Here is a 72,089-nt window from a genome sequence, read left to right on the forward strand (position 1 = left end):
CTGGCTTCTCTTCGCATACATCGGCCTGAGCGGGAGGTCTTGGGCGCCCTTTGTGGCCTTTTAGGTTTGATTTATTCACAGCACAAAAGTGGCTCTTGTCCACCTGTTCACCGCTGATGACATCGATGCCCCTGGGGACCTTCCAGAGAACAAGGCGCTGGAACCAGGTTTACAGCGACCTAGCAGGTGATGTAATAAAGGGCCATGCACGCGCGACATGGTGACACGTGGTCGAGGCCAACTGGGATGCAACAGGCAGAGATGCATCTGTGACCTTGCAGCTTCGGACAAAGGCGAACTGTCCTCGAAGGGCTCAAATCCCTCCTTGGGCCGGGCCAGAGAATCTCGAGGTTCTGGGACGTTCGCCCTAGCTCCCACTGACTTTATTCTTGGACAAATCTCATGCCAATGATCTATGCCGCCCATGATCATTGCTGAATGCCTGGTTTTCATACGTGTCAAATGAAATCTAACAAGGGCTGGTGGGAGAGAAGGGAGGAGAGAGGGGAGGAGGAAGAGGCGGGAGAAGGATCTAGAATAACCTTCACCCTACTTATTTCCATACCCCAGCTTGATGGCCTGAGACTAGGGGCGCAGAATCTCAGTTTCCCTGGGGGCATATCCCCCTTCCATGGGTGAAGGGGGGTACCTGGACCACAGGGTCCCTCCCCGCCCTGTAGACAGGAGCTGCCACATGTCCTGTGGTCCTGGGAGTGTATGGAGCATCAAACACAAGCCCCTCACATGGGTGACAGGGCCCGAAACCCATCACTTAGTCACATGGGTGGGTGGGTGGCAGCAAGTCTGCAGTAACCTGGGTGGGAAGACCCTCAGCACATGCCTGAGGTCATGTGGGTGGGAGGAGCCTCAGCACAGCCTAGTCCCACGAATGGGAGGAGCCTCCACTGACCACACCCCCGGGAATCAGGCCTCTTCCCCAGGATCAATATTTTCCTCTCCGGGGTGATGGCCCCATCCTAGCATGCATCTTCCTGGGTGCCAACCCCTGAGTTGCCATGAGGCTGCCGGTCTGTAAGCTCCCACCTGGCTTCCCTCTATGTGCTCAAATCTCCACAGAGGAGGTTCTGATTGCCTCAGGCCCCAGCGCCACCTCTCAGCAGTGCAATCCATCCGGGCCCACACAACCTGGGTGTTAAAAGGACCTCACAGAGGGCCCGGAGAGATAGCACAGCGGTGTTTGCCTTGCAAGCAGCCGATCCAGGACCTAAGGTGGTTGGTTCGAATCCCGGTGTCACAGGTCCCCTGGGCTGAACTCCTAGTCCAGGGGGCCAAGATCCCCCCAAACCTGGTGGGTCTTCAGGGCCACGCCTGGTTAATCGGGCCCTGGGGGGAGGCGGGGGAGAAATCCCGCCCTTTGCATCCCAAAACTGCAGAGGCACGGCTGGGCTCAGACCACTCCACATGCCAGGATTTCTGGGTGTTTGACTGGTATGTGGGGGGCTCTGGGCAGGACAGCTAGCCACAGGTCCCCTGGGCTGAACTCCTAGTCCAGGGGGCCAAGATCCCCCCAAACCTGGTGGGTCTTCAGGGCCACGCCTGGTTAATCGGGCCCTGGGGGGAGGCGGGGGAGAAATCCCGCCCTTTGCATCCCAAAACTGCAGAGGCACGGCTGGGCTCAGACCACTCCACATGCCAGGATTTCTGGGTGTTTGACTGGTATGTGGGGGGCTCTGGGCAGGACAGCTAGCCACAGGTCCCCTGGGCTGAACTCCTAGTCCAGGGGGCCAAGATCCCCCCAAACCTGGTGGGTCTTCAGGGCCACGCCTGGTTAATCGGGCCCTGGGGGGAGGCGGGGGAGAAATCCCGCCCTTTGCATCCCAAAACTGCAGAGGCACGGCTGGGCTCAGACCACTCCACATGCCAGGATTTCTGGGTGTTTGACTGGTATGTGGGGGGCTCTGGGCAGGACAGCTAGCCACAGGTCCCCTGGGCTGAACTCCTAGTCCAGGGGGCCAAGATCCCCCCAAACCTGGTGGGTCTTCAGGGCCACGCCTGGTTAATCGGGCCCTGGGGGGAGGCGGGGGAGAAATCCCGCCCTTTGCATCCCAAAACTGCAGAACCGCGCGGGGGTGCATTCCTACTGTTATGTTACTTTTTACGTATCCAGAATCTTTATTATGTATCGTGCCCTTTCCCACATCCCTACCAAAGCTCTTTTTTATTCCTTTACTCTCTATCCCCCCCAAACATCTCTAATCTACATTACTCTTTTTAATCAGTAGTGTACAAGCGTTATCACAGACCAAAGCCGTGCATTGTGTGTAACAACCCGGTGTCCCATATGGTCCCCCGTGCCTGCCAGGAGCTATTTCTGAGCAGACAGCCAGGAGTAACCCCTGAGCAAAGCCAGGTGTGGCCCAAAAACAAAAACAAAAACAAAAAAAGGACCTCACAGGAAATGACACCGATTGGGTTTCAGGTGACCCCTGCAAACGACCTGTGGCTCACTGCAGGGGACACGCATGAGGATCCTGGTTGGGTTCTGGGGTCTCTCCTATGCTGTCCTCCGGGACAGCACCTCGGTGTGGAGCACATTCTCTGTAACCCTGGAACCTATGAAGCTGTGGAGATAGAAGATCGGGTCCATGGACATCTGGGCAGGAGTGTGCGGGTTGCGGGTGTCTCCACTTCGCCTGTGCTGTAGGCAGTTCGGTGTGCCAGGTCTCCACTCGCGCTTTGGGTCCGACTCCAAGGGTGCTCCAGTCCCACAGAGCGAGGCCCTTGCTCCTCGGAATGAGTCTTGGGGCTGCACCCCACAAAGGGATGGATGGGGTGGGTTACCGAGGCCCTGCATGTGATGCAGCTGCCTACCTAGTAAACTGTCCTGACCCTCCACCTATCCCTCCTCAGGCCCTGCAACTTGACTCTCCGGGCCTAAGTCCCATCCTCCCCAGTCCATCGGCCCTAGATGTGGGAGTTACCTTCCCACAGCTTTGAGGACAGGTCCAGCTGCAGTTCTTCGGCCCCGGAGAGCTGGAGGCTGTCAGCTACCAGTCCTTCAAGTTTACTGTCTTTGAAGAATGTTCTGGCTACCATCACGGACAGGGCTCATCCAGCTAGTTAGACAAGGTTTTAGATCCAGCGCTTATATCTGGCCTAAAGGTTTTTCCAAAAGGCTTTGAAAGTGGCCCTGAGGTACAAGGGTTTGGGTTTGTGCCAGGGGGTAGCTGGATCAAGGACTTTCAGGGAGCACAAGAGACAGGGCTGGTAGAGAAGGGCTGGCTAGATGTAGCTAAGGAGGATTTTTGAGAACTGCTTTCAGATCAGGATGCTTTATTTAGAAAGCTTAGTTTTGTTTTAAGGGCAGGAGATAGCTTAGGCAGGAAGCACGGGCCTGGGATAAGAGAACCGATCAGGCCCCTTTTCTTTAGAGAGCCTAGTGTTATGGTCTGGAGATTGCACAGACCTGGTGTGGAAGACCTAGCCTTTTAATCTTGGCACTGTGTGCTCCCATCCCCAACATCCAGACTCACATTGCTAGCACACCCAGCACATGGAGGGGACAGAAACTCACTAAGGGTCATGTTATCAGCCTCATTCAGTCCCCAAGTCAGTACCCTTTGCCCTGAGACACTTGGCTCTAAGGCCGCAAGGTCCAGCACTGTGGATGAGGATAGCACAGGAAGGCACATCCTGGTTTAGTCACTGAGACTGTCTCAGAGCCTGGTGGGCTGGGATGGATGAGCAGTCGACGGTGCAAGGACAGGGTCAGGGTGGAGGACGAGTGAGGGCAAGGTCAGGAAGGGAAGAAGTCAGATACACTGCAAAGCTGCTTCAGGTTGTGAGGACTTGCTGTCTGTGCCCCCCCCACACACACACACAATATGTGGGGGTGTTGATTAAAATAATAAAGAAGGCCCGCAGGATGGAGCCAGATGGAGGTCGATGGTGATGGAGGCTTTTCTCTGCAGTCCCAAGCCACGTGGGTTTCTGCAACCCCCAGCCGGCGGGTATCTGGGTTCAGGTAGAGGTGAGTAAACCATCCACACGGGCTTCAGGAAATAGCAGCTTTATTCATGCCCTAGCCACCACATGTGTGTGGCCTAACATAATCATTTATGCTGGATCCTTATTCAGCCCTGCATTGTACCTTATTTCTCAGCCATCTCCTTCTCCTGTTTTCTCCTCCATGCTGCATCCAGACAAATCTCAATCCCCTTTTGCCCCTGAGGCCAAACCTTTTATAATCTCCCCAAGACCCCTCCCAGGAAGGGGAGGGTCTTGCAGGTAAAGTTACAGGTAAATCTGGGGTGGGGTTACATGTGTGAAGGGTTCTGCCTTAGTCTCTGGCAGTCCCTGAGTGGTCCAGGGCAGGAGGACTGGATGGGAGTTCCGTGAGTCAGGGACTGCCCCATCAGCAGATGTTTGGAGCCACTGTGCTGGGCTCTGAGGGGACAGTGCTCCTCCTATATAGCGCTCCCTAAGGGAGACAGTAGGTCATGAGGGACCTCAGTGAAGGCCTGAGCAAGGGACATGAGGATAGGGAGACACCCTATCAGTGGACACCCACTGATCTGAAGCAGACATCCCAGAGCAGCCTGCAGGGCCATCTGTGGGCTGTATATGTGGCATGGGACAGAGGAACACAGAGGACCCGATAGGGGCAAGAAGGGCGCTCACGGGACTCCTGCTCCCAGGAAGCCTGATATAAGGGTGAAGCCAGAGGGTCTCACACCTCTACCTCACAGCATCCTCTCCCCTTCCCTTGTGACTGAACACAAGAATGTTCTAGAAACAGAGATGCACATGATAGATATAGGCAGCCTGTCTCTAGCTCCAGTGGGACCCGTGGAACTGTACCAAAATCCAGCATATCAGCATATTAGCATATCCAGCCTGTTAACAGCGCCAGAAGCCCACTCATGCCAACTAGGGGGTGACACTCTTCTTGAAGGTATCTGAGGTGTTGACAGCAGACCTTGAGACCGGGAGATCCAAGCTTTCCAGTACAATGTCCCAAAGGCAGAAAACCAAATGCCTGAAACAGAGAGTGGGTGAGGGACTCGAGGTCCTGCTTGTGACCCTCACCCCAGCTTGGACCCCCATCCTAGCACTTTTACGAAGCACTGGCAAATTGTACCCCCCCACCCCCAGCAGAGCTGTGTCAGAGCTTAATATTTCAGGAATATTGATGCTCCTAGAACAGCAGTGCCAACCACACAACAGGGGTCATGGGGCTGGTAAGTCTGGAGTCCCTGTGCAAGAAGGGCAGCCCAAGGTGGAAGCCCAGACCCACTCCCTTGGAACAATCCTCTGAGGAGGTTGGGGAGCCTGCAGGGAAGTACTTTCCTGCACATGATGCCACCAGGAGCAGCAAGTACCTGCAGGCATCTTCCCAGGAAGCCTTAGTAAGTTCCCCCTCCTGACATGGCCAAGTGACCATGGGCAAACTGTCCTATTCTGAAGGGGGCATGGGGCTAGGGTGACACCCTGGCCATGTGTGGGCACCCCTCCTACCTGTTGATCAGGGGCTGCTTCAGTGACTTGAGCACGAGGCTCCAGCTCTGCTCCCACTTGTCCTGGTGGAGCAGCCAGAGAACCAAGTCTGTGGAGCAAACAAAAGCTGTGGGACCCTGCCTGAGGATCCGGATTCGTCTGCTGCTCCCATGAGGAAACTCAAAAAGGGCCTGGACACACCTACTGGACATAGCTTGAGATATGCAGGCCCACCAGGGTCACTGCCGTCCTGTCTCTTGGGGCCGGCATTCCTACCTCTCCACGCTCTGACCTAGATGCCAGCTGAACATCCCCAGGAATGACTGCAGCCTTCCTTGGTGCAACACGGAGCTGACCTGGAACAAAGCTGCCTCTAGGGGTGCACAGAGCTTTCTGGTCTTCTCTGCATTGGGCCTCTTCCACCCTCTCCCTGAGTATAGTGCACTGAGGAATGAAACTCAGCTGTGCAAGTGACTCTGGCAGGGAGGGCAGCTATGGTGTGCCCCCTCCCACCCCCAGAAATGGATGGGGTGGTATGGTGGGGAACTTGGGTCCACACCTGGTACAATTCCCATCAGGCTGCACAATGCCTGCTTCTCGGTGGTTGCCTTCTGCTCCGGGGTCCGCACCGGACGAGGGCCCTTGGGCAAGGTGCCCCCAGGCCAGATGGACTCTCGAAGGAGCCGGAGGTTCTGCAGCCAGTGCTGGGTGCAGGTGAGGTCAGCAGCCTGCACTTCCAGCCACCTATGAGCAAGAGAGAGAAAAGGGAGGTGGGAAGGTAGTGTGAGCACCTCAACAGTTAGAGGCTTTGGTTCATCCAGCATCAAGGGTCACAGACAGACCAGCAAAGGGGCATCTCTGTGGGCATCACATGAGGGTCTGAGAGCTCTGCAGAAGCCTTTCTCCAAGATCTACCAGGCTCCGCACCCCTCCACCAACTAAGCAGGGCCTCTAGGTCACCCCTCTGGCACCACTGCATAAGATCCCTCTTTCCTTTCCCGAGATGGTCCCACACCTCCTCTAGGGCCAGGTCTTCAGCTCAGTCTTAAACAGGCTCCTGCTTCTGAATTGGAATTGTTAGCTCATGCATTTACATAGTTACTTTCCTCACAGAATCATGTAAACACCAAAGTTCTTCCCCACAATGGAGTCACTTTTCTGAAACTTGTGCTTCCATGCACAAGAAAATTAAACACCGCAATTAAACACATTTAAAAAATCTGAGGGCTGGAGAGACAGTTCAATGGGTTAAGCACATGCTCTACCTGCAAGTGGCCAAGTTTGAGCCACAGGGTCCCTGAGCCTGGAGTAATCAATCTCAGAGCACCAAGCTTGGGAGTAGGCTCTTATACACTGCCTTGTATAACCCAAAAGTAAAAAAAAAAAAATGTTAAAAAGCTCAGAATTCTATACTTTTACATCCACTAATTTTATTTGATTACTAACATATAAGTTAAATATAAAATTGGGGCCAAAGCGATATAGCACCGCAGGTAGGGTGTCTGCATTGCACATGGCCAACCCAGGTTAGATCCTTGGCATCCCATATGGTCCCCTAAACCTCTCAGAAGTGATTTCTGAGTAAGAGCCAAGTGCCTCTAGGTATGGTCCCCAAATTCCCAAGAATAAATAAATAAAATTAATATACAAAACAAGATGTAATTTTATTCTATCTTGTATAGTAAGAGAGATAATACAGCAGGTAAAAACACTTGCCTTACATGCGGCCGACACAGGTTCAAACTCCAGGACAGAGCTAGAGCAACAGTATAGCAGGTAGAGCATTTGCCTAGCACGAGGCTGACCTGGGTTTGATTTGATTCCATATGGTCCCCCAAACTTCCCAGAAGTGATTTCTGAGTACAGAGCCAGGAGTAGCTCCTGAACACTGTTGGGTATGGCCCAAAAGGCAAAAAACAAAAACATAAACGAAAAAAAAAAACCATGACAAAGCCAGGAGTAAGTTCTGAGTACATGTAAGTTGGGCCCAAAAAACAACACAATAAAAATAACATGCATTAAGAAAGCATTTCCTGGGGCCGGGCGGTGGCGCTGGAGGTAAGGTGCCTGCCTTGCCTGCGCTAGCCTAGGACAGACCGCGGTTCGATCCCCCGGCGTCCCATATGGTCCCCCAAGAAGCCAGGAGCAACTTCTGAGCGCATAGCCAGGAGTAACCCCTGAGCGTCACAGGGTGTGGCCCAAAAACCAAAAAAAAAAAAAAAAAAAAAAAAAGAAAGCATTTCCTTTTTCCCCCTACCTGCTGTCCTATCTCTAGCCTCCAAAATGGAAGCATTTCTTAATCAAGGGAAGAAGTTAAAAGAATCTGTTGAACTTTAGAGGTTATCTTTTCTATCAATTTTCTAAAACAAAACAAAACAAAAAAAAAAACAGGAACCAGCAAGTTCTTCTTACACCATTCAGCAAGAGGCAGATAAAAGTTCCAGGTTTGGGGGTCGGAGAGCTAGCACAGCAGTAGGGCGTGCACTCAGCCAACTCAGGACCAATGGTGGTTCCATTCCTGGCATCCCATATGGTTCCCTGAACCTGCCAGGTGCAATTTCTGAGCAAAGAGCCAGGAATAGCCCCTGAGTATCAACGTGAGTGACCCAAAAACCAAACCAAACCAAACAAAACTTCAGGCTTTGAGGAGCTGGAGAAGTCCCCAAAGAATTGACCACACATGCTCCCTGATCATGGACTAACTAGGCTTCTGGCCTGTGAATCCATAAAGCAGGATTTTTGGCTTTATGGCAAAATGGCATCCCATTCGGGCAATGATCATGGGGAGGGAAGGCTGCTTACTCTCTGAAAAGAACAATGCAGCCCAAGAGGCTTCTAAAATGCCAAACCCCAAAGCTGCACCTCATAAATTCCAGTTACCAATCCAAACCTGACCCTCTGGAAGTGGTAGGAGGGTCTGAAACTGTGTCAACTCTCTTCCCAAAGGCAGAGCACAGTGACTTAAAACTGAGAGGAATCTCTCTGCAAGCTGTATATTCTTGATCCAGCCAGCCTCTGTGTGGTGCATCACTCAGTTGATGTGGGTGAGTGGCTGGAGGCGAACCTCAGGGCCCTCAAACACAAGGCATTTGCCCCAGCCCTGAGAATTGCCCTACCCGACACCCCATGTATTCACAACATCAGCTCCTCTAACTTAAAGCTTAAAGATGCCAATTGGATTAGTTCTACTTCTACTCTCTTGTATTACTGAGCCTGTTATCTCTATTTCTTTTATAGATGTTCAACTAGAGTACAATTTCAGTTAATCTGATGTTGATTCCATTCCTTCTTCACTGGAATGCGAGCCATGTTTACCAGTTGCTATGCGACTTAATTCTGTGAGACCAAACACTGGTACACAGCTCTGAAAGAAGCTACATGCCCATGTGTCCAGCAGCGAAAAGACAGTGAGCTGCAAATTACTGGTGCCTACAGAGAACACCAACAGGTTAAAAAGTAGTGGACAATCTAGAAATTCAAGTATTCGGTATTTTACATGCATCTATCTAAACTTTCAACAAATGTACTAATAATCTTTTGTTGCGGTTTAAAATATGGTATTTGGGGCAAGAACAATTGCACAGCAAGCAAAGTATTTGTCTTGCATACGGCAACTTGAGTTCAATCCCCAGCATCTCAGATGGTCCCCTGAGCACAGAGCTAGGAGTAACCTCTGAGTATCCCGGATGTAGGCCCCAAACAAAAAAAATTAAGACAAAAGTGAATGGTAAATCCCATACCAGCACATATCTGAATAAAACTTCAGCTGAAGCAAGAATAGATTTCTTTACTAAGGATGGCTGTGAGGGGATGTATTCCACCTGGAGACATTAAGGGAGGCAGAGAAGTAGCCTCTGAATCACAGAGCAAGGCAGTGAGAAGCCGCGGGCACAATCAGCAGCAGGGAGGGGAGAGTTCCAGTGTAACTGCAGCGCCACCTGGTGTTCAGAGTCCCTCAGTGGCCTGAAGCTGGTAGGCTTTGTACAGAGAATTAGAAGAACCCAGATGGTCTTGTGTGGACATTTGGGAAGCGGCTGCTGAAAACTATTCAAAATATCTGTGAATATTCCTTTTCATATATCCTCTAACCTCTCTTAAAAGTGTTTAAGGTGTTTTATTCCCTGCAGAAAAATGGCCTGGTTTCCTCCACCAAACTCCAAAAGAAAATAATGGTGGCAAACACTGCCAGATAGCCTGGTCCCAACTAATTCCTTTGTGGCACTCTCAAAATTTGTGTGAAGTATAGCAGCCCAATGTCATCCCCTACACCCTCAGAAAAAAACAGACCAGTTCTGAAACTTAGCCTTATTAACTGCTAGGTACCAAATTTGTTTTAGATTAATATATTCTGGATTCGGCTGACCTCACAGGAGGTGGGCAGCAGGCCCACAGACAAGCATTCAGAAAAACCCTGGGAGAAGAGGTGGCTGGACAAGCTCAGCTCCCTTCTCAGAGTGCAGAGGAGCTGGGCAGACTGGTGAACAGCGTCTGGATGGAACCTGGGGGAATGTTTCCATACGATCACGGGCTGCTCAGCATGTCTCGGCAACAGCCCCATTGGTAGCAGTGGGTGCAGCAGCTCTAGGGAAATATCTTTTTTTTTTAATTTTTGGTTTTTGGGTCACACCCAGCAGCGCTCAGGGGTTACTCCTGGTTCTATGCTCAGAAATCGCTCCTGGCAGGCTCAGGGGACCATATGGGATGCTGGGATTCGAACCACCATCCTTCTGCATGCAAAGCAAACACCTTACCTCCATGCTATCTCTCCAGCCCCAGCTCTAGGGAAATATCTTGGCATGAAGGCCCAACTCTCCAGGACAGCAATGGGGACATGGGCCGTGATGACCTCACAGGGTCCAGCCATTGTGCATCATGACACAAACACTACTTCAGCCCATCTGTCTGTGCAGATGTACAAAACGAGTAATGCCACACATATCCAGGTGGTTCTTCGGCCAAGTCTAGGAACTCACTGTGACACTCTATGTCTGTACTGTAACACTTTTGGATAGTATCTTGTCTCTTAGTGATTAGAAACCATGAGTCATCCTGGAGGGAGTGATAAAGGCTGGAGCCCTGATTTAAAGGGTGTGGAAAAGATTTCATTGAGGGGTGGGGGTGTCACAAAGCACACTCTCTAAAGACTCCTCAAGCAACATAGAGGAAACAGATTTACACTCAACAGGGCTCCTTCCTTGGTTGCAAGAGTCTGTGGCGAATTGCAAACTTGCAAGTGGAAACCAGAGCTTACTTTTCTGAGCATCAGGCATATGCTGCCACAGGCATTCATTTATTCTGATTCCCAACCAACACTTGAGAGATTACTAGAGAGTCATTGAGGCAATGGGAGGTTAAGGGGCTAATTCTTAATGACCAGAAGCAAAGCAGGGACCAAGCTGGATCAAGAGTAAGAAGTCTAGGCTCTTTCTTCACCTGAAGGGAACCAGCGGCAGGAGCTACAAGCCTGGGGGGGGGGGGGGGCAGGCTCAGGGGTTGTGTATTGTGGGGGAGATTCCAGAGGCTCTGTGAAGAAGGCATGGGAGAGTGGCTGCCATCAGTGTCCCCACCCCCAGGCATGCTGGGGAGTCCCACAACTCTCACAGGACAGCAGATAGTCCTTGTCCATCTGACACATATATTCTGTAGACACACGCAGAGTACCACATACCCCACCAAAAGGCACAGGGCCCATGACTGTCCTTAGGATGAGAGCTCTGAATTTCTGCTCACGGGATACATGGGCCAGAGACATCAATGCTCTGATGTGACAAAAGGGGGTTCCGAGGTTTGCATGCCTGATGGGTATTCTTTCTGCTTCTCTTTTGGGTTTTGGAGTCACACCAGCACTGCTCAGGGCTTACTCCTAGCTTCGTGCTCAGCAGACCCTGTGTGGTATCAGGGATCAAATACAGGCACACAAGGCAAGTGGTATCCTGCTGTGCTCTATCTTCACCCTGGTGCTGCTCTGTTTCTTTTCCTTTAATGGACACAAGAGACACTTTAATGGACACTGTTGGTCTGAACGATCAGTATTTAAGACTATGCACTCCATACATGTACAAAGGAGCTTCCCTCACAAAAGTCTCAGAAAGGGCTGGGCCAAACATTGCTGTTTTGGGTAAAAGCAAGGAAGGAAAATGGAGAAGGAAGAAGAAAACAGAAAGGGATATCATGTGGGGAAAGGAGTGTCAGAGAAGAGGGGAGTGAGAGAAGGAAAGACAGAGCAGAGAAGGGAGGAGAAAGCAGAGAGGAGAGCAAGAATTGGGAGGAATGTGGGCAGGATTCGAGCCTGAGAGGGATCAGGTATTTCCAGATTTTGAGCATCTCTAGACCTGAGTATCCCCAAGACAAGGTAGCTGGGATGTACGTGAGATTAGTGGAATGGGGACTTTCAAGTGCTGTGTGTTCTCAGGGACACTTGGTCCCGTCACTGCATCCTCATCTATCTTGTGTGTCTCTGCTGCTGGGTTCAGGGACATTTGTGTATCTGGACATTCTCAAAACCACTGTGTCAAGAGATGGGCAGCACCCAGGCTGACATCAGCAGAGACTCCGGATGGCAGTGACAGGCCCTATCACTGTGAGAAGGTTATTTGATCTGCCAGTTGTTTCCCTCACTTGTAAACCATAATGAATTTTCTCAAAGAACTGCATAGCTCATTAGGCCAAAGTGGATCTCACTGCTAGCCTGGAGTGGTCAGCGCCAGGTTCCTTTTCGGCTGTGAAGGATCATGCCCTGACAGGCAGCCTGGAATTTACTTAAAGAAACTGCTGCTGCCGGGGCTGGGAAGGTGGCGCTAGAGGTAAGGTGTCTGCCTTGCAAGCAGACAGACCGCGGTTTTATCCCCCCAGTGTCCCATATGGTCCCCCCAAGCCAGGGGTGATTTCTGAGCGTATAGCCAGGAGTAACCCCTGAGCGTCAAATGGGTGTGGACCAAAAACCAAAAAAAAAAAAAAAAAAAAAAAGAAACTGCTGCTGCCAAGGCCACCGTTTAGTGCTTCACAGACACTGCCCCACAACCAGCCCAGCCAGGATACGGGGGCCTGCTGTCATGATCCCCTTCACAGCTCTCTGCAAGGAAGGTGATGCCACTTGTCAAAGCCCATACTGTCCACACACCTCCTGGCTTCTGACCTTTCTTAGAAGGTAGTCAAGAGCCTTTATTTCAAGTGACCCTGACTGGGCATAAAGCCCCACGTTGACACCGCACTTTCTCCTGGACTTCTAGGTGCTAGACACCTGGCATTCTTCCACTCTGACTTCAACTTACTCTTCTAGTCTCTTGTCTACCACACTATTTTTATCAACACACACACACATGCACACACATCTGCCTACACACACATGTGTGGACCAAAAATATGTCTGTTGCCTCTGATGAGTATGATGGCATCTCAAAGGCAGGCAGAGGTGCAGATCGTGGCCTGAGTCTGGCTCAGTTTGGTCCACGGCAGGGTTCTGGGCATCCAAACTCCTTCCCATTCCCCTGCTCTGTGGGAACAACACCATGACGGAATGCTCCAGGCCATAATCTCTTGCTTAAAGCCTAATGATGCTGTTAGGCAGGACCACTCTCCTCTGAGACTCCAAGCCTTCTGCACCTAAGCACTCAACCCTCTTCACAATTCCTTTGCCTGAGGGTCAGACAAATGGGGGAGAAGGTCGAGTCTCTTCTGACCAGATATAATTTGTAAGGGTTGAATTTCCTCCCACTCTGCCTCCCAAAAGCACCCTCTGTACAAAGGTGCAGGTTGTCGGCACAGAATCTGACATGGATGAGCCTTCCCTCTGAGCTCAGGATACCTTTTCTGGACATCTAACCTTTCTCCAGCCTGCTTTTCCACTTTCTCTACACCATAAACCATCAAGGGAGATTTATGAAAGAAAACTGGTACCGAGCGCACCAATTACAGTTTTTTCAACCTGAGTTTAAAGGGGACAGGAGTTGAAACTTACTTTCTCCTTAAATTTGGGGTTCTGCTTGTCCCTGGCAGGCAACAAGGGAAGAGAGAGGGAATTCATACTTTGAGTTAGCAGAGCGCCTGACATCTGAAGCACTTCGAAGGGTTTTTTAAGGGATCAAAGAGAATAAGCAAAGTTGGAGGCAGAAGCAGCAAACTTATCTCCCAGATAAGCATGCTGGGGCTGATGGTGACTGTATAGCTGACCCTAACAGTTATGGGCTCTGAGATTCCCCACACAGCAGAATAGGCTGAGCCCTGCGTGGGTCTCTTCAAGCACAAGAGAACCTGTGTTGAAAAGCCCAAGTGAGAAATAGCCCTACAAGTTAATGTTCCATCGGGCTGGGGCCAAGATAGACTTGACCTGGCTTTTCACTGGGCTTTTAAGGGGGCTCAGTTACCAAATATGCTTGTAAAGTTCTACCCAAACTAAATCCCCCAAAGAGCTGCTGGAGAGACAGTCTCCTGATGCTGATGCGGAGATCCACATCACACTTGAAATCCTGACTCTAGGACCTCCCTTTCCTGCAGACCTGCTGGAACAGACCATGGGCTGCAGCACTGCATCCTAGAGACCTCAAGGAAACTGGGCCTATCTCCAAGTACCACTTCTTGGCTGTGTGCCTGTGAGCCCAGCACTGAGTCCTTAAAAGGGGGTGTGTCCATCAGGGTAAAGGTGGGAATGTGGCTTATAGGAAACAAAGAAGACCCAGAACAGAAGAAGGCCATCCTCAGCTTTGTTCCTCTGCTCCTTGCACCTAACACAGAACCAGACAGGTCTAATCACACCCAAGGAAGAACAGTGACATGAAGGGACAGAAAAAACTGACAAAATACAACAGACCATCCCTTGGAAACACCTCTGATGAGCAGAGGGAATCACATGGTTATACCAAGTTTTCCACAAGCAGTTGCAGAATTCTGCTTCTGCATGAAATTCACATTTATTTTCTTTCCCTTCGTGAAGCTCATTCAGTATCTCCTTCTTTCAGAGCAGAGATGCCCTCTACAGGTAAAGGAAAGTCAGAGCAGAGATCTTAAGCTGAGTGGCCCCTCTTCCCTGCTCAGCTCCAGAAACTGCTTTTGCTCTACCAGAAATCCTTAGCACCGGTGGTGGATCTCCTCACCCACTGGGAGCATCAGGAAGCAATCGCAGATCCTGGGACTAGTCTATGCTGCAGACCCAAGCACTTTACTGCCTTCCCAAAGACTGTGTGATAGTACTCTGGCTGCAATTCCCCAGATCCTAATCCATCAGTCCTAGAGACTCAGGATGCTTTCTTTAGCTGCTCCGAAGTTCAGCTCAATATCATCCGGAAAGGTGGGCACCAAAGAGAGACTGTGGGGGCCTTGTGGAAGCAAGTAAGATCGGGCATCCTGAAGAAAGGTGCACACCAGTTGGGGATGCTAGAAGACGGAATCAGAAACAGAACACTCTTTTATCCTTCTTTTCCTTTTCTGAAAAGCAAACATGACAACCCACCGTCTCTGAGCCTCAGTGGACAGAAACCATCTTTATTTTTCACAATGAGGGAACTGAAGCTCAGAGAACAGTGATCTGAGGACCAGAGTACAAGAAGACAAGGAAGAACAAGGAGGGCTGGGGCATTGGACTGAACTTCCAGCCCAGCCACTTGCGCTGTGAATAGGGCTAAGGCTTTCTGCTCTCCCCCTACAAAACCAGAAAGGTATAAAGGTATGCACAAGTTTGTCTTGCTCACTCATATTCTCATGCTACAGCAGTGAGACCAACAGACTTGTAGATGGAGAGTCAAGAGGTAGGATGAACACAACTTTGAATGGTCTGATCCAGCTTCTATTCCTCATGCCAAGGAGGAGGTTAGGCCACAGCATGGTCTTGCTTTCTCTACAGCCCATCCCATCCACTTTACTCTGTTGGATTTCCCTGTACCAGAGAATTTAGTACTCAGAAAGTGCTAACTTCCTCCTCACCCACTAGGAAACAGGACTTGGCCTTCCAAATCGTTCATTTTAGATCTCAGAAGCTCCACGCTACCTAGAATACCACTACTTCTATGACCTCCCTGTATGAAAGACAATTTAATCCTTAGGCAAACACCGTCCTGCCACTCTGACAGACCCTGTGCTACCTGGCTGGGGAAGATGAGGTGGGAGAACTCACTGTTGGGGCACCTCTCCTGGGGGTGGGGAGTATTTAGTAGCATCCTAAGTCTCTACCAGCTTGACAAAGCCACTTTCTGTCTCCATTCACAGTCTCAGTAGTGGGAACTATGAATGTCTCTAGGTAAAGCCAAAGTTCCTGGGGAGGAAATGACCCACACTCTGCCCAGCTAAGACCAGTTTGGAGAAACGGGGTATTTGATGTTCCATATTTGAAAAATTTGAGTAGCCAAAGAGGAAGAAGGTAGGAGAGAGGGCAACAAAATGAGTAGAGCAGAGAAGGGAAGGTCAGGGCGTGTAGAAGAGACTCGAGCATTGAGACCCTAACAGCATATTGTGCGTGGGGTGTGCGGGGTGGCGGAGGAGACAGATCTGTCAGCATTTCAGACATGGAATTTGCATGGTCCCATCATCGGAAAAATACCTGGGTGTGGTCAGTGCACAAATCCACCTGTGCCATTAACAATGACTGTCAAGTTCTATTTTCTTATTCTGCATTACAGGGCTCTCTACCTCCAAAGGTGGAAAGAAACTGTGCAAACAGGTGAGGTTGCTGGCAAATGGCATCACACAAAAGGGACCCATGTGACTCTCTTCCTTCACCTCAGTCTCTTGGGGTAAAAGCTTTTAATGCTGACTATGTAGCTTGGGAGTGCATGTGTTGTGTACGTATGTGCAATTCAACAGCACACACATGCACTCCCAAACTACATACTGGCTGCAAAATAGACACAATACTTAAAAAAAATTATATCTGGAGTGACCTAGAAGCCAGAGCCACAGGCTAATGAGAGATGAGGATCTGGTTACTTCTTAGTCAGTTTTGTGGGTAAAGTTCAAACACACCTGGGTCTGTCTGGTTCAGACAGTGTCTGGAATTCTTTCAATTCAAGTAAGAAGATATGCAATCGTTTCATGGTTACAAAATCAGCAGATGAATGTTCTACACACAAATCTCTCAAGAGAAGCAAGTAGTTCTGTAATTCCAAAGCCTGAACTATGGCATCTGAGTTACAAATCCAGTTCAGAGAAAATAATCCAAGAACACCAGTGCACTTTCTCTTTTCCCCTCTTGCTATTTCCCTGAAGTGACCTGCCACTGTCAGTAGAGAGGAGTCAGTGGGAGAGAGTGATTTGAGACATTGCATGGGAAGCAATGCCAGGGCAAAAGAACGGGATTTCAGGGCTTTTGAGGTGATTCAGGATGTGTCCAATGTCTCACAGAAGCTACCCAGTCCTGGCATCACACAGCAAGTGATGAGGGACACTATGTGCCTGAATCCACCTCGAAGTTCCTCGTGCCTGGATCTGTCTAAGAGAGCCTACCTCCTCTTCTGACCACAGTCCCTGGGACCCAGGACACCAAACTTTCCTGTTTGGTCAGAGAACCCAGTATCATGCCCAACACATTGCTCAACAGCAATGGCCTCACCTTTGGATGAGGGTCCCAAAGACGAAGTGAAGGGACTTGAACACTTGCTCCGTGCACAGCCACTGCCACTGGTCCATCAGTAGTAGGTGTAGCAGGTCCAAGGCTGTGTCCGCCAAAGCCGTGTCTGTTCCTGGAAAAGAGAAACACCAGTTCAGCGGGCCAGGCCACATGGCTTCTGCACCTTCCACACTCAAATCAAGAGACACATCAAAAAGGACTCGATTCTTTTACTCATATAGTGGATGTTATTTTTGAAAATTATTTTGTCCAAACAGCTTCCGTTCCTTTATTTTTTTAAGTATCACAAAGTATTTTATTTTTTATTTAAACTCATAGTTAATTTTCATAGATGAAGTTGTTCATTTATATTGAGTTACGTCATACAATGTATAACCTTTACCAGTGCATATTTCCTGCCACCAATGTCAACAGCTTCCCTCATCCTCCCTGATGTCCTCTTCCCTCTCACCCATCCTCTTCTGTGTGCCAGTGGGGCAGGCATTTTACTTCATGCTCTCCTTCTTTTTCTCACTTACTAGCTTGCTCTCCCTCCTCTATTCTCCTGTGACACTGTGGTTTGTACTATTGCAAATGAAGGGGTGCCATGAATGTCCTTTCCATATTAGGCCTTCTCTACTCTAACTTCACTCTCTGCTCTTTGTGGCAAGCTATACCTACCATGGAATGGTCTTCCTGATGTTCATCTCTATTGCCTCTGAATGTCATCTCCACACTGTCTTTTATTTTCCTTATGAGTGAGATTATTCCATGTTTATCCCTCTCCCTTTGACCCATTTTGCTCAGCATAAAACTCTCCATGTCCATCCATGTATAAGCAAAATTCATGACTTCATTTTTCCTAATGGCTGCCCAGCATTCCATTGTGTAGATATACCACAGTGGCTTTGGTCCCTGATCTCTTGTTGGGTACCTGGGGTGTTTTCAGATTCTGGCTATTGTAAATAGTGCTGTGATGAACCTAGGAGTACAGAGGTCATTTTTGTATAGTGTTTTTGCAATCCTAAGGTACATCCATAGGAGTGGTATTTCAGCTTCTGCTCCTTTCCTGTTTTTGTGGGTGCTGATGAGTGCTCCATGGGAGCAACAGTGCCATGTCCCCTGTTCTGCTCCACCAGCCTCCACAGATTCTCCTAGAGCCATCAGTATCACCAAGATTCTGGATCCAGGGTGGCAGGCATGGCTTTATTCTCATGTGAAAAAACGACTTTGAAAGTAGTTAGTTACATAGAGCTACAGGGCTTGGACCCTTGAGGCATCAGCTCGATTTGAGGGCTGCACATCAACATCTGGGGAGAAAGTATGCTGGATCATCTCTTCCGAATTAGAACTCTGGTGCTTGCTTTGGCAGCACATGTACAAATCAGTACTCTGGAAGGGTCACAGAAGGTGGCTTACACACACCCAGGCCCAGGTCTGAAAAGAGGCCCTTTATGGATGGAGCGACCTCTCTGACTATGTGGGTGCTCCTCTTACTGCTGATCTGCTTCTAGGTAGGAACAATATTCCAGAATGATTCAGAAGCTAGTACCACTGCTATGACCACTCTCATGGTCAATCCTCAAAGACAAGTATAAGTCCCAGACCAGTGGGGATTCTCCTGCAGGCCCTTTTCCCTCAGGATCTTTATGCCCACGATGGCTTCTGCTCTATAGACAAATTTGCTGGAACTTACCTGTCCTTTCTTCTCCATCCCATCCATGTGTTTTCTTTCCCTGCACTGTATGTCAAGATGGCCTGAGAAGGCCTATTTTCTACTCCTATGCTCAAACATGGGATAGTCCATTCTGAGCAAGGAACACCCTGAATAGCAGTTACTCCCAATTCCTGTCTGTTCTGGGGGTAAAAAACTAAAAGCCAGAGCTTTTAGTGCCACGCAATATTAGGAATCAAACCCGGGCCTCATGCAGGAAGAACCAGGGTTAGGCCCTATCTTCAGTTCTTCTAAAAAAACATCACACCCTGCTAAGCCATGGCTTTGCTTTCTGGGTTTGCACCTCCCTCCCTAGTCAGCCATGCCTGAAAATTTAACATCCAGTATGATTATTTTGGACAGGAGAGATGACAGTCTTGTAGCATGTTGTTATAGCTATTCTACTCAATTATCAAGTGTTACTGCTAATCTCACTGTGTCTCGTTTATCAATCAATTCTTTTTGTTGTTGTTGTTGTTTTGTTTTGTTTTGTTTTTTTGGGGGGGTCACACCCAGCAGCGCTCAGTGGTTACTCCTGGCTCTATGCTCAGAAATTGCTCCTGGCAGGCTCGGGATACCATATGGGATGCCGGGATTCGAACCACTGTCCTTCTGCATGCAAGGCAAACACCCTACCTCCATGTTATCTCTCCGGCCCCTTATCAATCAATTCTATCAGAACTCTGCAGAGAGGAAAACACTGTATAGGATTCTTGGAACATGGAGAAGGGAAGCAGCTGGGCAACCCCATGCTGGCTTTATATCAAGCTGCCCCCATGTGGCAGCAATGGTCAGCACAGGGAGAGAGAGCAAGCAGGGGGAAATCTTTGGAGAGCTGAGTCCTCTGGGCAGACTAATTACCCCTTGGGTACAAACTGTCCTTCTGAGTTGGGATATTCAGGGACTAGGGTCAGATTTTCAAATCCGTCCAGTTTTCTGATGCCTGTACTGCCAGATCCTTTTATAGAGGTCCCAGAGAGATACCAGAGCATGAAGAAGGGGCTAGAAACCCAGATAGGGCCAAGGTCAAGTGACTGAGTTTGGGCATGTGAGAAACCATAGAGAAATTTCTTCTTTTTCCTTACTTTATGAAACCAAGATTTGGAGAACTCTTCTTTTCAGAGGGGGCCTCTATCTTCACAGTACCTGATAGTCTTCTCATAAAAACTCTCAGCAGCAACCTGGTGTGTTTCTCCCTCTGTAGTGATGACGCAGGGAGGCTACCCAGGCTGGACTCTATTCTGGCCTCTCCTCCCCTCCCATCTGCTCACTCCCACATGCCAGAGGGGGGTTATTCTCTGCATTGCAGCACCTAGCTCAGTCCCACAGGCACTGGCAGCAACTTGCTTTGTTAATAGAAAAAACAACAATAAAGTGACAAATCCCAACTGTCCCAGTCCCTGTGCACAGTGTACTGGTCCCCTTGTATCAGAATGCAGAGAGCCTGTCCCTTACCTGGTTCTCTGGAGCTGAGGTCATGCTCAGGACCTTCTCTGAGAATGTGCTCGGGATCTCGGGCACAGGCATCTGCTGTCTGCACTTCCAGAAGCTTCGTTTGCTTCTTAAGGAAGGACACCATACCCGACATGGACACAATCTGGGACTCCTGCAGAAAAGACCAGTGATGCACCAGGAAAAATAGGGAAAGGGAGGGAAGTAGAAAGGCTGCAGCTCTACCTCCCTACATCAGCCTGATAGCTCCAGGACCACCTTGCTAAAGCTCTTCCTTTGAACCTAAGGGCAAGTGGAGCAAGTAGTGGCCCTGGATTTGCACACACCACGGGCATGTGCAAGCTACCTATTCTCAAGTCAAAACTAAAATCAAAGGCCAACCTGTCACAGCAAACCAAATGGAATCTAAAACTTCCCAGAGAATGTCTTCACAGAAGGGAACTGGAACTACTGGTTCCATTCTCATTGGGACCTATGGCCTTTCCAACTCGAAAGAGTGTCTCTACTTCTGAAACCCACAGAATCCACATCCCAGCTCACAACTCTGAGACACTCCAGGAATGTCTTACCGCACCATCTTCTTGGAGACTGTAGAGGATCCTCTCATGAGCTCCTGACAGGTTCAGTGCTTTCAAGGAGAACTTCAGTTTAGACCTGGATCGGAAACAAAGGCCAGAGACAGCATGTGATTTGTGGTCCTGATCACCACAGAAAGGGCTGGCATGTTGCCATCCCTGTAAACCAGGACAGCTGTCCACATCTGCAGGACATCTACTCAGAAATCCCCAATAATCTATATTCTAGTAACTTAATAAACACTGTGATTTCTGCCCTCTGTTGGACTAACAATGCTTTGTGGCTTAGCTTTCACTAGGACCAGACAGTCAGTGTCACCTCTGTAGGCTAAAGGAGGCCAAGTGTCTAAAGAAAGAGCACAGTCCAGGATTTTCTATTGCTGTGCTTGAATGCTTGATGTCCACCCATTTCCCATTTGTATTCTAAAGAAATCAAGAAAGGGACTGCAAGTGGCAATGTTGGCAATTCATGGACCCCTTCATGGTCCCCCCTTCAACATATGGACCCGGGGAAAAAATGGGCAGACCTATGTTAGTGCTGGGACCTGTATATAATTCCTCACATCCCAAATACAAGGGGTCTGGGGATATGGCTCTGGATACAGGGCCACTACAGGAAGTAATCTAAACCAAGCTGGAGAGAAGAAATGATCCAGGGATCTTTCTACAAGAACTGGAGATCTACTGGAGCCACAGTCTTTGGAAGAATTGTAAGAATAGGACCACCCCACAGTGGAGAACAGGTTGGGATAAATATATGTAAAAAAGCCACCTTTGATTAGGGTGAAGACTGAACCTAAGACAGGACCTTAGACACGAGCACAGAGGAAGACGATCAGACAGGCCCCATGTACACCACCCAATCTCAACTCATTCTCTTCACAATAGCCAGATAGAGAAGCAGCTTCCAGAGAGGCCTTATGGGTGCCCCCTGCCTTCACAGCAGGCTCTACATGCAGCCAGGGAACAGATAGGGCTCTAGTAGGAGAAGTGAGCCACTTAGATTGGCCTGCAGTGACCTTTCTGGCCCCCTTAGAAGCTGTTCACGACATTTGAGCCACAATTTCCAGAAACAATGGCAAAGACAGTCAATCCTAAATCTTAACTTTTCTGGGGGCCACACTCAACATTTCTCAGAGGTTATGCCTAGCTCTGTGGTTAGGAATCAATCCTGGTGGGCTCATAAAACCATATAGGATGCCAGGGATTGAACTTGGGTCAGCCATGCGCAAGGCAAATGCCTTACCCACTATGCTATGGCTTTGGCTCTTAACATTTTCCTAACTTAAAGTCTTAACTTTTAAGGCTTATAGGAAAGCAACAGCTCCCATTTTTCTAGGAAAACATAAAATGACAATACTCATGTTCTACTGTTCTCTGCTGAGTCAAATTTCCTGGTACATTAAAAGCAACCTCCCAAAGGCTGCCTGGAAGCTCAGGATCCTGAAGTGATGTTGAGCCTGGGTGTGGGCTGGCATATCTCATGTCTGCATGTGCAGTGCCATTGGGCTGAGGCCTGGGATCAGTCTGAGAGAGGGAGGGACCCTCAGCTATTGTGGGCTGCTCACTTGCCAGCCTTCTTGCCTTCAGTTTGGGGCTTGCCATCTGTCTCAGCCTCGCTCAGCTCCTCAGTGGGACTCTGGGGCTCAGAGCGAGGGAATGCAGTCTTTAAGGTATCCACGATAGCATTCACCACCATCTGCAAAGGTGAAGGGTATAGGGTCAGACACACCCAAATGAACAGATGGCTTAGTTCTCAAAAGAAATGGGCAGTCTGTTTCAATTTTTTCCACCCATTGCCCCCTTTTTGCCAATAAGCTTTTGCATGACCCCAGACATATAAAGTATGTATACCACCTGAATATTTATGGATAATAAATCATGAATTCATTTTAAAACCACAGTTGTAACTTCTACATTTAGTTACTTGATACCATGTAGATCTCATCAATCATGAGTGAGAGACACTAACTCACATCTCAGTAATACTTTTCTTTCTGGGTAGCCATGAGTCTTCCTGAGACTCATGGCAAAAATTGCCAAAGGAAGTTGGCAAACAATTGGATCTGGGTGTCATGCAGGCTGGGGGAATGCTATTTCATCTCCGTGTTATCTCTTTTTATAGGAAAGAATCCTTTTACTTTACAATCTGCTAATCATGTACCAAGATGTAAGAAGAGACAGCAGTTGAAATACAGGGAGAAAAGGAAGCAGAAGGATGATTTCCAACAGTAAGAAACACAATGCAGGGCATTCGTAATAAAAACATGTTGAGTTGAGTCAAACAGAATCTAAGTGAAAACTTGCTCAGGTCCAGATAAAACAGGGGCAGACAAAACATCTTTCCTCATCAAATCCATGTAGCATGGAAAAGTATAAATTATCCCTATTTCTTGTTTTGTTTTGTTGTTTTGGGGCCACATGTGGCAGCGCTCAGGAGTTACTCCTGGCTCTGTGCCCAGAAATCACTCCTGGCAGGGTTGGGGACCATATGGGCTGTCGGGGATCCAACCTAGGTCAGCTTTTTGCAAGGCAAATGCCCTACCCACTGTGCTATTGCTCTGGTATCCCCAATTATCCCTATTTCTAAAATAGGAGTGTCATATAGGTATTTGTTAAAAAGAAAAATGTAAAAATAAAGACTTTAAATGGCAAAGGTATAGCAGCAACTGCTGCTTTTGGTGCTTTTTCCCAACTTGCAAGAAAGCATATCGTCATCCCTGGCTCATCCCTGAAACCGGTCCTTGTGATAATCCTCAACAAGGAGCAATGGGAGCTTGGATCTGACAAGGCCAAGGAGGGTGAGTCAGACTATTGTAAAGACCTGGGGAGGATAAATCTGGCATGAATACAGATCAGATGATTTGGTCTGGAAAGCACAACTTCCTCTCTGCACTCACAAACTGTATGTGTGGGAAGAGTCCCTATGTACTCGCTGTATGTCCAGTAATCGGTCAGTCCATAAGAATCAAGGAAGATTCTTTCTGCACAAAACTGCCCTGTCCCTTTCAAGCTGTCAGCCTTTGCTCATGACAGTCTCCTGACTCCTATCACAGGCCAGGATTCAATTATTTTATCCCTCAGGGAAATCAACCCACTAAAAAACCCCTTTTAAGGTTAGGAACCCCAAGAAATAGTAGACTAGACTAGATGAGATGGCTGCAAACTCAGGAAAGCAAAACAATCAAACAGTTTAGGGTCTTTTAGATGTAGAAGGCAACATGGACAGAAACAGAATCAGAAACTAGTGAACTGGCTGAGAGAAATGCCACCACCACAACCCCCTGACCCCCGCAAGTCTTCAGGTATTATTGTATGTAGTAGATATGCTCATTAACTTTTCTTAAAGTCAACTTAAACAATGGCTAGGATGGGGAGCACTATAAAATGAGTAAATGACCTGAATAAAATGGCCAATATTGTATAAAATAAATGGCCTGCCTGTGAGACCACTAATGGCTTCCAAGCAACCCTAAAGCCTGGACAGTCTGTGTCTGTTGGTCTTCTCATGTCTGTTTGTCTCATTCTCTGTACTGGCTAATGGGAGCTGTAGAACCAGACTGGCATAACTCAACTCAGGACATCTCCCCTGAAATCTAGCTCCTCCTCAGCCAACAGGCAGTGTTTTCCATTCTTACTAAAACACATGGCATCTTTGAACAAATGTAAACCTGACTTCTGCCTAGAGGAGGTCAAATTAGTTGGTAATCACTGCTTAGAAGTTCTGTTTTCTTACACACTTCTTTCCCCTCCTCTCTCCAAGAATTCTGAGGTACCTCTGAAGAAGAGAAAGTTCTTTCCAACACTGTTCTCCAGCTGAGAAGCACTATAATAGTCTAAATCAACCCCTCATTCTTGCCCTAAGGCTCTTTCCTGAGTTGTTCCCCCTGGGAAAAATCATCACCTTCATGGATCTTCCTGCTTCCACCTATCTACAGGTCCAGCCTTCTATCCCACTAGAAAAACATGAAACCCTCAAGACACTTATGTATTCCTAGTGTTGGGTTTTGACTTTCTCAAAGTTTCTTAAGTAATTCGGCAAGTTGGTGACCCAAATAAGTAAGTGACAACAGAACAGATCTTCTGAAAACTTCTGGCCCATGTTCCTGATGCCTCTGTGTAGCCTCTCTCCAACCCCACCTCTTCTTTGAAAGCAAAGCCTCCACCCAAGTGGAAATCTGAAACTGAGCATGTGGTCTCTCCATACCTTATCTAGTCTGGGCTTCTTGACAAAGGCAATACGGGCATCTGTGTTCAGAGCAAGGAACTCCTGCACTTCCTCACTATTGGTGAGTTCAGGAATGGCACAGAGTTGCTGCAAAAGACATGAAGGAAACTTCAAGAGAAAAGCCAGTGTTAAGCACTCCTCTTGGCTTGGGCAGTGACGGCTAGACAGACAAGCCCAAACAGAAGGATGCTGACCTTTAGGAACGATTCCAGAAGGCTTTTCCGGGCTTCAATTTTGTCACTATCCATGTTCCCAAATGGCAGATCTGGGAAGAGCTTCTTGGGACCCTTCACATCTTAAACAAACACACAAAAAAAACCCAATCTCATTCACTTAGCACCAGTCGAGAGTCTACATGTATACCTACATGTATAGAAGAAAGGATGATTTCTTTTTTCATTTCAGAATTGTCAAGTATACCTCATACAAGGTCCTCTCATTCATAATACTGAAAGGCCATATATGACAATACTGGTGAAGGCAGGTCTGCAGCCTAAATTTCACCCAGTTTAAAATGACTTTTCACAGCAAAAAAAGCCTCTTCAACAAGTGGTGTTGGGACAACTGGTCAGCCACATGCAAAAAGGCAAACTCACACTTCCATCTAATACCATGCACAAACGTCAAATCCAAGTGGATTAAAGAACTTGATATCAGACCCGAAACCATAGGTATATAAAACAACATGTAGGTAAAACACTCCTTGACATTAAGACTAAGGACATCTTCAAGGAGAAAACAGTACTCTCCAAACAAGTGAAGCAGAGATAAACAGAGGGGACTATACAAAGCTGAGAAGCTTCTGCACCTCAAAGGAAATAGTGACTAGGATACTAAAGCCACCCACAGAATGGGAGAAACTATTCACCCAATACCCATCAGAAAAGGGAATAATATCTAAGATATACAAGGTACTGACAGAACTTAACAATAAAAAACATCTAACCCCATCAAAAAATGGAGAGAAGAAATTAACAGACTTTCTCAAAGAAGAAATAAAAATGGCCAAAAGGCACCTGAAAAAGTGTTCCACATCACTAATCATCAGGGAGATGCAAATCAAGTTAACAATGAGGTATCATCTCATATATCACAAAGAACAAGAACAATCAGTTCTGGAAGGGATGTGAGGAGAAAGGAGTTCATTCACTGCTGGTGGGAATGCCTTTTAGTCCAGTCTTTATGAAAATCAATATGGAGATTCCTCAAAAAACTGGTAATTGAACTCCCATATGACCCAACTATACCACTCCTGGGGATATATCCTAGAACACAAAAATACAATAGAAAATTGCCTTCTGCATACCTGTATTCATTGCAGCACTATTTACTATAGCTAGAATCTGGAAACAACCAAGATGTCCTTCAACAGATGAATGGCTAAAGAAACTGGTACATGTGTACAATAGAATATTATGCAGCTGTTAGGAGAGATGAAGACATGACATTTTCCTATACATGGATTCATGGAAACTATTATGCTGAGTGAAATAAGTCAAAGGGAGAGAGATAGACACAGAACAGTCTCACTCATCTGTGGGTTTTCAGAAAAATAAAAGACCTTATTGTAATAACCCCAGAGACAATAGAGATGAGGGCTGGAAAGACCGGCTCATGGAACAAAGCTCATGGAATAAAGCTCACCACAAAGAGTGGTGAGTGTCATGAACTATCATGACAATGTTAATAAGTGAGAGAAGTAGAGTGCCTGTCTCAAATACAGGCAGGGGGTGGGGGAGGAGTGTGAGGAGAGCATTTGTAGTGGGAAGGTTGCACTGATGTATGACTGAAATCTAACTCAAACATGTTTGTAATCATGATGCTTAAACAATGATATTATTAAAAATAAAATGACTTTTCACAGGTTGCTTAACTTCTCTTTGACTTGGTTTCTTTAAAATGGGTATGATACATACCCATCCTAAAAACTCCCAAAGAATTAAATGAGTCAACACGTATCAAGTGCTTAGAGGAGAAAGTGGCATGTAATTTCCAGCTTTGCTAAGTATTTGTTGCTGTCATTAAGAAATATATAGCTAAGATCCTGAGTTTCTGTCCAAACTTATTCAAAATGTTGATTTGGATTATCAGTATATTATTTCTACTTTTTTGGCACATCTGGTGGTGCTCAAGGCTTACTCTTCGCTCTGGAATCACAATCCGAAATCACTCCTGATAGTGTTTGGGGAATATATAAGACAGTGGGGATTTCATATCAAACCAATAAGAGTCTTAAATGCTAAAGTCAGGAATGACTCGTTTAGCTCCTTCCACTGTGAAATGTGGAATCTTTGTTCTAAGGTGAAACATGAGGAGAGTTTGGAACAATGCGTCCAGAGCACAAAACTCAAGGAGTCATGGGCAGGTGTACCTAGAATCCCCAACCCAGAAGGTGCAAGACTCTCTCTTCACAGCAGCCATCCTCATTCACAGTACAGAATAAAACAGTGGGCTGATAGGCTGGGATAGTGTGCGGGGAGTGGAGGTGGAAGGGGGAGGGGGTTGGTAGAGCAGAGGCTACTTTTGAGGAACTTGCGGAGCTCAGATCTCTCCTCCAGGCGGGTCTGAAGGTTCAGGAACTCTCGGTAGCGACGATTCACTGTGTGGTAGGCCAGCTGCTGCAGGCCGCTACTGCTTTCCCCATCCAGGGTCGTCTCGTACTAAGGAGAGAACAAATAGGTCTCAGAAGCACAAGGCTGACAGCTGTTCAGAGGCCTCCACTATCGCCAATTCCAAGGGTAGCCAATGTTCAGGAGCTGCATTCCCTAGTGCAATGGCCCATAAGATGAGAAATAAGATTTCTCTGTTTTTCTTCCTTTTAGTGCAAAGCTCCTGGCCACGAGTGGGCTTCTTAAAGGGTCCACACAACTATTTTTCAGATCACTGAGTACTTAAAAAATCAACGCACAGATAAAAATGTTTTCTTGTGGGGCCAGAGCGCTGGCACAAGGGTTAAGCCTTGCCCACACTTGCCTAGGACAGATTGAAGTTTGATTCCCCCATCATCAACCCCCAAGCCAGGAGTGATTTCTGAACACACAGCTAGCCTGAGCATCACTGGGTGTGGCTCAAAAACAAAAACAAAAATGCTTTCTTGCCCTGCATTCCCAGAGATTGATGTTTTAATGGGAAAATCACAGTGAAGTTTATACTCACCAGTGATAATATAAGTTGGGAAAAAAGTTTAGGAGAATCATTCCAAACAACTAATGAACAACAACAAAACCTTGTATCTGCCTGGCATATATTACAGGGGTATGTGTTTTCATCTGGCTTGGAGCAGACTGCAGTTCTGGGAATTAGACTGAAATGTGTGCTTCTACATACTTATCACCTGTATAACCAGATAAGAGAGATACTAGATTGTCTAAGGCAGAGGGCCTCAAACGTATCCTCCTCCAAAAAATAAAATCACTCAGTGTACCCCTCTCCCTGGGAAATCTATCTTCCTTAAGGGAACACATAAAGAAGTGGCCGTATCCCCTGAACATTTCCCTGTCCCTGAGGGAACAGAACTGTCCACTCTGGAAAGTGGTGGTCTGAGGGGTCAAGGTTGCACTCACTGCTAAGAGGGCCAGCATATGGGGTAAGGTCCCTATGAACATACACACCCTCAAGCAAACCCCTGAAAGAACAGTGCAGAAGTGGTGACAGAGGCAATCTCGGAGACTAGTTAAAATAGGACAGGACATAGTGAAAGCACCCCATATGTGTTTTACCGCTGAGCAGAAAGATGGGTGGAGGTTTTGCTGTGTATGCTGTACATGGAAGTGATAGAAGAAACCACCTCATTGGTGAGACTGAGGATAGTATTTTAATCATTGTTATTATTATTATTAATAATAATATTAATTAATAATATTAATAATAATAATAATAATAATAATACAGCTGGCATAGCTTAGAGGCAACTCCAGCTCTGAACTCAGGGTCATTCCCAGAAGTGTTCATGAGGACCAGTTGTGCTTAGGGATCAAACTCAGCATCCTGCATGCAAAGTATGTGCTTAGCCCAGTGGGCACTCTCTGGCTCAAAGTTAGTATTTCAAGATCCTCTTGAATGAGAGAGAATATTATCTCTGACACGAGGAAAACTGTCTGAGATCAACAGTAAGAGACAGAGGGGCCAGAGAGATATTACAGCAGGGAAAGTGCTTGCTTGTCTTGCAGACAGCTGACCCAGGTTCAATCCCCAGCATCCCAGTCTCCTGAGTGATTCCTGAGTACAGATCCAGGAGTAACCTGAGAATTGCTAGATGTGGCCCCAAAATAAACAACAAAACAAAACAAAAAACAGTGACAGACAGAGATGGAGCTCAGGGTGGGCCCTCAAACCTAGAGTACCAAGGAGCTGGGATGTTCACTGTAGGATGCTTTGTTTCTTAAGGGGAACTATTCCATACTAGATATGTTCACTTGTATCACAGAAACTCAAAACTGTGACTAACAGAAAGTATACTAAGATGCGATTGAAACATCTGTTCTATGTCCATAACAGAAATTCTAAACCCATTTTCAAAAAACCCACAATTGGCTATATCCTTCTGTTGCTCATTTTTCTCTTAGCTTTTCTTATGCTCCCTTGCAGTACGCAGTGGCAGGAAAGAAAAAAAAATAATGGAATAAATACTATGAATGTGAAGATTAATTTCAATCCTCTCATTTTTCAACTAATAAAAATAAAAATTAAGGTTTGGAAGGTAATATAGATGTTAAGGCACTTGCCTTGCATGCACGTGACCCCATTTCAATCTGGCACTAAATGATCCCCTGAATACACTAGGTGCTCTGATCTGGAAGTAGCAGCTCCTTAGCACCACTAGGTATGTTTCCCCTTATCCTCCAAAACAAAAACTGACTTCACACACTCAAATATGGATACTTAAAATAACTTCTGTTATAATGTGTGTTTCTGATTATTCTCATTCATTCATTCTTTCTTAACTTTCCAAAATCCTAACCCCATGCAGCAGCTCACTCCTATCTACTAGGATAAGGTGAACCCAGAGGTAATGTCATGTGGTCCACCATGGATGCAGTTAACAGTTCAAGGGGAAGGCAAGTTAAGTCCATGTAACAGTTGGTAGAAAAAATTTCCTTCCACACCTCTTCCCTGCTAATGTCTGTCTTCACTTTGAACACTATTCTCTTCTGTGTTTTGTTTTAGGAAGGAAGTTACTAAATTGCATATTCCTCAACAGGCGCCACTTCTTGAGATATGGTTATGGGCAGATAAGGGAACAGAAGGAGGTTTGCCTAGCAGATGTTTGGTTTGTGAGGGAAATGGTTCCCTCAAACTCACCTTAGAAGAGGCTTCCACAAGTCACTTGGAAGGCTGCATTATAAAATAATTTATTACAATAGAATCTGCTCTTGGAAATTCTTGCCCATAATCTAAGTCTGTATATTTAAAAAGGAGTTGAAGGGGCTGGAGTGATAGCACAGCATGTAGTGTATTTGCCTTGCACATGGCCGACCCAGATTATATGTACATGGCCAGATTATATGTACATTATATGCATATGGCCGACCCGCCATCTAATATGTTCCCCCAAACCCACCATCTAATATGTTTCTCCAAACCTGTCAGGAGTGATTTCTGAGTGTAGAGCCAGTACTAAATTTACCCTGAGTACTGGCAAATAAATAAATAAATAAATAAATAAATAAATAAATAAAGCCCCCAAAATAAATAAAAATAAATATAGAAAGAAGTTAAAGAGATTTTGTGGTACAGTCAAGTCTGAGAACTACAGGAAAATATGACCCATGGCTACCTAACTACCTTGACATTTGTGGGTCTTGGGTAAAACCTTTCTGCTTTCTGTAGGAGTTTCTAATCATGTACGTCCAGCCACAGAAGCACCACACCTCTCTTCCTCAGAAGCAGCTTCTAAGTCTGCCCTTCAATCCTACCTGCTGCCCCCCCAGAGGGCGACCCCTGATCCAGTTGAGTTACCTTCACTGTGTAGAGGGTGTATGGATGGAATCCAGAGCCACTGTGCTCGCGAGCGGTAATGGTGCCTGTGATCCGAAGGTTCTGGATAACAACAGGGCCATCGGGGCTGCTCAGGGGCTCAAAGCTGAAGGTGGCTTGGCCAAGAGGCCCTGTTGTTGGTGAAGCAGGAAGCAGAATCTGGGGCAGACCAGAGTCCAAGGAGTCGATGTCATGTGGGGGAGCCTTCTCAAAGGACGGAGGCCCAATGGGGCAGGGCATTTCTGGACTCATCAGCACTATTGAAGGCAAGGGACCTTCATTCTGTTCATCCACCTTGTCCGCCATGTCAACCTGGACCTCTGGGCAGGAATTCATCGTGGACAGAAGCAGAACTGAGTTTGTGTCTGTGTCAATTCCCAGATCCTCCTCGGTTTCGCCTCCATCAACTCCTTTGGACCCGTCACTGTCCTGAGACTCAGGAGTCTGGGAACTTTCCAGGCTACATAGAGCATCCCGAATCCTGTCGGAAAGAAAGCTGCTGGGGCCCATGAGCATAAGGGTCTCTTTCCTCAGGTCAGACAATGAAGACTCCAGCTCTGCATCCTCACATAAGAACAGAGGACCCCGGATATCCCGCTCCAGAAAGCGATACAGGCAGCTTCCTGCTCGCCTTTCTTCCTGACTGTCCCTGACTATCCCTGACAGTCCGTCTATGGCGTCACTGCCTTCATCCACCATTGAAGAGATATCAGAGGGGTCCTGGAGCCCGCTCCAGTTCAGCCGTGTAGGGGCTGGGGATGGGGCGCTGCCTTCTGATGAGTTCTGCAGCTCAGCCGGCAGCTGCAGAGAGGTGGGCACCGATGGATTCTCTGGAGGCTTGGTGCCTCCTGCTAGAATGGTCTTTTTCTTGGAGAAGATGCCCACCAGGAGAAGGTAGATCCAGTCTGGATCGGCCAGCTTGTTTATCAGGGGTAAGATGGCATTGCAAGTAATGAGTTCCACCACCACGTGGCGGCCAGTGGGAGATTCCAAATGGGGTCTGGGCACGAGTCCGAGCAGGAGGTCCACTATGCTGCGGGCATAGGCCAAGTCGCCACCAGGCTTCTGAACGGCAGGATGCGGGGCTGACAGCTGGCAGTAAGCCTCCCAGAGCTGAGAAGGCTCCACCTCTCCACTGTGGTTCACTGCCACGGCCTTGGCATGCTTATAGCTCTGCAGGTGACAGCCACAGAGCGTCAGCACCTTTTGCAACAGTTTGTGCAAGTCTGCCTGGGCCATCCGCTGCTTAAGTTCGTGAACCAAGCTCTTCATGGCAACCTCCACCTCCTTCTCAAAGGCGTGCTCCTGGCTGACAGAGCTGTACCACGAAGACACGAAGTCACGGATGATGAACTGGATGGTGAGGTCTATCTCCTGCTCCAGCTGCTGCTCAGCCTGGGGGGTGTGGGGATGGGGGGCTATGGCACAAAAGCGTTCCAGGTGCAGGTGGCCTACGAGAGTCCCCATGACACTGCACACCCAGGCCCCCAGGCCCGCCATGACCACGCACAGCAGGCCCAGCAGCCAGAGACTGACGATGCAGTGAAGTAACAGGGGCACACTCAGCACTGCCACCAGGGCCATCAGCCACTCCAGGCTCCTGCGGCCACCTGGGTCGAGGGGCTCCTGGGCCACGGGCACTGTCTCTGCTGCTTGCATGGTTGCAAGGACCATAAGGCGCCCCGATGCCTGTGCAAGCCTTGCTTTATTCCCCAGATGGGTTGCAGGGTCAGGGAGGCGAGAAAAAGCAGTTGCAGATCTCCAGCTCCACCGCCGACGTTGTCAGGGATTGCAAAGCGACACAGGCAGCGGCCCCCGGAGCCGTCATCCAGGGGGTGCCCGCAGGCGGGTGCTGCTGCTTCTGAGGGGCCTCTCTGCCAATGCTCACAGGCGCCCCGTCACCCCGCGCTGCTGCAGCGCGCGCGTCTCCTCTGCAGCTTTCGGTCTGAGACGCTCTTGGCCCGGAAGAAGCGGCGCCGGCGGCTGCACCCCACAGGGTTGATGCATCCCACAGGCCGGCTGCAGTTCAGGTTGCCGGCCCGCCGGCGACTGCTTCCGGGTTGACAGGCGGAGCAAGGCCGACTAGGGGCGCGGTGTGCAGAGCCGCCTTGACGCCACAGCGGGGCTTTGAGGAGGCGCGCGTACTGCGCATGCTCAACAAAGGGGCTGGGCGGGGAAACCCTGACCGCACACTCCCGATCCGGGAGAAGTGGACTAGAAGGCTATGTGGTTCGATTCCCAGGCGTTCCATATGGTCCTCCCCCCACCCCCACGCCCACAAGCCAGGAGCTATTTCTGAGCGCATATCCAGGAGGAACCCCCGAGCGTCACCGGGAATGGCCCAACAACCAAAATTAAAAAAATAAATAAAAATAAAAAGGGGTTTTAACATTGTGACTTAGACTTCCAACTCCAATCATGATGCACCTGGATCTTGCCAACAGCTTTGCATGTTTGCAAACAAGCTCTCAATAATACTTTTCCTTGCATTCGGGATTTGATGCACAAATGAATCTTATGAGGACCTTTCTTTCAAGCGCCTGAGTCTTTAAACGTTCACCTCACTCTCCACCTCTAGACCCCATCACACAGTTTCACTTACACTTTGTTCTCAGGAGTTACTAGCAGATGCATTCATTTCACAGAGATGTAGCAATTAATACAGAATTAGATTCATTCCTTACATTTCATATGCGGTCTCCCAAAATTAAATTTAGGATTTAGGATTTTTTATGCTGGTGAAATTACAAAATCAATCAAATAGTTTGGCACATCTGCTGATTCAATCATAGTGATAGGTAGAGGAGAGGATAGAGCAATCCTTGTCGTCAAGGATAATTGGGAAAATCAGTGCTTGGATTGTGAATAGGTATTAAATCTTATTAAATATTTTATATATATATATATATATATATATATATATATATTCAAGCTCACAATGATTCAAACTCACAGTGCCCTAGAATTGGAATGCAACTCAGCATGCTGTCAACCATGGTATACAGCAAAATGCAGAATCTTCTGAGTATTCAAAAATAGGAAAGATTACTGTGAGTAACAAAGGTTAAGGGATGGGGACAGGTCTCATAGAAAAAGTTGCCTTTAGAAGATTGCCTGGGACCTAGAATGTGTACAAAAACCAAGACGTCTAATTCCAGAGGTCTGACTTTGACAATCACTACTGAGCAGAACTAATAGAACCATAAGGAAAAACTATATCCTAAGCTTCATCCTAGGATCTGTGCTAAATCCAAGATCACTAATTACAGAAGACTGATTACAACAACCGTGATGGAGCAGAACTTCTATGAGGTACCATCTTATACCACAGAGACTGGAACACATCACAAAGAACAAGAACTATCACTGCTGGAGAGGATGTGGAGAGAAAGGAACTCTTATTCACTGCTGATGGGAATGCCGTCTAGTCCAGCCTTAATGGAAAACAATATGGAGATTCCTCAAAAAACTCCGTATTACTGGCATAAGGCCCAGAGACAATAGAGTTAAGGGTTGGAAGGGCTGAAAGGACCGGCTCACAATTTGAGGCTCACCACAAAGAGTGGTAAACGCTGTTAGGGAAATAACTACACTAACAACTAGCGTGACAATGTTAAAAAATGAGAGAAGTAGAATGCCTCTCTCTAATACAGGCAGGAGCGGGGGAGAAAGTGGAGCATTGGTGGTGGGAATGTTACACTGGTGAAGTGGGGGGTATTCTGTTTATGACTGAAAACTAACTACAAACATGCTTGTAATCATGGTGCTTAAATAAAGATTTATAATAAAAAAATAACTTCTAAAACTTATAGTTTAAGTTTAAAACTTATAAGTTTTAAAACTTATAGCTAGACTGTATCCTAGACTTTGTCCTATGGCCTGTACAAATACCAAGGCCTCTAATTACAGAGGAATTATTTTGTTATCCACAATTGAGCATAATGTTTCCTGGCACCATAAAAAGACCTTGGGGGGGGGGCGGATAAAATAAAAATAAGCGGGGGTAAGATGGCGGTGCCTAGGATGGAGGCAAAAGGGAGAGGGTTGGGCCCTGCTTCCCAAAGCCCCCCCAAATAAGAGTTCTCGGTACCCCTGTAGCACACATATCTGGGTGTCTTCACTTTGAGCCTGTGCACTCACCAAGTAACCCCCTGTCTTTTGCAACTGTGATGCAGAGACCCAGGAGGGCGTCGGAGTGAGCGCACGGTGCCTCTGTCCTCTGCCGGGTCCACGCAGCCTGACAGTCTCTGTTTCCCTCCCTCCCGCTGGGGTCGACCCTGAGTGCCCCATGCCTGTGGGCTCGGGGAGGCATGGCCTCCCCCGGGCTGCCACCTCTGCTGGCTCCTCTGCGCAGCCACGCAGAGGCTCCTGGGGACGTGGAGAAGCTGTCAGTGAGCACCGCTGACCTGCCCTGCTGGATGGTGGAAGAATTTGTGGTGACTGAAGAATGCTCGCCGTGTTCGAGTTTCCAGGCTAAAACCACCCCTGAATGTGGTGCCACAGGGTACATGGAAAAAGTCACGTGCAGCTCCTCTAAGAAGAATGAGTTCAAAAGTTGCCGTTCAGCTTTGATGGAACGACACTTATTCTGGAAATTCGAGGGGATTGTTGTGGGTGTGGCGTTGGTCTTTGCTTGCCTTGTTATTGTTCGTCAACGACAACTGGATCAGAAGGCGCTGGAAAAGGTTCGGAAGCAGATCGAGTCCATATAGCTACCTTCGACCTCTTATTATGGGTATTACAGACCCTTATATCATGAAATGGACAGGCAGGTGCCCAGGGCTCTTGGTGCCTCAGGATAATATTCCCTCTCTTATCCTCCTAGACCACTGTTAAACAGAATAAAATGAAAATAGTTTCTGTCAAAAAAATAAAATAAAATAATAAATAAAGAAGCCCGAGAGGTGGCGCAGGAGGTATGGTGTCTGTCTTGCCCGTGCTAGCCTAGGACAGACCGCAGTTCTATCCCCCGGCATCCCATATGGTCCGCCAAGCCAGGAATGAGTAACCCCTGAGCATCACTGGGTGTGGCCCAAAACCAAACCAAACCAAACCAAACCAAACCAAACCAAACCAAACCAAACCAAAACAAGAAAAGACCGTGGGATTCAATAATGAGCATGTCTGGAGGTTGAAGTTGTTCCCGTGACAGTATGCTTCAAGGGTAGAGAAACCCTGTATCTCTTAGGCCAAGCAAATTCCCTTTCTAATTTTCCCAATACATAATGTGCCTATGCATTATAAAAACAAAATAAAACAAAACCTTGACACACTAGCTCCTTTTTTTCTTTTCTCTTTCTTTCTTGTTATTGTTTTTTGTTGCTGGGTTTTTTGTCATTGCTTGTTTTGGTTTAGTTTTTTTTTTCTTTTTTCGTTTTCTTCTTTTAAATTTATATATAGCTTCTAGATGGACTCCTCCCCCGCCCCAATTTCTTTCTTTTTTTTTCCAACAGAACTATAGTACTTGAATCATCTTGTTCTGCCTCATGACTTGAGGGGGGGGAAAGTGTATTGTACCAAGAGCAAACAGTCACATGAACATTGAGTGGAAATAAAAAATGATCAGGCTTAAAAAAAAACAAAAAGAAAAAATAAAAAGCTCCCTTTATACTGAATCTTCAAGACTGAGAGTTTCTAGTTTTTAAAATATTCTTCCCCATTTCCCTCCAAAATATAGGAAAAGGAAGCAGAGGCAGGGAGGTATTTTCAGATAATCCATTCCACCGAGATTTTTTGAATTAGACTTTATATTTTGTTTTGGTTTGGGATATTGTTGCTTCAGAATCAGAAGATTCAATGTGGATGGGCTGTGCAGACCATTGATTCAGTTTTATGTAAAGACAAGTTTCTCCTCATCATGTTCCTTGTGCCTGGTCTTCCCCTAGCTCTCCTTTGCATCATTTGAGCACATGAAATACTTCATTAGCAAGGAACCATTGTGGACCTCTTTATCTAGTGCTCTCCTTGCCATTCATTTTCTTCCATAATTCTACCATGAGTCTCCAGAGGTTTAGAGGAATTTTCAGGCAGAATTTAACCCCAAACTATACCAACAAGAAATATAGTGTGACTTCTCTCATCTCTAGTTCTGCTTCTTTGGAACACAAAGGTGATATCATTTAGATGTGGGCCATAATTTGTGCCTATCATTTGTGTGTGTGTGGGGGGGTGTTCCTCCCAGGATCACTGGGGATACTCAGCTACTTAGAGCTCTGTGGCAGTAGTGTTTGGGAACTGGCGTAACAAGAGAGAAGAGTGGATGGGGGGGTGGATAACATGCATTTCAGGCATTAAATTTAGGGACTCCACATTTGAATTTTTACTCAAAACCATACCGCTTATAAAGCAAACACTTCACTATGCAGGAAAGTCAGGAAAAAGGGTAAGGGAAGAGCAGGCTGAGGGCCAGAAAAGACAGCCCTTGGGAAAGTATTTCCAGCCCTTTGTGGTTTCAATGAGCCTCTCAGTGGTTAGAAACAGGTGAAGAATGCCCTGACAGAGGACGTGAGCTTGTGCTGTGCATCCATAGTAGCTAAGTCTATCTGCAGCATCAAATGCTGTTTCACTGTACACTTATTTACACTGTGCTTGACCACACGCCTTTTGTGTAGCATTGTTGGAATAAAACCCCTGAGCAAGTTCAGACATACAGTCAGGGTCCCTGAAAAGGGAAAGCTTTTCAGTATCTTGGGCCTGATGCCATATTTGGGCAGTGAATTCTTCCATAAGCCTTAGCAGCTTTTGGCTTCTGTAATATACAAGGCACTGTGTCTTGCCTGAATTATTCCAGAAGACAAAGCATGGAGGTTCAACCCCAAGGCCCACATCCAGATCAGTGTTTGGGTTTGGACCCACTTGTCCACTCAATGACTGACCATGCTCCAGAGGGCACAGCCAGTGCTGTCATCACAGATCTTTTTTTCTGGAGATCAGGAACCCAGATTGGGAATATCTCCTCTGATGTCCCCATGACCATATCACCATTGCTTGAAAACCAACAGTGCATATGGTACTCTGAGCACTGCCAGGAGTTATCCTTGAGCACAGAGCCAGGAATGATCCCTGAGCACCTCTCTACAAACTCCCTTTTAATAAAAAAAAAAAAAAAAACTAGAAGTGAAGGTGAAAGGGAACAGACTGATAGAAAGATGTCTCAGACCCCTATAGAAAGTTTCCTTGATGCCTGATCGAGTATTGAGGCAGTAAAAACCTGACCTTGTCCTCGGGCACACTGCCACCAGCCCAGATGGTCTGGAGCCCCGCAGTAGCTGAAAGTGTCTTCCTGATTCTATGGTGAGTTTGATGAAGCAGGACTCTTAGACCCACATGCCAGAGAACTTGTCATTTTGACTGGTGTGAGCAGGGGCCTGGGGCTGCCTTGGTCTCTGAGCAGATTAATCACCCAGAGGAGACGGGGGCCAGCCATTGTGGCTGCTGGTAGATGGTGAGTGTTAGTGCTGGGGTACAACAACAGATGTGTGACTGTACTTCCATGCCCCAGCTCCTTCTTCCCTTCCTACTGATTCTCAAAACATTATAGACAGAAAAGGCTGGAGTGGATAAGGAGACAAAGGCATTGAGGTTGGTTTGTTCCTCTCACCTCTCTCATCTTGTTGCCTTCTTACAAGAGAGTTATGCTTACTACGAATGTCATCAAACATCACCTGTGATGTGTTAGTTGTGATCAGAGCAAGGGAAAATAAATTGGAAAATAAAGGAGACTTGATCAAATGGGGGCCTAGGGCTTCCAATAAAACCATTAATACAAATTTAGCCTGAAGTCAGGACAAGAGAAGAAAAAAAACTATAAAAGGTGTATGTTGGGAAAAACCAAAACAAAGCAGAGAAGAATGTGAGGCCTTGTCATGAGAAAAAGGCAGGGTCAATTGGGACGGGGGTTAGTTTGCTGGGTGATGCCACACCCTGATTTTCTCAAAAACGTAAGTCCAGTTGGCTGTAGAAATAGTATTGCAGATAAGGTGCTTGCCTTGCTCACACCAGACTCAAATTCCATCTTCAGCATCCCATATTATCCCCAGAGTTCACTGGGACTGTTCCCTGATCACAGAGACATGAGTAACTCCTGAGAACCTTGTGTGGACCTCGAAAAAAGAAACAAACAAACAAAAAACAAAAAACTAATCCCCACAACTTGGGGGAACTTACTAAAGAGAAGGGTTAGAAAACTTGAGAAAAGTTGGGGCTAGTGCTCATGCGCTAACCTAGGACGGACAACGGTTCGATCTCCTAGCGTCCCCTATGGTCCTCCAAGCCAGGAGCGATTTCTGAGCACATAGCCAGGAGTAACCCCTGAGCATCACCGGGTGTGGTCCAAAAAGAAGAAAGGAAAAAAAAAACTTGAGATAAGTGAGTTCTTTGGCATCATTGTCAGAAGCAGAAATTGAGGATAAAGGCCACATAATAGAATCAAGTGGGACCCAGTGAAATTGAAAACTGAATAAGATGAGTATGGGTGCCTTATAGAGGCACCAAGACACATTGTTGGGTCATTTCTCTGAGATAGTCAATGCACTCAGTATAAGAGCTAACACAGGAGAGGAATAGTCTGTTCAGCAGAGCAGTTGGCACAATCAATGAAGTATGAGGTCAGAAGGGTTTTGGTATTTGAAGAAGAGAGACACTAAAAATTAAATCAGCATGTCTAAAAGAGCTAGAGAAGAGAGAGCAGATCAGGTGATCTAGGAGAAAGCAAGGGGGCCAGGGACCAGAGACCACACTTATGGCTACAGGTGGATCTGGTGAGACCTCTATTCCCACACCCCATGTCAAATTACTGTGATCACGGTGGTCTACAGAATATAAAATTATTTACTTTCTTCTGGAAGTAGGAGGTGGAAGTAGGTTGATAAGACTGTTTGCTTCTGGAGGCTGACTAGAATGTTTCTTCTTGATCTTTCCAATGGCTGGAGACTGCCTACATGCCCTGACATCTGACCCCATTTTCTGTGGACCTCTGCTTTTTATCATTTTACCATTCCGATCTTCCCACTTCCTCTTATAAATATCACTACACTGTTATCAAGTGATCCCAGATGATGACTTGGAAAAATCTTCTTCTGGGTTCCCCACTTCATTATCTCTGCAAAGTCTTTTTTACATGTAAGGTTTTAACATATCACTGTGGAATTGGATGTGGAAAATTTGGGGGCATAATTATTTGGCTTCCTGCAGAGCCCAAGTGTCTCAAGGTAAAATCATTATATGTGGTTGTCCTGCTGGTGTTAAAATCTGGGTGTGGCTACTGAAATTGGATATAGGCATTGAGTTAAGGGTCCTGAAAAACTTTAAAATCTATTTTTGAAAAGGATGGGATGGATAGTTAAGTATTAAAGCAGAGAGGTATAAAAGTTTTCATTAAATAAAAAGGATGGCCAAGATGTTCGTATATCTTATGGAGGAAGGAATGGATTATACTAATATCAAATAGGAAAAGGAAATTATTTAACTAATTGGAAAATAAGTCATCTGAAAAGAATGCATGGAATGGAGGGTGTCAGGGGCATTGCTGCATCTGGTCTTAGATGCAGTGTCAGGAAATATATAGCCACCAGAGGGAAGCAGGGAGAGATCACATTTAATTTATTCATTCTGTCTTCTATTTACAATTCATTTACCTACTAAACCTAAGGCACTAAACTTGGCATTGAGAGCTCAAAGATGGATTTTATATACTACACTAGAAATTATAGAATCCTGTCTATACAAGAGCTGGGCTCTGACACTTGTGAAAGTGCTCAAAAAAGAAGCATGGCAAAATGCAGACAAGCACAAATAGCTGGGGAATGCAGTTAAGACAGAGAAGACAATATGACAATGAGAGTTGGAAATGATCACTCTGAACAAGAACTGGGTGCTGAAAGAAAATAAATTGATATGAGTGTTACATTTCAATAACAGCATTGCAAGTCACAGCGCAAAGAGAGAGAGAATGAGTGAGACAAAGAGAGAAGAAAAATGTCTGCAGAGGCAGGCAGAGGAATGGACAAGGGGAGGGTGGGTGGGAAACTGGGGACATTGGTGGTGGGAAATGTGCACTGGTGAAGGATGGTGTACATTGTATTTCTGAAACTCAATCATGAACAACTTTGTAACTGTGTATTTCACAGTGATTCATTTAAAGAATTTATTTATAAAAATAAAGAGAAAGTATATATGAAGCTGGTGATATCAGATCCCAGTTGAGTAGAGCACTTACAGATTCCAAACCACCCATGATCCACTTCAGGGAAAATAATTCTATTTTTGGTGAGAGTGGGATATATATAGGGTGTCAGCTCTGTGTGTTTTTGAAAAAAAAAAAACAGGATGTGTATTCTGTTTAAGGGAAAAGAGGATGTATACTCTGTTTGATTAACTATGATAAAGTAATAATTATTTGGAAAAATGTGGGCATGCACAGAATCAGGAAACATTTTCAGACGAGGTGACATTTGAGTTGGCCTTGAGGGATGTATTAAATCCCCCATGAAAATCAGAGGAACAGTTCATTCCAGACATAAAGAAAATATGAGTAAGTTCCTGCATGAATTCACTAGGACTGTTAAAATGAAATGCCACAGCCTGGGTGGGTTTCAACAACAAATTTAATTTCTCAGTTCTGGTCTGGAAGCCTGAGATTGGGGCGTGGGCATGTTTCGCTTCTGAAACTCACTGACTTACAGTTTCTGCAAAGATGGCGTCCTTTCTTGCTGTGAGCCACCTGACACAGAAGCTCATGTATACTCAGTCACATCTTTAAAGACCTATAGTAAGCAGAGATATCCAGAACAACAGAACTAGGCATGTTTGTATGTATAATCACAGGCACATGTGTCTATGTATTTGGAGATTTATTGTATTGAGGAATTGGCTCTGATTATAAGACTGAGAAGTCTCAGAATCTATATTTGCCAACCTGGGAGCCCAGGAAGCAAGGGGTAAAATTCAGTTGGATTCTGAAAGCCAGAGAACTAGGAAACTCAGGTGAGATATAAATACCAGCCATTCTTTTTTTTTTTTTTTTTTTTTTTTTGGTTTTTGGGTCACACCTGGCAGTGCTCAGGGGTTATTCCTGGCTCCAGGCTCAGAAATTGCTCCTGGCAGGCACAGGGGACCATATGGGGCGCCGGGATTCGAACCGATGACCTCCTGCATGAAAGGCAAACGCCTTACCTCCATGCTATCTCTCCGGCCCCCAATACCAGCCATTCTTATGCAAGATTCAATTGTGAAATATATCTATGTTGGATTCCCTTTGTGATGCTATTCCTAAACCACCTGGCAGACAACTGTAAAACTGTAAAAACTATTCCAGGTGCCCCCCATAAAGGCATTGCTCTGGAGATTTTCTCTCCTCCCTCACACAGGACTTTGGTCAAGAGAGATAAGGTTACTTTTATGACCTGTTACATTGCTCCCAAACATTCTTGATCCCCAGTGTTTATGTTTATCTTCTCCCTGGTGCCTCATATCACTGGTTGCACATCTCTGCTGTCCTAGTTCCTGTCACCCTGCATATATTCCAATTCCTCTTGTCTTATGTAATCATTGTTAGCATGGAATAAAGTTTATCTGGTCATCAGCCTGGAACCCTTTCTTTCCTGGTCAGCAGTTGTGGGGAATGTCCCCGACCTGAATGTAGTAGAAGGAGAAAAGCTGACCCTTCCTGGACAACAGGATCAGCACAGATCTATTCTTTTCTTGTAGTTGAGACCTTGGCCTGGTGGCCCATCAATCACCTACCCTCAGTGAGTTTCAAGTGTAACTCTATATCATAGTCACATTTTGAATTTTCTGAAATTAAGTGACAGCTTAAAGTCAGTGTCCATTAATGAATACCCTCTCCACACCACCAAATTGATTGTACAGTCATTCTGCAAAAACTTATTCGAGTCTGAGAATAGTTTTGCTGGTTTCAGTTAGACTTTGGTCCACTTATCTATAACTCTTCCATTCAGCTCCTGGTTGCCATCTATTTAGATTTCAGGGCCAATGATCAACTCTTCAGTTTTGTAGGTCTCTGTGAATCAGATCATGTTAATGATCACTTTGACCTGTTGCCCTCTGAGTTATCACTCACAGCTAGTGATTGATGATAAGATGCCACCTGTAAATTCTGGCATTTCCAGATTCTATTCTCTCATTCATCTTTTATGACCTAGATCCAAACAAGAAAACCCAAATGTCATTTTTTGCCTACATGTGAAGCACAGACACATAAGCTAGTGCCTCCCCTTACAATTTCTTTTCCAGTGCTATTTGTATGTCCCAGAGATAGAGCAAATTTCCAGACAAATTTACTAACACATTTCATCTTCCTATATTCAGCTATTTCTTAGTATGCCAAGACTATCACCTTTCTGGCACTCTTCTGTGAACTCTAGCTATCTCCTAACGTCTGCCACTGTTAGGGCCCAGTATCCAAACACTTTGTATTAAAAGCTTTTATTATGCACAAGTCATAAGTCTAACAAGCATTGATCAGTTAGAACTGTCCCCTTTAGGAGAAGAGTGACTCCTGCATTGGATATGGGGCTTCCTTTATTACTTTAAAACCTAATTCACAATTTTCTTATGCCCTTTACAATGATTGCTTAGATCCACCTGGAGGGTACATTGTTCACATATTCTTGAGAACTGTAAAGTTCCCTCCTGCTTCTTGATGGATTGGCACCAGCTCCCTCCTGCTTTTTGATAGATTGGCACTTTGCTCAGGACACGGTTGGGATTCAAGACTTCATTGGGAGGTAACTGCTAGGTCAGCTCACTCTGCTTTATACAGTTCTTCATTCTGGAGAGGGGAGGGTTTGAGGACATAGCTGGATCGGTTACTGAGAGGTCAGCAGTGTGTATAAAAATGCTGATATCTTAAAATGAAGAAAATTATGCTAAATATTAATTCAGAGTGGCCTTATACTACGTCAGTTCAGGGAGACCATCTATCTTGGCCTTCAGTGTGGTCTTGAGACTATCCAACTAAGGCCATTAAGTGTTAACTCTTGGGGGCTGGAACATTAGTTCAATAGGGAGGGAAATTGTCTTGGACCTGACCTATCCAGGTTTGGTTTCCAGCATCCAATATGGTTTATCACAGAGTGGTTCCTAAGTGTAGATTCAGGAGTAAGCCCAAGCACTTCTGGGTGTGACCCCAAACCAAAAACAAAAATTGACTGTTGGGCGAGAGAGAGAAAGAGATCGAGAGAGAGAGAGAGAGAGAGAGAGAGAGAGAGAGGAGAGAGAGAGAGAGGAGAGAGAGAGAAAGAGAGAGAGAGAGAGAGAGAGAGAGAGTACAGGGATTAATGTCCTTGTCTTGCCTGCAGTCAGCCCCACTTTGATTCCTGGCATCAGATAGGGTCCCCTGAACACCCTGATATATTTTGAAATTTTTGTGTTCAGAAATAACAGACACAGGAATAAGCCCTGAGTTTGGCTGGCTGTGATTTCACCTCCTTCCTCTCTGAAGGAATGAAAGGTCCACTGTAGAATCCACCTGCTTTGCACTTCTTTCACAGGGGTGGTTTGTGACCTGTTTGGGGGCCTCATATCCAATGTTTTGGGGTAACATGGTTCCATATTTTTTTCTAACTTTATAATTGTTTCAAGAAGAAGAGAGTACATTATGCCTCTTATTCCATTATTCAAAGTGAAGATCCAATTTGTTTCTTGTACTTTACTGTAAATTTCTTTTTTACTTTGGGGGGGGGGATTTCTTCTTTGTACATCTCAACTGCATTTGTTGATGTCATAGTTCATTTATCTCATCAAAGGTCACACAGGTACATCTAAACATCTCTTTGGTTTTCATTCCCACTTTTTCTTCTATTTTGATCCCCTAATCTCCTTTTCTCCACCACTGGTAATCATTCTAATGATTTAGTTACATAATTTTTGCATTTTTGAAATATGTATTGCCATTTAAAAATATTTACCTTTACGGAGCCGAAAAGATAGCATGGAGGTAGAGTGTTTGCCTTGCAAGCAGTAGGACAGTGGTTCGAATCCCAGCATTCCATATGGTCCCCCGAGCCTTCCAGGAGTGATTTCTGAGCGTAGAGCCAGCAGTAACCCTGAGTGCTGCTGGATATGACCCAAAAACCAAAATAAAAAATTTTTTAGCTTTATATAAATGATATAAAATAATAAAATATTTTTATTAATACAGTAGATTTAGACCTAACTATATTAATTATATTTAGCTAATCTAGCAGAGATACTGCTCTCTGCTAGATTTACTGTATTAACCCTTATATGCACTTCCTTTTCAAGAGAAAATCACTTAGATTTCTTTGAGCCTTTCATTATCCAAGAATGCTGTGATGAATAAACTGGTACATGTTTCCTTAGACTTGAATAAAAGGTGCCTTAGCCCCTCCATATTGACATGTAAGTAGCCATATTCCTCCTTCTCCAACACAGAAAAGCTCTTTGCTGATAACTATTATATGCTGATAATCCCATTCAAAGAAAGCACCAAAATCTAGGTTATTTGGATGATATGTCTTGGTATTTACTGATAAAACTATGAAAGAAAATAAAAACCTTGATCTCAGAATGTCACAATTCATATGAAATTGTGGCTGCCACTGACACATGTCTTCAGAAACTCATTCTCCATTTTATCTTAGATGAACCCTTGATAGGTTAGCTACAGAGTACACTTGTTTGTTTGCTATTACCACTGTAGCTGTGGCCACACTCAGGGGCTCCACCTGAGATGGAATCAGGATCTCACCACATTAGGGATGTTCTCTACCATTGGAGTCACATCCCTAGAACCTCAGAACACACTTTTTTTTTTGAGGATCAAGGACAAAATGTTAGTTGTTCTTTTCTTGCGTTTGAAATGTTGTACAATGACATCCATTCTTGGCCTGAGAATCTTTGCCATAGTCTTTACTCACAACTGTAGCCCAACCACTTCACAAGGTTGCTCTTGTATTGCTGTTCCCACAGGGAAGGAGGAAGCAAGTCTGGAGCAGGTCCACCACAATAAATAATCCAAACCAGGCTGAAAATAGATAAAAAAAAAAATGGCTCCAGGGACTTTTCCACCTTGTAGAACAAGAGGATAAGGTCAGTCAGGACTGTAGTTTTCATTGGGAAGATAAAACCAGTGCCATGGGTGATTGGGGAAACTAAGGTAAAGAACCTATCTAGAAGTTCTTTACATCCAGGGGGGTATTTGACATGTAAAAGAGGAAGCCATAATTGTTAAGGGTGAAGGTCAATTCTGTCATATTGTTTAAGGTGAAGGCTGGTTAACCCAACAGCTGTTCCTTTTGTGTTTACTAAAATGCAGAAATATGAAATAGGAGTTGAGAGGGTGGCTGAATTTTTCATAGGCGGAGTAAAAAATGGGGAAATAAAAGAAAAAATTTGGACTAAGAGCAGGTTGGACTTTCCCAGGAAGCAATTGATCATATTTCCAATTGCATGCTTCAAACAGTCTAAGTTTGCCTAAATCCAGAGAGTTTTTCTTCTAGGAATGGAAAAAAGTTATTCTCATAGTGGTTGCTATAATTAGGCTCTGTTATTGAAGTGCTTGGGTTCTTCACAAGTCCTATGTCATTGTCAGGACATCATGAAGTATGCCCTGGTTTGCCAGTCATTGCAAGAGCATCATGCAGCATGCACCCGATTCCTTGTTTCCAGTGATAGGACCCAAAGTTCGAGGGTATGTAGCCAATCTCAGTGTAACTGAAGTACAGTCAATATGTCAAATGTTCAGGGTTAAAAGCCCATCTGCAACATACAAACTTTGGAATTACTATTCCTAATAGACAGGAACTCTTCTCTTACATAAGATTTTCCCATTTTACTCAGTCTATGCGAAAAGAAAATGGGATAATGCCACAAATTACTATTGGAACATGGGGACTATGGCTAGGTTGTAGTATCTATCCCTCAGTTTATGTCATGCTCTATAATTCCTGATACATAGGTATAGTGACAAAACTGTTCCCCAGGAAATACATATAAAGAAATACATCTATCCCCTAAAATTTCCTACTGAGTAAATCCAAAGGCACAATATTGAACCCCATTAAAAAATACACATAAAAATATATATCCTCTTTTCTCTTTTGAATAAATTCAAGATGATTAGAATCCAGATTACTGCTTCAGCCAATGAGGTAATCTGTCAGTTGATGGAAGTCAGGGAGGCAGTGCAAATTTCTTGTAGCTGTTGGGTGAAGTCACAGACCTAGGTAGGTCCTTGAGCCAAGGCCCACTCAAAAAGCCAATTCTGGTCATGGTCAGCAGTCCAAGGTGATGAGAGGTGAAAAGGATGGGAGTGGGGTTGTGCTTCAGGGCACAAGGGGTGTAGAGCTGTAAGGATAAAGGGGTTTGATAGAAAAAGCAACACATCCAGGGTAAGTGAGAAAAGGGAAACAATAGAAAAGGTTTTGCTGAGTGTCAGGCAGGGGAGGAGGAAGGTAGAACAACTGTGTACAACCCAGACAGACATTATGTATAACACAGATGGACTTTAGGAACTAGCATAAAGGTGGCTAACACATACACATGCACACGCATACATAGTAAAGTGATCAATATGTTGTAGCTGTAAAAGGATGGTAAATGGGAATGGGCCAAATATCTTCATAAAAATCAAGCTGGCTAGTAAGGTGGTAAGGAAATGTTAGACTTGGCTTTAAAAGTATCATACGTGGGGCTGGAGAGGTGGCGTTAGAGGTAAGGTGTCTGCCTTGCAAGCGCTAGCCAAGGAAGGACTGCGGTTCGATCCCCAGGCATCCCATATGGTTCCCCCAAACCAGGGGCAATTTCTGAGCGCTTAGCCAGGAGTAACCCCTGAGCATCAAACGGGTGTGCCCCCCCCAAAAAAAGTGTCATGCGTTAAGAGTATGCATAAATCTATATACTATACATCTATATACATTCTATATACTGTCTTAAGCTTTTTTCATAAGTTGCTAAACATCCTATAACAGGGGTGGTGAACAAGTTCGACACAAAGAGCCAAAATTTTAAACAGTGAGAGTCAGAGAGCCACACCACGCAGTGACCTGCCAAAACAGACAAACACTCACACAAAAGCATATAATTTTAACAATAATATATAAAACACATATTGCATTTTGCCATTTTGAGTGAGGGTAAAAATCCTGCAGTGATGGTAAGGGTGTGCGGCGTCCTCCACAGCAAGAACCAATGGCAAGATGTGACCCAACATGTGACACACGGGTCCCCCCCCCCTCTCCCCGCTGGCCAGTGCAGTTGTTTCCGAGGGATGGGAGACGGGAGGATGCAGCCTGGAGGTGGGACTCTGCACTCAGAGATCTCTCCTCAGAGGTCTCTCCTCAGAAGCAGCAGAACAAAATCCAAACTTGGCAAAGAGCCACAGTAGACAAAATAATGATAAGAGGCAAAGAGCCACATTCATTTTGGCTGGGAGCCGCATGTGGCTGGAGAGTCACATGTTCTCCACCCCTGTCCAATAATGAGCACTATAATAAGATTTAAGAGTACTTAGTACTGTAGTGTGAGTCCAGACTACTCAGTCCCTTTCCCGTAGACTTTTTTTTTTTTTTTTGGTTTTTGGGTCACACCCAGCAGCGCTCAAGGGTTCCTCCTGACTCTATGCTCAGAAATCGGTCCTGGGAGGCTCTGGGGGGAACCATATGGAATGCCTGGATTCGAACCACCATCCTTCTATGTCTAAGGCAAATGCCCTACAGATGTGCTATCTCTCCAGCCCCTCCCATAGACTTCTATAAACAAAAATATTAGAACATTTTAGAGGATGTATTTAAATTGAAAATACATTGCTAAAACATTCTTATAGTGAGCACTGTAATGCTATGAGAGTTTAAAATATAGATCACTCTAACTCTCATCCAACTTCTTTCTCCATAGACTTCTGTAAACAAAAACATTAGTAGTTTGAAAATAAATTACTAAACATTCTTACGATGAGCACTGTAATGGGAGTCTACAGAGCAGAGCACTGTAATGTGCATCAGGGCCTCCAATTTGTTTCTCCATAGACTTCTGTGAACAAAAATATTAGAATATTATTGCATACACAGTAGTTTGAAAATAAGTTACAAAAACATTCTTATAATGAGCCCTATATTGGGAGTACTGCACAGGCATCCAAATTTTTTCTCCAGAAATTTCTGTGGACAAAAATCATTAAAACATGTTGCAGACATCTTTTAAAAAGGCATTAGCTGATCACCTGCTTTAATTTATGTAGCTGTATCCATTGCTATAGGTCCCATTGAAGTATAAAAGAGGATATAAACTGCTGAAGATTTCACAGAAGAGATGGGGATATCCAAATCCAGTGATCCTCTACCTAAACCAGCATTGTCTCATTGCATTTTTATAGTAGGCAATAGAATCACCTTTGTCTATTTCACCATAATGATTCAAAACAGATACTTGTCATTTCAATTCACAGCTTATTGCCTTGATCTTGGTTGTTTGGTCATACCAAGTTACAGAATAGCAATAATACAGCCAAAATTCAGTGTGCTATTCCCCAAAAGATAAAAGGTGAATATATGTGTTTAGGTATATATGGCACAATTTGTAACATGTATCTGAAAATATACACTGAAAATAAAAAACAGGACAGTCATCTTTTTTTCAGGTACAATGACTTATTTAGAGAGAAAGCTTAATTTATTGACAAATTACTAGAAATAACAAAAGGCCTTATCACAACGATGGCTAATGAATACTATGTAGACTTTAGTTAGGATTAGTTTTTGGTTTAGTGTCTATGGGATTTGATAAACATAAAATTAAATATCATTTAATCATGTAGAATAGTTACACTACTTTGAAAAACTTCTATTTTGTACCCATTTATTCCTCTCACCTTCTCCAACCCTTGACATCCTCTGATCCTTTTACTGTCCATATTGCCTTTTCCAGATTCAATTCCTTTGTAATGATACAATATAGACATTTTATACTGGATTTTTATTGATTAAAAACAATTAAGTTTCTTTTATATCTTTTCATGATTTATAGTTCATATCCTTTAATACTTAATAGTTTTCCTGTTGTCTGGATTGAACTATAGTTGATCTCTTTATATATTGAAAAGCACTCTGGTTGTTTACAACTTCTGATAATGAAAACTAAAGCTTCTCTAATCTTCTGAGTGCATTGTGTAAGAGTTTCCAACTTTTTTGGTAATTTCTAAGGAGTGAAATTATTAGACCCAATGGAAAGTTTGGTAAACCGCCTTTCTTCCAAAGGGGTAGCACCATTTTGCTTTTACACCAGCAGTGACCAAGAATTCCTGTTTCTCTATCTCTAAGACACCATTGGATGCCACCAGAGCTCTTTGGCCAACCTGATAGGCACAGAGTGGTACCTATTGATGGTTCAGTTTCCATTTATCCAGTGATTGCACACAACATGGCACATTTGCTTGTGCATTTTTATATATGACTTTGGTGAGAGTCTTCTGCTCATATTTTCCACTAGGTTGACCATTTTCATGTTGGTAAGTTTTATGAGTTTCTTTAATTTAATTGTTTAATAACAATCTTATATTAAATCTTTTGAAGTGTTTTGTTCACAGCCTGTGGTTTGTCTTTCCAACCTTTTGTTATATTCTGTTTAAAGAATTTTATAGTGAGCAGAAATCATTGGCCTTTGCATGCCAAAGATGTAAAAAGAAAAAAATGGAGAGGATTGAGTTGATAATTGTCCTGGTTTACTAAGGAGGTCAGTGAGGTACCTTTTATTCTTTTACCCATTAAATTTGGGTAAGACATAAAGATATCATATTCACTTTATCTTTGGGTCTGATCCCACTCTCTCACCTTTTCGTGGCCAAGTTATTAATTACCTGTAGACTCCCCCATACCCAAGTAATTTCCAAACTCATGACAACATATGGCCACTGCCAGGAGGTAAAGTGTATAGAAGGAGAGAAATCAGCTCAGAAGTGAGCTGCCCTATTTTCCATCAAAGTCCAGTAAATTAATCACTGAAGAAAGATTCTAACAGGAGGGTTGCATAGGAGAGAGAGAGAGAGAGAGAGAGAGAGAGAGAGAGAGAGAGAGAGAGAGAGAGAGAGAGAGAGAGAGAGAGAGAGAGAGAGGAGTTCAGAAGTCAAGTTTTGATAAAGGATAGGCATCCTAGACAACAGAGAAAGGACCATGGGTCTTGGCTTAGTTAGGAGGTCTGGCTGAACTCATGCAAGCAGCCATGGAAAATTCAGTCATTGGCAGTCTGGACTTGTCAGAGGGGCCCGAGACTGAGGCCACCTTCTGAGTTCATCTGGTTAGCAGAAGGCAATCCAGATGTCTGAAAGCCAGAAATCTCTGCATCAGGTATTAGTCCACCTCCTACCCAACTAGTTCTCTGTCCATCTTCCTATGGGATCTTTGCCCTGCAGTCATATACCAATTCCTGCTTTGCCTTTTCACCCTCTCCCCACAGGACCCCTCTTTGTCTTGTTCTCCTTTATCTAGAGAGAATGTCAGTAGCTTCCAGCTGGAGTGATATTATAGCAGGGAGAGCGCTTGTCTTGCATTGGCTGTCCCAGGTGTGATCTCTGGCGTCTCATATAAACACCCAAACACCACCAGGAGTAATTCCTGTGTGTAGAGCTAGTAATAACCCCTGAGGATCACCAGATGTGGCTCCTCCACCAAAAGGTAAGCAGACTAGATCAATGTAGGCAAGTCTTTTGTTGTTTGCTATTTCCAGAAAGCTATTTCAAATGTCCACAAGCTGGAAAAGGAATTATGAATTTTGGTCTTTCTCAAGAGAGAATCTCATATCAGCTATTGACAGAAAACCCAGTGGCTGATAGAGCAGATATGAGGTTGGTCCTCTAAACATGACTTCTGGGCCTCTTTGTCACATAGGGTTTGGAGAAAGGCCATTTAGTATACTGTTACAATCCTAGGCTCTGGGGCAAGCCCCCAATAACCAAATTTGGGGGATGATTTGGCAACCTTGATTCCCTCATTTATGTTTCTCATAATAATACTGACCATGTTTATTTCATTAGAGAATTATAAATATTAATAAAGTTAAACAATGTAAGAAGCTTTAGACTCTGATAGAGAATACATGCAGTATATCACAGATATGTCTGGTCTTTGTATTAATGAAGTGTTAGAGATCTGGTTTTCCAACAGACAACCTGTTTGGGTTTTGCACCCTATTTGTTCATATATCTTCTTTCTTTATTTATTTTATTGTTTATTGAGTCATCATGAGATAGAGTTAAAATTGTTGATGGTTGAGTTTCTCTATGGGAAATACGTTTTTAAATATATATATATATTTTATTTAAACACCTTGATTACATACATGATTGTGTTTGGGTTTCAGTCATGTAAAGAACACCACCATCACCAGTGCAACATTCCCATTACCAATGTCCCAAATCTCCCTCCTCCCCACCCGACCCCCACCTGTACTCTAGACAGGCTTTCTATTTCCCTCATACATTCTCATTGATAGGATAGTTCACAATGTAGTTATTTCTCTAACTAAACTCATCACTCTTTGTGGTGAGCTTCATGAGGTGAGCTGTAACTTCCAGCCCTTCTTTCTTTGTGTCTGAAAATTATTATTACAAGAATGTCTTTTATTTTTCTTAAAACCCATTCTGTGTTTTTCTTTTTTGTTTCTCTTTATTTGGATATCTTGATTACATAAATGATTGTGATAAGGTTTCAGTCCTATAAAGATCACCCCTCTTCACCAGTGCAACATTCCCGCCACCAAAGTCCCAAATCTCCCTCCATCCCACCCCACCCCCACCTGTACTCCAGACAGGCTTTCCAGTTCCCTCATTCAGTCACTTGATTATGGTAGTTCTCAGTGTAGTTATTTCTATAACTGTGCTCACCACTCTTGTGGTGAGCTTCATGGAGTGAGCTGGTGTTCCAGCTCTCCTCTAATTGTCTCTGAGGATTGTTACAGAAATGACTTTTATTTTTCTTAAGACCCATAGATGAGTGAGACTATTCTGCGTCTCTCTCTCTCCCTCTGACTTATTTCACTGAGCATGATAGATTCCATGTACATCCATGTATAGGAAAATTTCATGACTTCATCTCTCCTGACGGCTGCATAATATTCCATTGTGTATATGTACCACAATTTCTTTAGCCATTCGTCTGTTGAAGGGCATCTTGGTTGTTTCCAGAGCCTGGCTATTGTGAATAGTGCTGCAATAAATATAGGTGTGAGGAAGGGGTTTTTGTACCATTCTGTGTTTTTCTTTCTCTCTCTCTGACTTATTTCACTCAGCATAATAGATTCCGTGTACATCCATGCATAGGAAAATTTCATGACTTCATCTCTCCTGATAGCTGCATAATATTCTGTTGTGTCTATGTACCAGTTTCTTTAGCCATTCATCTGTTGAAGGGTATCTTGGTTGTTTCCAAAGTCTTGCTATGGTAAATAGTGCTGCAATAAATATAGGTGTAAGGAAGGAATTTTTGTACTATATTTTTTTGTTCCTAGGGTACATTCCTAGGAGTGGTATCACTGGATCGTATGGGAGCTCAATTCATATATCTTCATATTAGGGGAAAAGAGAGGGGCAAAAATGAAGAAAGAATCCCCAGAGAAGAAGAAATAAAACTCATATCAAAGAGGTGGTTGGGAGCTCCACCCAGGATGAATCCTGCAGAAAGAAAGCCATGGGGGCAATCAGTAGGTCTCCCAGGAGTTTGTCTCTGCTCCACCATCTGAATAAAACAATTTTCTGCTGCAAACCACAGCTCAGGTGTATCATCTGCAACTGTCTGCCTGCAGGAGTTGTTAGGGGCTCAATAGCAAATTGTCTCATTACTCCTCATTTTTCTCGAGGCCTTAGCTATTGACAGTTCCACATCCAGAGTCACTTGGGTATCATAAAAGCATCAGATTGAGAGGAAAGATAAGAGCTTGTGAGTGTTTATGAGGCAGTGGACAGTAATTATCACAATGGTAATGAAGAAGGAAGTGAGGGCAGCCTGCTGGGAGGGCTCTGTGATGCCTGGGTGACTGAGGGCAGCACCTGGGTGGACTTGAGTGTTGCATTTGTACCAAGATGGATGGAGCCTCAAACCCAAAAGCTCTTCCAGACTCATTATTTTTTTTTTTTTTAGAAATATGCCTTGTGGAACCAGGTTTATAAGTTTTACTTTGAGTGAACAGCTATTTCTTATGTTAAGTTATTTCAGCTGTAGAATAGAGAATTGTTGAAATACATGGCTGGAGAATTCGAATTGCATTTATTCTGGACATTGGAACAGACAAATCATTTCATTCTCCTGCAGAAATGAAAAGTTTAGGGGCCAGAGAGATAGCACATTGTATGACTGGAACTCAATCATGAACAAATATGCAATTGTGAAAAAAAAAACCCAACTGTATTATGAACAACCTTGTAACCTTGGTATTTAAATACAGTAATTAGTTAAAAAGAATAGGTCTCTCAACTGGTGAGATAGTACAGAAGTTACAGCCTTGCAAAGAGTCAACCCTGGTTTTATCCCTGGCACTACCTGTGGTCTCTTTAACACTGCTAGGAGTAATTATTGAGCACCATCACGTGTGGCCCAAATACCAAAATATGGGTCTCTATGGCATTTTACTTGGCATTTAGCAAACTCTCAATTAATGTGAGTTATATTTTGCTAATGCCTTATATTTAGGCTGCAATGAATAAGGAAAAGTTATTTTAAAACCAGAGAGAGATGGGGCCGGAGAGATAGCATAGAGGTAAGGTGTTTGCCTTGCATGCAGAAGGACAGTGGTTCGAATCCTGGCATCCCATATGGTCCCCTGAGACTGCCAGGATCAATCTCTGAGCGTAGAGCCAGGAGAAACCTCTGAGCACTGCTGGGTGTGACCTGCCCCCAAATAAAAGAACCAGAGAGAGAGCAGAAGGTTTATGGGTACTCATCTTGCATGCTGCTGGCTCTGGTTCAATTTCTGACATTATATATAATCCTCCAGGCTCCCCAGGAGTGCTCCATGAGCACCAAGCTGGAGATATTTGGATAAAGGGCAAGTACAGGAACTGGCTGATGGCTCGATCATGTTCTTAAAGACTCAGTCACTCTTTATTAAACCATTTGCTCTTCCATTTGACTCACGAAAGCTTCATCTGTCCAATACCCATTTCAGAGAAAGAGAATCCAATGCACTTTCCTAATTTCTGTCTCTGCTTCTGACTAATATTCTTCAGCTGCCCCACATTCACCTGAGATCAGGTGACATGTGATGAGGACCCACATCTCAGAGAGTTTGAGGAGTCAGCTGAAGTGTGCTGAGTATGTTTGGTAAGGCTCTGACACTCACTAAAGTCAGTGAAAATGTAAAATCCCAAGAAAATGTTTCCCACCTCAAGGAGTTTAAAACACTCTTACCTTTGCCATGTGGGAATTAGCTCTCTCACATTTCTCTAAACTTGCTAACTGCAATCACTATATAATTGAAATGTATGACTGGACTCTGGAAAAGAAATATCTGCTTTTTAAACATTTTTGGAAAAAACTTCAATCAAAATACATAAAAATAGTAAAATGTATGCGATGTGCCTTAATTTGTTTAAAGTCAAGATGTCAGATAAGGCAACTGTGGAATGTTTTCTGTGGGTCTAAATATGAGGCTCATGCTTGGACCTAGAAAGTCTCACTGAGATACTGGATATTTGATGATAATAAATGATCTGAACCTAGCTCTAAGATTCTAACAAGAATATTTGATTTTGGGCCGGCGAGGTGGCGCTAGATGTAAGGTGTCTGCCTTGCAAGCGCTAGCCAAGGAAAGGACCACGGTTCGATCCCCCGGCATCCCATATGGTTTCCCCAAGCCAGGGGCAATTTCTGAGCACGTAGCCAGGAGTAACCCCTGAACATCAAATGGGTGTGGCCCGAAAAACAAAACAAAAAAAAGAATATTTGATTTGATTATTGACACATATGTTCGGAAGAATTTCTTGTCTCAGAGGCCAGAATTGAAACGTTTAGGTGTTAGACAAAGTCTAGATTGCTGATTTTATCAGACCCAGACCATCCAAGGCTAGCTTACCTTACAATTTTAGGTTTTGCCTACCTATCAGTAGAGGGTTACTTTTGAGGTTTTCCAAATAAAAACCTAGGTTTTCTAACCCCTTTTTGAGTTTATTTCCAAAAACATATTTATGTTCAGGTTAAAATATGTTCTTAAAAGTCATACAAGCTTTTGTGTGTAACTGTATAAGAGAAATAACTTTTCAAAAGAAGCCAAACCAGGCTAGCTTGATAATATAGCACATAGAGTGCTTGCCCTTGTATGGGGCCACCCTAACATCCCATATGTTCCCCTATAAACCATGAGGCATAATTTCTGAGTGCAAATCAGGGCTAACCACTGAATATTGCTGGATATGACACCCGCTCCTCAAAATAAAAGCCAAGCAAAAATCACTGAGGGAACTAATAATCTTTAGACTTTAAAAGCAAATGTCCTTTATGGGCTGAAACTTAGGGACATTCTTGGAATTAGGGCAGGAAGATTCCCCTCTCTGCCAGAAAGCACAGCTGCCCACAGCCACACCCAACAACCCTTTACATAAAAAGGCCCAACTCTACAATTGAAATTTATCAAAATGACAACCCATTAACTGGATCCAGATCTTTATCTCCTGACTGCCTATATGGCTTTAAGACATCCTATCGTCAGCCAAGTAGAATCACAAGTCTATTGGGAAAGTTTCATGGTTTACCAACCTCAATAAGGCTAAACAATAACACAGAAGATTCATCTAGTACTAAACATAATATGGTCTAGCATAGTCAGACTATGACTTTAGTAACACACCTGAGTTATCACAAATTGATTCTGTTCTAGGTTTTGATAATTTCATATACCTTTGTGTGGTAACAAACAATAGAAAGTAAACGTATTTGTACTTGCAAGGGGGCTATGGTGGGGGTGGGAAACTGGGGATATTGATGGAGGGAAAGTCACAATTATGGTGGAATTAGTGTTAAAACATTTAAAGACTATATTATGAACAATTTGCTAAATTCTGGTGTTATAAAAATGTTTAAAGGCAAATTTCTGTCATATTAATATCCCTTATTAAGGACAGGAACTGTGGGCGCAGTAGATACTGGCTTGGTGTTATGATTTCTCTTTTATTCATGTGAATGTTTGATTGCTATGTGATTCCTTGCTGATAATAGGCCAATGCTTGGCATGTTATGAGGGAAAGCAGAGAAGACAGGAAGAATTATAATAGTGTTGTGCTCCTGTGTGTTTGTTCACTCCAAATGGAAATAGCCTAGAAAGCAGAGGAACAGGAATTTGTGAGACCTCTGATGTTAGTTTTCTGACCTAGGAAACTAAGAGGCTATCTTATATTTTTCACACTATTCTGAAGCACAGTAGGTTGATTTAGAGATTAACATCTATGAAGTCTCTAGGTAAGGAAATTATGGAATAGAATGAAAGAGTAAGAGCAGGCTCTAAAATGTTTTGAATAGTGTTATTTAAATCTATGGAAGATAAAAGTTCCTTGTTAATATGTAATTGCCACTATTAATAGATGAAATTAATAATACTTTTATAACATACTAATGCCAGACTTTCTGATTATAGTGAAGAATTATAGCCCAGGGTTAAGCATCTATTGTTTTCTTCTTTGCTTAAGAAATGGAAATTTAGCATGTGGCTAAGTACAACAAACCCCTTATGTCTATTGTTCTTGAGGGAAGTCGGGGCTTCCTCTGGGTGTGCCTGTAAAAATCATCCCACACATCGTATCTCCAGCACCAGGTGAACTAGTTTGAATCAGGGTCATGCATGAAATAATCAAAACCAAACTGAGAGTGAAACAGTGTAGTTTGGCAGTCTTATACCTCATATCTACACCAAGCTGCCTGCTGTTTTTATTGAGTACAGAAACCACCCCTGGATGGGGCAGTAAGTACAGATAGATCAGGCTAGCCTGAGCTGGTCCCAACCAGGTTTACAAGTAAGACAATCTCTGTTTTGGGTAAATCCAAGTTGTAAACAAACATACAAAGGAACCAGGGATGATCTTTGTTTTAGGTAAAATAAGTGTAACCTAACAAGGGGTAGCATGAGGAGAAATACTGCTCAGCTGTGGCCTGGTCCATGGCCCTTTCTCCTTATTTCCTAGGGCTATTCTCCCTGCAATAGAATGAAGTCCATCCTTCTCTTTCAGAATGTTGAAAGGTTCCTTAACAAAGAAATGCATTAGTAAATGCTATTTCTCAAGCTTAGGACCCTGGGGATAGTACTGGGTTAAGGTGCTTGTCTTGCACAGAACTGATGTGAATTTAACCCCAACCTTTAAGCTCTGAACACCATCAAGTGTAATCCCCAAATCAAGGGAATAAAAAAAGTTTTAAATAGTAAAATAATGCACTATCTTTGGGAGGGTAAAAGGTCCCAAAGAAGAAAGACCACAGTGAGAAACATGTAAAGGTGGATAATTCAGACTTGCATATCTACTCAGAGGGGCTGGTAACTGAAGGACACAGCGACAGCTCAACTATAGAAATCATTTAGCTCAGGTCCACGGGGAAAACTGGGGGTAGATTAATGATTGATAAATTAAGTGGGTAATTATTTCTTAAAATATTTTTGCCTTAATTGCATTTCCTTTTAACTATGGAAAGTAGAGAGGTCTTATGCTGAGTTAGACAAAGAGTTTGTGTACTTTGGCAAACTAAGAAAGAGGTATAGCTTGGAGTAAGCAACTCCAGAGATTGGAGACTGTCAAGAGAGTCCTTCAGGAAAGGGAGAGTCTCCCCTAGACAAGAGGGGTCAAGAACCCGGAGTCAGAGAAAAGAGGAGGTTAAGTGTCTGCCCTTTCCTGCCGTATCCTGTTTGGGTTCCTGGAAAAATGTATATGAGCTGAATAAGAACAGAAAACATGAAGGGGTTGGTGCCTTAACAGGCTCAGACCGTTTCAGTTTCATTGAGATGTGATAAAATGTAATAAACTATACATTTTGATTTGAGTGGATTTAATGTATGTTTATATTATACACAGTGCATGTGAGTATGCCCATCTCTGATACTTTCACTAAAGATAATCCATCACCCCCAAACTTTCTCAAGATCCCATTTTAATTGTCTTCATGAATGAATCTTACAGATTTTTTCCTTTTCCTCAAGTATCCTCACTAATTTATTTTGTGTGATTATAGGTAAGTAAACCTAAGGATTTCCCTGAAATTCTTAGAAATAGAATAACAACAACCCCTCTCTGGATTTTTGCATTCAGTATAATTATTCTCAGATTCATCCTTGTGGATATAGGTATCCAACGTATATTTCTCTCTATTGCTAATCTTCTGTGTGGTTTTACCACACTTTATCTATTTACCTGTCATGCCTATGGGTTGTTTGTTGATTTTGTTATTACAAATACAACTGGCACACAAATATAAGTTTTTATATGAATACATGCCTTTATAGTTTTTGGATATCTAACTAAGAGTAAAATGTCAGGGTTGTACAATAGGATTATGTTTATGAATTTTTTTAGGAACTGTCCAATTGGTCTCTGAAGTAATTTACTTTAGAATATTACCATAAGCAGATTCCTTTCTTAATATTGTCTTAGCTGCATCTTACAAATGTGATACATTTATTACAATAGTAATTATTATACTTTATTATAATACTGTTATTACAAATGTGTTACATACCTTCAGCGAAGTCAGATAATGTACTTTGTATGGTATGAATATTTTCTAGGTGGTAAGAGTCCATTAGGGTTACAAACCATTAATGCTCAAAAGTCCCTGTGGTAACAGAGATTGAATTTAGGACTTTGTACAAGCAAGGCATGCACTTTTTTTTTTTAGATCTATCTCCCTTGCATTGAAATATGAATGCTTTTAAATACTTTAAAATTGTATTATTGCCCAGAACATGGTCTTGGATATATGTTCTTGTTTGTACTTGAAAAGAATGTGTTGTAATGTTCTGTTGGTGGTAAGACCTATAAATGTCAGACTAAATCAAATTGGTTGATAATGTTCTTATGTTTATTGTAGTCTTACCAGTGTGTGTGTGTGTGTGTGTGTGTGTGTGTGTGTGTGTGTGTGTGTGTGTGTGTTATTTCTTTGGTCCTCTTCACTTATTTTTGGTCTGGTTGTTCTATCAGTTAGTTACTGAGAGTAGCATTGATAGTTCAAATTTTAATCGTAGATTTAGCAGTTTCTCCTTCAGTTCTCTTTTTTTTTTAATTTTTATTTTGATCATACTGGCTTACATTTCTTTCACAGTAGTATTTTAGGTACATATTAACACTGAATCAGGGGAATACCCATCACCAAATTTGTCCTCCCTCATCCTCGTTTCCTTCCTGCAACCCATATCCCCCACCATCACCCCCCGGGCTACTAGAATAGGTGGTCTCCTTTTTGTCTAGCTTACTGTTAGTGATCATATATCTGTTTGGTTCTGGTACCCTCCCTTGTTTCCCCCTCTATTTGAGAGGCGGAGCTAGATAGTTTGAGTTATGTGGCTTTGTTTGAAGGAAAGAAAAGCAATAGAATGGGGTAAAAAATCAAATAAGCTGAAAATGGATGGAGTCCTAGAGGCTTTCAATCTCAGTTTGAGATGAAAAAGGTAATTGAAACACTACCACAATGCAGAAAGAAATATCTAATTAAATATCCAGTGAGCACTACAGTAATAGAGACAAGCACCACTCAATAGTCTTGGTCCTGACATCAAACCATGCCAGAGTGCAAAAAGAAAGAGAAAGATAAAATAAAATAAAATAATAAAATAAAATTGGAGACATCAACTTTAATATCTACACCGAAATAGAGAAGTCAAAAAATAAATCACTAAATAAATATATATGTGGATAAATTATTATTTTGTGCTTTATTTCTTCTTTTTCCCCCTGCATAGGCACAGTAACTATTGGGGATATTATAGAGGGAATTCCCTTGGCCTAGGAGATTCAGGGTTTCTCCACCCCTGAAGTATACTGTCATGGGATTAACTATAGACACCTTGCATGGTCATTTACTCTCCTCTCTGTGCTTTTGTGGTATATGGAAGACATCTGCTTCGTCATGAATGGTAAGATCAGACTTCTGTATCTAGAGATCTTGGTGTCTGTATAGCTCAAGGAATGGAGCTTATGATGAAGTCTTTCTTTGTGGTTCTAGCAGTTCTGCTTCTTCAGTGTCGTTTTAATCCATCTTCTGTAGTTGGTGGTCTTGGTCATTATGCTGCTCCTAGGATGGAGCCTGGGATAGAGTCTTTCGTTATGTTTCCGGAAGACCCATTCAGTTGCTATTGTCTCAGTTAGACCTCTGCAATTGGAGATCTTGTTTGTTGAACAGATCGTAGACCAAAAGCTAGGCTAGAGCTTTTGTTGTTGTTGTTGTTGTTGTTGTTGTTGTTGGTCCCGGGATGCGTACTGTCCATTCCTAACTGTAGCAACCAGTCATCTGTAGACAGCGATCTTGGCTTTAGCACAGATCAAAGGATGACATGTCTTCTGATTTTGTCTTATCGTTGGCTGGTGAGGAAGGATAACTTGCTCTTAGATCAAGTTGTTCCCATTTCTTCGTGGTCATACTGGTGCATGTTGGTGTCAGATCAGCATTGGGGCTGCCCTAGAGGGGATTTGGTTCCTGGAGCTGTTGTGGAGAACTTTGTCGTTTCTATGCCTGGGATCCAGGAGTCAAGGCTGGATGGTCGGTGCCTAATTCCCTGAGGTCTAAGTTGGTTCCACATTGACATACGTTCAGGGTAGGAGGTGCCTCTGTGTTGTAAAAAAGTTTGAGTTCTTATCCCTAGTAGATAAGAGCTTGTTTTACACGTAGAATTTCCCCTTTTTTAAAATATGCCTTTGCAGGAAGAAGTGGTGCTACATTACATTGCTGGTGGATTTGGGGGTGGAGAGAGAAGAAAACAGACACACGACAAAAACTAAAAATATATATGCTCACACATATCTAAGGAAAAAAATGTTTCTTTTTTTTAAAAAAGAAGATTAAATAAAAGACGTAATTAAAGGAATAAAGTGGGGCCAGGAGAGATAGCATGGAGGCAAGGGGTCTTCCTTCCTGCAGAAGGACGGTGACTCAAATCCCAGCATCCCACAAGGTCCCCCCTGCCCGCGAGGGGCGACCTCCGAGCATAGAGCCAGGAGCACCCTCCAAGCGCCGCTAGGTGTGACCAAAAAAAAAAAAAAAAAAGCAAAACACAAATCAAATCAGAAAACAAAAACTAAAACAAAACAAATTAAAAAAAATTAATCAAATGAACAAGAAAGAAAAAAAAGGAAAAGAAAAACAAAGAAAAAGGGAGAAAGTGATACAGATTACATTTGGGGAAAAACAGGATAAGAGGTAGTGTTATATAGGTCTATACTTATGATGAAAGTATAGGCTTCCCCATTGTCTTTTGAGATTCCTGTGGGGTGTGGGCTCCAGGCAGGGAGGTGTTGGATAGAGTTCTTGCAGTGGTGGTCCTTTTGGAGCTAGGTCCGATATCAAGCCACAGTGCACATTAGGGAGAGGTGACTGCATGAGTCAGTCGGGGTGCTCTTTTCTTTGCAGTGTTGAAACTCTTTAAGGTGCATAAATAGTTCTGATTTTTGTCAACCTGATAAATAAATTTATTTATTATTATTACTAACTACTTTATTTAAGGTAATATTTGTTCTTCTGAAGTTAATTTTGCTTTATTTTGTTAAGTGATGTCTCTCCAACTTTTTATAAAAATATAAAAATTATATTCTTGTATCCTTATGATTTTATCTATTTTTTTTGTGTATATGGTGAAGGCTAGAAACTAGACTTTTGATGGTGACCATAATATCTACATCAGTGTCAAATTATAACACTATATGTCTGAAATCTATATAAGGCTATAAGCCAATGTTATGTCAACAAAATAAAGGAGAATAGAGGGGGAGAAGGCTTTATGGCATTTTACTATCTAGACATTAGATTTTTGTTTCTGGGCCACACCCAGCAAGAGCTCAGGGGTTACTCCTGGCTCTTCACTCAGAAATCACTTCTGGTAGGCTCAGGGGACCATATGGAATGCCAGGAATCGAACCCGGGTTGGCCATGTGCAAGGCAAATGCTCTACCTGCTGTGCTATAGCTCCAGCTCAAAGATAAACCTTTTTTTTTTTTTTTTGGTTTTGGATCACACCCAGCAACACTCAGGGATTACTCCTCGCTCTGTGCTCAGAAATCGCTCCTGGCAGGCTCAGGGGACTGTATGGAATGGTGGGAATCGAACCTGGGTTGACATATGCAAGGCAAATGCCCTACCTGCTATGCTATTGCTCTGGCTTCATTATCAAGATTTTAAATGATCAGTAGAGTTGTTTTGTTTTTTGTTGTTTTTTTTTTTTGCAACATTCCCATCACCAATGTTCCAAGTCTCCCTCCTCCCCACCCGACTCCCACCTGTACTCTAAACAGGTTCTCAATTTCCCTCATACATTCTCATTATTAGGACAGTTCAAAATGTAGTTATTTATCCAACTAAACTCATCACTCTTTGTGATGAGCTTCCTGAGGTGAGCTGGAACTTCCAGCTCTTTTCTCTTTTGTGTCTGAAAGTTAATATTGCAAGAATGTCTTTCATTTTTCTTAAAACCCATAAATGTGTGAGACCATTCTGCGTTTTTTTCTCTCTCTCTCTCTGACTTATTTCACTCAGCATAATAGATTCTGTGTACATCCATGTATAGGAAAATTTCATGACTTCATCTCTCCTGACAGCTGCATAATATTCCATTGTGTATATGTACCACAGTTTCTTTAGCCATTCGTCTGTTGAAGGGCATCTTGGTTGTTTCCAGAGTCTTGCTATGGTAAATAGAGCTGCAATGAATATAGGTGTAAGGAAGGGGTTTTTGTATTGTATTTTTGTGTTCCTAGGGTATATTCCTAGGAGTGGTATAGCTGGATCGTATGGGAGCTCGATTTCCAGTTTTTGGAGGAATCTCCATATCGCTTTCCATAAAGGTTGAACTAGACGGCATTCCCACCAGCAGTGGATAAGTGTTCCTTTCTCCCCACATCCACGCCAACACTGTTTATTCTCATTCTTTGTGATGTGTGCCATTCTCTGTGGTGTGAGGTGGTATCTCATCGTTGTTTTGATTTGCATCTCCCTGATGATTAGTGATGTGGAGCACTTTTTCATGTGTCTTTTGGCCATGTGTATTTCTTCTTTGTCAAAGTGTCTGTTCATTTCTTCTCCCCATTTTTTGATGGGATTAGATGTTTTTTTCTTGTAAAGTTCTGTCAGTGCCTTGTACAGTTTGGAGATTAGCCCCTTATCTGATGGGTATTGGGTGAATAGTTTCTCCCACTCAGTGGGTGGCTCTTGTATCTTGGGCACTATTTCCTTTGAGGTGCAGAAGCTTCTCAGCTTAATATATTGCCATCTGTTAATTTCTGCTTTCACTTGCTTGGAGAGTGCAGTTTCTTCCTTGAAGATGCCTTTAGCCTCAATGTCCTGGAGTGTTTTACCTACGTATTGTTCTATATATCTTATGGTTTTGGGTCTGATATCGAGGTCTTTAATCCATTTGTATTTTACCTTCGTACATGACGTTAGCTGGGGGTCTAAGTTCAATTTTTTGCAAGTGGCTACCCAGTTGTGCCAACACCACTTGTTGAAGAGGCTTTCTTTGTTCCATTTAGGATTTTTTGCTCCTTTATCAAAAATTAGGTGATTGTATGTCTGGGGAACATTCTCTGAGTATTCAAGCTTATTCCACTGATCTGAGGGCCTGTCCTTATTCCAATACCATGCTGTTTTGATAACTATTGCTTTGTAGTAAAGTTTAAAGTTGGGGAAAGTAATTCCTCCCATATTCTTTTTCCCAATGATTGCTTTAGCTATTCGAGGGTGTTTATTGTTCCAAATAAATTTCAAAAGTGCCTGGTCCACTTCTTTGAAGAATGTCATGGGTATCTTTAGGGGGATCGCATTAAATCTGTACAGTGCTTTGGGGAGTATTGCCATTTTAATGATGTTAATCCTGCCAATCCATGAGCAGGGTATGTGTTTCCATTTCCGCGTGTCCTCTCTTATTTCTTGGAGCAGAGTTTTATAGTTTTCCTTGTATAGGTCCTTCACATTTTTAGTCAAGTTGATTCCAAGATATTTGAGTTTGTGTGACACTATAGTGAATGGAGTTGTTTTCTTAATGTCCATTTCTTCCTTATTAGTATTGGTGTATAGAAAGGCCATTGATTTTTGTGTGTTAATTTTGTAGCCTGCCACCTTGCTATATGAGTCTATTGTTTCTAGAAGCTTTTTGGTAGAGTCTTTGGGGTTTTCTAAGTAGAGTATCATCTCATCTGCAAACAGTGAGAGCTTGACTTCTTCCTTTCCTATCTGGATTCCCTTGATATCCTTTTCTTGCCTAATCGCTATAGCGAGTACTTCCAGTGCTATGTTGAATAGGAGTGGTGAGAGAGGACAGCCTTGTCTTGTGCCAGAATTTAGAGGAAAGGCTTTCAGTTTTTCTCCATTGAGGACAATATTTGCCTCTGGCTTGTGGTAGATGGCCTTAACTATATTGAGAAAGGTTCCTTCCATTCCCATCTTGCTGAGAGTTTTGATCAAGAATGGGTGTTGGACCTTGTCAAATGCTTTCTCTGCGTCGATTGATATGATCATGTGATTTTTATTTTTCTTGCTGTTGATGTTGTGTATTATGTTGATAGATTTACGGATGGTAAACCAGCCTTGCATTCCTGGAATGAAAACTACTTGATCGTAGTGGATGATCTTCTTAATGAGGCATTGAATCCTATTTGCCAGGATTTTGTTGAAGATCTTTGCATCTGCATTCATCAGCGATATTGGTCTGTAATTTTCTTTTTTCGTAGCATCTCTGTCTGGTTTAGGTATCAAGGTAATGTTGGCTTCATAAAAGCTATTTGGAAGTTTTCCTGTTTTTTCAATTTCATGAAAGAGTCTTGCCAGGATTGGTAGTAGTTCCTCTTGACAGGTTTGAAAGAATTCATTAGTAAATCCATCTGGGCCTGGGCTTTTGTTTTTGGGCAGACATTTGATTACTTTCTTAATTTCCTCAATAGTAATGGGTGTGTTTAGATATGCTACATCCTCTTCATTCAATCGTGGAAGATTATAAGATTCCAAAAATTTATCCATTTCTTCCAGGTTTTCATTTTTAGTGGCATAGAGTTTCTCAAAGTAGTTTCTGATTACCCTTTGAATCTCTACCATATCAGTAGTGATCTCTCCTTTTTCATTCCTAATACGAGTTATCAAGTTTCTCTCTCTTTCTTTCTTTGTTAGTTTTGCCAGTGGTCTATCAATCTTGTTTATTTTTTCAAAGAACCAACTTTTGCTTTCGTTGATCTTTTGGATGGTTTTTCTGGTTTCCACTTCATTGATTTCTGCTCTCAGCTTTGTTATTTCCTTCTGCCTCCCTATTTTTGGATCCTTTTGTTGAGCACTTTCTAATTCTATGAGCTGCGTCATTAAGCTATTCAGGTATGCCCCTTCTTCTTTCCTGATGTGTGCTTGCAAAGCTATAAATTTTCCTCTCAGTACTGCTTTTGCTGTGTCCCATAGGTTCTGATAATTTGTGTCTCCATTGTCATTTGTTTTCAGGAAGGTTTTGATTTCCTCTTTGATTTCATCTCGGACCCACTGATTATTCAGTATGAGGCTATTTAACTTCCAGGTGTTAAAATTTTTCTTCTGTGTCCCTTTGTAGTTTATATATAATTTCAGGGCTTTGTGGTCAGCAAAGGCAGCCTGCAAAATTTCTATCCTCTTGATATTATGGAGGTATGTTTTGTGTGCTAACATGTAGTCTATCCTAGAGAATGTCCCATGTACATTAGAGAAAAATGTGTATCCAGGCTTCTGGGGGTGGAGTGTCCTGTATATATCTACTAGGCCTCTTTCTTCCATTTCTCTCCTCAGGTCTAGTATATTCTTGTTGGGTTTCAGTCTGGTTGACCTGTCTAGTGTTGACAATGCCGTGTTGAGGTCTCCCACAATTATTGTGTTGTTATTGATATTATTTTTCAGATTTGTCAACAGTTGTATTAAATATTTTGCTGGCCCCTCATTCGGTGCATATATGTTTAGGAGGGTGATTTCTTCCTGCTGTACATATCCCTTAATTAATACAAAATGTCCATCTTTGTCCCTTACAACTTTCCTAAGTATAAAGTTTGCATCATCTGATATTAATATGGCCACTCCTGCTTTTTTTTGGGTGTTGTTTGCTTGGATGATTTTCCTCCATCCTTTTATTTTAAGTCTATGTTTGTTCTGACTATTCAGGTGCGTTTCTTGTAGGCAGCAGAAGGTTGGATTGAGTTTTTTGATCCATTTAGCCACTCTGTGTCTCTTAACTGGTGGATTTAGTCCATTGACATTGAGAGAAAGAATTGTCCTGGGAGTTAGTGCCATCTTTATATTAAAGTTTGGTGTGTCTGTTGGTAAGCCTTGTCTTAAAGTATGCCGTTCAGTTTTTCTTTTAAGAATGGTTTTGAGTCTGTGAAGTTTTTGAGCTGTTGTTTGTCTGTGAAACTATGTATTGTTCCTTCAAACCTGAAAGTGAGTTTTGCTGGGTGCAGTATTCTAGGCGAAGCATTTATTTCATTGAGTTTTGTCACTATGTCCCACCACTGCCTTCTGGCCTTGAGTGTTTCTGGTGACAGGTCTGCAGTAAATCTCAAGGATGTTCCCTTGAATGTAATTTCTCTTTTCGATCTTGCTGCTTTCAGAATTCTGTCTCTATCTATGGGATTCGTCATTGTGACTAGGATGTGTCTTGGGGGTTTTTTTCTGGGGTCTCTTTTAGTTGGCACACTTCGGGCATGCAGGATTTGATCACATGTATTCATTATCTCTGGTAGTTTCTCTTTAATGATGTTCTTGACTGTTGATTCTTCCTGGAGATTTTCTTCCTGAGTCTCTGGGACTCCAATGATTCTTAAGTTGTTTCTGTTGAGCTTATCATAGACTTCTATTTTCATCTGTTCCCATTCTTTGAGTAATTTTTCCATTGTTTGATCATTTGCTTTGAGGCTTTTTTCCAATTTCTTCTGCTGTATGTAATTGTTATGTATCTCATCTTCCAGTGTACTGATTGTATCCTCAGCTGCTGTTAACCTGTGGGAAATCTCAAACATGTTTTTCTTCAATTCATCTACTGAGTTTCTCAGACCTGTTATTTGATCTGAAATTTCTGTTTGGAGTTTTCTCATTTCTATCTTCATATTCTCATGATTCTTTTTAGTTTTCTCTTCTATACTTTGAGTTCTTTGAACATGTTCCATATTGCAACTCTAAACTCCTTATCTGAGAGACTGACTAGGTGGTTGGTCATGTTCAAGTCATCAGAGTTGCCATCTTCATTCTCTATGTCTGGCACTGGCCCGTGTTGTTTCCCCATTGTCACACTAGTACTGCGTGTTTTTCTACGTGTTGTGATTGTATTCATCGGCTAAATGCTGTGCACCGTCGCAAAGGGGAGCAGAGCAACTGTGCTCCTCTGGCTTCTCCCTTTCTGGGCGTGTCGACTCACCTCCACGGAAGGCTCACAGGAAGGCAGGCTGGCAGATGGGCCGCACCCAGGATGAAATCAGGCCAAAAATGCAGGACAGCAGAGTAGAGAGGCAGAAGGGTGCTGGCATCTGAGATCCAGCGAAGTTCAGTGGCTCCTCCCTTTCTGGGCGTGTCGACTCACCTCCACGGAAGGCTCACAGGAAGGCAGACTCCCCGGAAAGTTCACAGGAAGGCAGGCTGGCTGATGAGCCGCACCAAGGGTGAAATCAGGCCGGAAATGCAGGACAGCAGAGTAGAGAGGCAGAAGGGTGCTGGCATCTGAGATCCAGCGAAGTTCAGTGGCCGATTTTATCTATTTTTATTTACATATTCAATAGAGATTCTCAAAGTGTATATTATACTTTTTTATTTTTATTAGGGATCCTTCTATTTTAATTTAGGTTCATAAAACACATTTAATGTAATTATTGATGTACTGGAATTTAAATCTACTATCTTACTGCGTGTTTTATATCTGTCTTATTTTTTTATTGTTCCTTTTTTATTTTTGAGAGAGAACTTGGGACCACACCTGGCAGTGATCAGGGATTATGCTTGAATCTGTGCTCAGGGGTCCTTTATGTCAGTTCTAGGGGAATCATGTGCTGTGCTAAGGATGGAAATCCAGTTGGCTGTATGCAAGACAAATTAATCCTAAATTGTCTCTCCAGTCTCATGCTTTCATATTTTTATATCTTTTAAACTGAGTTTTTCTTAGGTAATTCCATTTTATTTGATTTTTATTGGTATAGATGTTCATCTTTATTTTATTTGCACATAATGTAAACTTTTAACTTCTCAAAGCCTATAGTGATTATGTATTATTATGTACACATTTTAATAACCTGCTGACAATGTAATTTCATTTCTCTTTATTTTTCTTTGTACTATCTCATCATACTTTTAATTTATATGTGTTATAAAACTGACAATAGATTGTCATTATTATTTTGATTTATTTTTTGTTGGTGGTGGTGGTTTTTGGTTTTTGGGCTACATATGTCAGCTCAGGGGTTATTCCTGGCTCTGCGCTCAGAAATCACTCCTGGCAGGTTCAGGGGATTATATGGAATGCCAGGAATCAAACCTGGGTCCGTCCTGGGTCAGTAGCATGCAAAGCAAACTCTCTACCGCGGTGGAGAGTTTCTATCACTCTGGAGTCTCTATCACTCTGGCACCTATATTGATTTATTAAAGGTAAGGTATTTAAATAATAGCAAAAAGTATTAACATTTACCTCTATAATGTATATGTATAGATATCTCTATATAAATTGATTGGTATCAGGAGTTCTCTTCTTCCCTTTTAAGTCTTGAATCAAATGTTAAAACTTTTCTTATGAAGTTGATCTTCTAGTAATTAATTCCTTCAGCATTTTAATGCTTGAAATAGCTATTAATTCACATTCAATTTTGGAAAGATTTTTACTGAGTGAGTAAATGTAGGAGCATAATTTTTTTCTCTTCTGGTGCTTCAAAGTACAGGTGAGATATACTGTTTTAAATGAATAATCTTCTTTCATCCTTATGACACATGCTGTTCTGGATAAAACTTGTGCTTTTATAGACACACTAAAATGGAGAAATTTTACATATAGAAAGAATTTCTTATCTAACAGGGATAGGAACTTATAAATTTTATAATGCAGGGCTGCCTTTAACCCTGAGCATTTGTCATGACTTAGGCCTCAATGGATTGGACACTGACCATCCAACCCTGAACCTCAGATCCCAATATTGGTACAGGCATAGATTGCACCAGCACCAGGATTCAAATTCTCCTTGGGGGAGATCCGAATGCTGCCGTGGCACCAACCTGCTCTAGGGTAGGCCCATAAGACACTTTGATGATGAGAAAACAGCAATAACTTGATCTATGGGCATCTCACCCAACAGTGAGATGAAATCAAAAGACACTCTACCCTAGAATCTGTGCAAGAACCAATATCTTTAGTTACAAGAGACTGTCTACAAAACCATGACTAAGCAAAACTTTTCCTGGTACCACAAAAGAGTTTAACCTAGGCTTCATCCTAGGACCTGTACAAAAACCAAGATCTCTAACACAGAAGACTGACTTTGTCAACTGCAACTGAGCAGAACTTTTTCTGGGACCATAAAGAGAGATATTGAGATTGAACAACCAACATGTCTGGAGCCTGTACTTGGTCTTTTAACAGTATGCTTTATGGGTGGAGACACCCTGTATCTATTAGGCCAATGAAATTTTGTCTAATTTCCCCAAAATTTGATGTGCTTATGAAAAAAAAAGCCACACCTGTCCTTTCCTTTCTTTTTCCTTTTCTTCTTTTAATTTTACTTATATTCTAGATAGGGGTTCCCTCTTTTCCATAGAACCATAAAACTTGAATCACTTTGTTCTATCTCATATTTCTATGTCTTCCTACAAATTGAGAGAAGAAATAAAAGTGGATAGGGTCCAGCAGCCAAGTGGTCTCAGGAACATTGAGTGGGGGAAAAAAAGGTCAGGTCTAAATACCCAAGTCAAAGTCAACAATAGAATCAAGAGACCCAAACTAAAACAAGCTAAACATAAAATGGACCTATTATATTAATAATCCAGTAAACTAGGGGTGAAGGTTTGGAATGCATGCAGGGAGCTATGGTGTAGGGCGGTCTACTATGGTAGTGGGAAGGGCCTTAATTCACTGTCACAAAACATCTGAAATATAACTGTGAAAGATGTGTAATTCACAATGGCCTCAATTAAAAATTAAAAATAAGAAAACACCTATGCTTTTTAGAACTGTTAGATTTTCTACTTATCTTTGCTTTTAGGTCTTTTTTCATGGTATAGTTATCTTCAATTTTCTTGTGCTTAAAATTCATGAGAGTCTTGGATCAGTGGGACTATAGCTTTAATTAAAATTTAGAAAATGTGGGGCCGGGCGGTGGCGCTAAAGGTAAGGTGCCTGCCTTGCCTGCGCTAGCCTAGGACGGACCGCGGTTCGATCCCCTGGTGTCCCATATGGTCCCCCGAGCCAGGAGCAACTTCTGAGCACATAGCCAGGAGTAACCCCTGAGCGTTACCGGGTGTGGCCCAAAAACCAAAAACCAAAAAAAAAAAAAAAATTTAGAAAATGTTTAGTCATTAATTCTGAAAAATTTTTTTGTTCCACATGTTTCTATTCTGCATAGAAACTCTAAATATAAATATTGTAAAACTTGAAAATTTTTCTATATTTCACAAAGGTTCATGTCTCCAAACTTGTGTTTTATCTCAGTTTTCATTTGGAAAATTGCCATTGTCATATATTTGAGTAAATATAAGTAAACTAAAATTTTATGGAATGTCTATTTTTCCATCAATTTCATCAGTCTTTTTAATATCAAATATTATAAATTTTCTCTTTGAATGTTCATCTTGAGTGTTTAAAAATGTATTTCAAAATTTTATGTAACATGTTAAGTCTTTTAAATATAGTTTCTTAATCATATATAGAGCATAGTTAAATCAACTGGTTTGATGTTCCTATCTACTAACACAATATTATTTTAAATTTCTGGGTCTATTTTGATTGAATAGTTTTATCATTATTATGAATTTTACGTCTATATATTGT

General features: G+C 43.5%; 1 protein-coding gene and 1 pseudogene across 1 annotated transcript; one reads left to right on the plus strand and one right to left on the minus strand.

Moving 5' to 3' along the window:
- Positions 1–4,525: 4,525 nt before the first annotated feature.
- On the minus strand, positions 4,526–32,974 carry SNX19 (sorting nexin 19). Its single transcript, XM_049778344.1, has 11 exons — positions 30,918–32,974; positions 27,481–27,619; positions 25,154–25,254; positions 24,939–25,046; positions 22,300–22,430; positions 20,726–20,810; positions 20,160–20,310; positions 16,994–17,123; positions 6,017–6,201; positions 5,479–5,566; positions 4,526–4,999 (listed from the first exon to the last, which is right to left on the minus strand). Exons 1-11 carry the CDS (start codon positions 32,607–32,609, stop codon positions 4,891–4,893), a joined length of 2,919 nt encoding a protein of 972 aa, XP_049634301.1. The 5' UTR covers positions 32,610–32,974; the 3' UTR covers positions 4,526–4,890.
- Positions 32,975–35,027: 2,053 nt separating this feature from the next.
- On the plus strand, positions 35,028–35,795 carry LOC126015713 (protein JTB-like; annotated as a pseudogene).
- The last annotated feature ends 36,294 nt before the right edge of the window (positions 35,796–72,089 follow it).

Source organism: Suncus etruscus, chromosome 8 (assembly GCF_024139225.1).
Source record: "Suncus etruscus isolate mSunEtr1 chromosome 8, mSunEtr1.pri.cur, whole genome shotgun sequence".
NCBI classification, from domain to species: domain Eukaryota; kingdom Metazoa; phylum Chordata; class Mammalia; order Eulipotyphla; family Soricidae; genus Suncus; species Suncus etruscus.

Excerpts from the sequence above, each read along its gene's own strand:
- SNX19 (XM_049778344.1), bottom strand. The coding sequence starts at position 32,609 with ATGGTCCTTGCAACCATGCAAGCAGCAGAGACAGTGCCCGTGGCCCAG. Across the intron at positions 20,311-20,725 it reads GTCTCCAAGAAGATGGTGCG|GAGTCCCAGATTGTGTCCAT; the intron begins GTAAGACATTCC and ends TCTTTTCTGCAG. Across the intron at positions 5,000-5,478 it reads AAGCAGCCCCTGATCAACAG|GCATTTGGTTTTCTGCCTTT; the intron begins GTAGGAGGGGTG and ends TCTCTGTTTCAG.